Here is a 72,089-nt window from a genome sequence, read left to right on the forward strand (position 1 = left end):
TATGATTAGATGCAGTACCTGTGTCTTTTACCTGTGTTATATCATTGTTGAGGTAGTGATACATGTAAGTGTTTGTGCACCATGATTGGTTAGTTGGGGTGGGAGTAGCCTTTCTCGGGTATTTGTAGTGCCATAGGGTTAGCTCAAATTGTCTGTGATCCCAGTGGCTGTATGACCTGGTCTTGAAAAAGGTCCATGCTAGGATCGAAACGTCGACCTCTGCATCTGACTATGTAAACCATCATTAAAAGCATTTTTTCTACAAGCAAGTCTGGTGAGTGCTTCCCAACATAATATTGAATATATATATATATATATATATATATATATAAAATTGTACACAGGTATCCCTCACAGAGGAGTGAAGTGATACAGAGCAGAATGTGTAATCTGTCTTTGGGCAGAGGGGTGAATTGATATAGCCTCAGTGTGAGGAGTTTAGCGAAGAGAACTCTCTGATGTAATGGAGGAGAGAGCGGCTGGGGCTGAGAGGTTTTAGTGGCGGAAACCTGTGAAACATAAAGTATTAAGAGAGGTATTGACTCCTGCCAGGTTATAGCATTTATAGTTTAAAAGCAGCAATTTTATATAAAGTGATGATTAAAAGTTTGTGAAACCTTCAGAATTTTCTACATTTCTGCTGAAATTTGACCTAAAACTACCTCAGATTTTCACACAAATCCTAAAAGTAGATAAAGAGAACCAAATCCACCAAATGAGACATAAAAAATAGATGTGCTCATTTTTTTTATTGAGGAAGATGATCCAATATCACGTCTGTGAGTGGCAAAAGCAGGGCCGTCTTATCAGCAGTGTAGGTCCCTAGGCAAAGCAATGCACTGGGGCCCCTACTCATCCTCCAGCGGTAGGGGTGGGGGTGCTATTAGCAGCAGTTTTGATGTCCCAAAGGTGGTACAGTGTGGACCTGGAGCAGTAATTTCTTCTAATTACTCCTTTACTGCACAGATGGTGGGAGATGGGGCTGGAGGGAGAACACTAAACTGTAAAAGGACAATTGGGCTAAATGATGAGGCCCCCAGTACATGAATTCCAGGGTGGTAAGGGGTGTTTAATATGTAGGGGAGGGGTGGATAGTGGAGTAGGCTTAATATTAGAGATGAGCGCCGGAAATTTTTCGGGTTTTGTGTTTTGGTTTTGGGTTCGGTTCCGCGGCCGTGTTTTGGGTTCGACCGCGTTTTGGCAAAACCTCACCGAATTTTTTTTGTCGGATTCGGGTGTGTTTTGGATTCGGGTGTTTTTTTCAAAAAACACTAAAAAACAGCTTAAATCATAGAATTTGGGGGTCATTTTGATCCCAAAGTATTATTAACCTCAAAAACCATAATTTACACTCATTTTCAGTCTATTCTGAATACCTCACACCTCACAATATTATTTTTAGTCCTAAAATTTGCACCTAGGTCGCTGGATGACTAAGCTAAGCGGCCCTAGTGGCCGACACAAACACCGGGCCCATCTAGGAGTGTCACTGCAGTGTCACGCAGGATGTCCCTTCCAAAAAAAGCTCCCCAAACAGCACATGACGCAAAGAAAAAAAGAGGCGCAATGAGGTAGCTGTGTGAGTAAGATAAGCGACCCTAGTGGCCGACACAAACACCGGGCCCATCTAGGAGTGTCACTGCAGTGTCACGCAGGATGTCGCTTCCAAAAAACCCTCCCCAAACAGCACATGACGCAAAGAAAAAAAGAGGCGCAATGAGGTAGCTGTGTGAGTAAGATAAGCGACCCTAGTGGCCGACACAAACACCGGGCCCATCTAGGAGTGTCACTGCAGTGTCACGCAGGATGTCCCTTCCAAAAAACCCTCCCCAAACAGCACATGACGCAAAGAAAAAAAGAGGCGCAATGAGGTAGCTGTGTGAGTAAGATAAGCGACCCTAGTTGCCGACACAAACACCGGGCCCATCTAGGAGTGTCACTGCAGTGTCACGCAGGATGTCCCTTCCAAAAAACCCTCCCCAAACAGCACATGACGCAAAGAAAAAAAGAGGCGCAATGAGGTAGCTGTGTGAGTAAGATAAGCGACCCTAGTGGCCGACACAAACACCGGGCCCATCTAGGAGTGTCACTGCAGTGTCACGCAGGATGTCCCTTCCAAAAAACCCTCCCCAAACAGCACATGACGCAAAGAAAAAAAGAGGCGCAATGAGGTAGCTGTGTGAGTAAGATAAGCGACCCTAGTGGCCGACACAAACACCGGGCCCATCTAGGAGTGGCACTGCAGTGTCACGCAGGATGTCCCTTCCAAAAAACCCTCCCCAAACAGCACATGATGCAAAGAAAAAAAGAGGCGCAATGAGGTAGCTGTGTGAGTAAGATAAGCGACCCTAGTGGCCGACACAAACACCGGGCCCATCTAGGAGTGGCACTGCAGTGTCACGCAGGATGTCCCTTCCAAAAAACACTCCCCAAACAGCACATGACGCAAAGAAAAAAAGAGGCGCAATGAGGTAGCTGTGTGAGTAAGATAAGCGACCCTAGTGGCCGACACAAACACCGGGCCCATCTAGGAGTGGCACTGCAGTGTCACGCAGGATGTCCCTTCCAAAAAACCCTCCCCAAACAGCACATGACGCAAAGAAAAATTAAAGAAAAAAGAGGTGCAAGATGGAATTGTCCTTGGGCCCTCCCACCCACCCTTATGTTGTATAAACAGGACATGCACACTTTAACCAACCCATCATTTCAGTGACAGGGTCTGCCACACGACTGTGACTGAAATGACGGGTTGGTTTGGACCCCCACCAAAAAAGAAGCAATTAATCTCTCCTTGCACAAACTGGCTCTACAGAGGCAAGATGTCCACCTCATCATCATCCTCCGATATATCACCGTGTACATCCCCCTCCTCACAGATTATCAATTCGTCCCCACTGGAATCCACCATCTCAGCTCCCTGTGTACTTTGTGGAGGCAATTGCTGCTGGTCAATGTCTCCACGGAGGAATTGATTATAATTCATTTTAATGAACATCATCTTCTCCACATTTTCTGGATGTAACCTCGTACGCCGATTGCTGACAAGGTGAGCGGCGGCACTAAACACTCTTTCGGAGTACACACTTGTGGGAGGGCAATTTAGGTAGAATAAAGCCAGTTTGTGCAAGGGCCTCCAAATTGCCTCTTTTTCCTGCCAGTATAAGTACGGACTGTGTGACGTGCCTACTTGGATGCGGTCACTCATATAATCCTCCACCATTCTTTCAATGGTGAGAGAATCATATGCAGTGACAGTAGACGACATGTCCGTAATCGTTGTCAGGTCCTTCAGTCCGGACCAGATGTCAGCATCAGCAGTCGCTCCAGACTGCCCTGCATCACCGCCAGCGGGTGGGCTCGGAATTCTGAGCCTTTTCCTCGCACCCCCAGTTGCGGGAGAATGTGAAGGAGGAGATGTTGACAGGTCGCGTTCCGCTTGACTTGACAATTTTCTCACCAGCAGGTCTTTCAACCCCAGCAGACTTGTGTCTGCCGGAAAGAGAGATCCAAGGTAGGCTTTAAATCTAGGATCGAGCACGGTGGCCAAAATGTAGTGCTCTGATTTCAACAGATTGACCACCCGTGAATCCTTGTTAAGCGAATTAAGGGCTCCATCCACAAGTCCCACATGCCTAGCGGAATCGCTCCGTCTTAGCTCCTCCTTCAATGTCTCCAGCTACTTCTGCAAAAGCCTGATGAGGGGAATGACCTGACTCAGGCTGGCAGTGTCTGAACTGACTTCACGTGTGGCAAGTTCAAAGGGCATCAGAACCTTGCACAACGTTGAAATCATTCTCCACTGCGCTTGAGACAGGTGCATTCCACCTCCTATATCGTGCTCAATTGTATAGGCTTGAATGGCCTTTTGCTGCTCCTCCAACCTCTGAAGCATATAGAGGGTTGAATTCCACCTCGTTACCACTTCTTGCTTCAGATGATGGCAGGGCAGGTTCAGTAGTTTTTGGTGGTGCTCCAGTCTTCTGTACGTGGTGCCTGTACGCCGAAAGTGTCCCGCAATTCTTCTGGCCACCGACAGCATCTCTTGCACGCCCCTGTCGTTTTTTTAAAAATTCTGCACCACCAAATTCAAGGTATGTGCAAAACATGGGACGTGCTGGAATTTGCCCATATTTAATGCACACACAATATTGCTGGCATTGTCCGATGCCACAAATCCACAGGAGAGTCCAATTGGGGTAAGCCATTCCGCGATGATCTTCCTCAGTTGCCGTAAGAGGTTTTCAGCTGTGTGCGTATTCTGGAAAGCGGTGATACAAAGCGTAGCCTGCCTAGGAAAGAGTTGGCGTTTGCGAGATGCTGCTACTGGTGCCGCCGCTGCTGTTCTTGCGGCGGGAGTCCATACATCTACCCAGTGGGCTGTCACAGTCATATAGTCCTGACTCTGCCCTGCTCCACTTGTCCACATGTCCGTGGTTAAGTGGACATTGGGTACAGCTGCATTTTTTAGGACACTGGTGAGTCTTTTTCTGAGGTCTGTGTACATTTTCGGTATCGCCTGCCTAGAGAAGTGGAACCTAGATGGTATTTGGTAACGGGGGCACACTACCTCAAGAAATTGTGTAGTTCCCTGTGAACTAACGGCGGATACCGGACGCACGTCTAACACCAACATAGTTGTCAAGGCCTCAGTTATCCGCTTTGCAGCAGGATGACTGCTGTGATATTTCATCTTCCTCGCAAAGGACTGTTGGACAGTCAATTGCTTACTGGAAGTAGTACAAGTGGTCTTCCGACTTCCCCTCTGGGATGACCATCGACTCCCAGCAGCAACAACAGCAGCGCCAGCAGCAGTAGGCGTTACACGCAAGGATGCATCGGAGGAATCCCAGGCAGGAGAGGAATCGTCAGAATTGCCAGTGACATGGCCTGCAGGACTATTGGCATTCCTGGGGAAGGAAATTGACACTGAGGGAGTTGGTGGGGTGGTTTGCGTGAGCTTGGTTACAAGAGGAAGGGATTTACTGGTCAGTGGACTGCTTCCGCTGTCACCCAAAGTTTTTGAACTTGTCACTGACTTATTATGAATGCGCTGCAGGTGACGTATAAGGGAGGATGTTCCGAGGTGGTTAACGTCCTTACCCCTACTTATTACAGCTTGACAAAGGCAACACACGGCTTGACACCTGTTGTCCGCTTTTCTGTTGAAATACCTCCACACTGAAGAGCTGATTTTTTTGGTATTTTCACCAGGCATGTCAACGGCCATATTCCTCCCACGGACAACAGGTGTCTCCCCAGGTGCCTGACTTAAACAAACCACCTCACCATCAGAATCCTCCTGGTCAATTTCCTCCCCAGCGCCAGCAACACCCATATCCTCCTCATCCTGGTGTACTTCAACACTGACATCTTCAATCTGACTATCAGGAACTGGACTGCGGGTGCTCCTTCCAGCACTTGCAGGGGGCGTGCAAATGGTGGAAGGCGCATGATCTTCACGTCCAGTGTTGGGAAGGTCAGGCATCGCAACCGACACAATTGGACTCTCCTTGTGGATTTGGGATTTCGAAGAACGCACAGTTCTTTGCGGTGCTTTTGCCAGCTTGAGTCTTTTCAGTTTTCTAGCGAGAGGCTGAGTGCTTCCATCCTCATGTGAAGCTGAACCACTAGCCATGAACATAGGCCAGGGCCTCAGCCGTTCCTTGCCACTCCGTGTGGTAAATGGCATATTGGCAAGTTTACGCTTCTCCTCCGACAATTTTATTTTAGGTTTTGGAGTCCTTTTTTTACTGATATTTGGTGTTTTGGATTTGACATGCTCTGTACTATGACATTGGGCATCGGCCTTGGCAGACGACGTTGCTGGCATTTCATCGTCTCGGCCATGACTAGTGGCAGCAGCTTCAGCACGAGGTGGAAGTGGATCTTGATCTTTCCCTAATTTTGGAACCTCAACATTTTTGTTCTCCATATTTTAATAGGCACAACTAAAAGGCACCTCAGGTAAACAATGGAGATGGATGGATACTAGTATACTTATGGATAGACTGCCGAGTGCCGACACAGAGGTAGCTACAGCCGTGGACTACCGTACTGTGTCTGCTGCTAATATAGACTGGATGATAATGAGATGAAATCAATATATATATATGTATGTATATATAATATCACTAGTACTGCAGCCGGACAGGTAGATAATATATTTATTAGGTAATGATGACTGATGACGGATCTGCTGGACACTGTCAGCTCAGCAGCACCGCAGACTGCTACAGTAAGCTACTATACTATAGTAGTATGTACAAAGAAGAAAGAAAGAAAAAAAACCACGGGTAGGTGGTATACAATTATGGATGGACTGCCGAGTGCCGACACAGAGGTAGCTACAGCCGTGGACTAACGTACTGTGTCTGCTGCTAATATAGACTGGATGATTGATAATGAGATGAAATCAATATATATATGTATGTATATATAATATCACTAGTACTGCAGCCGGACAGGTAGATAATATATTTATTAGGTAATGATGACTGATGACGGACCTGCTGGACACTGTCAGCTCAGCAGCACCGCAGACTGCTACAGTAAGCTACTATACTATAGTAGTATGTACAAAGAAGAAAGAAAGAAAAAAAAACACGGGTAGGTGGTATACAATTATGGTTGACTGCTGAGTGCCGACACAGAGGTAGCTACAGCCGTGGACTAACGTACTGTGTCTGCTGCTAATATAGACTGGATGATTGATAATGAGATGAAATCAATATATATATGTATGTATATATAATATCACTAGTACTGCAGCCGGACAGGTAGATAATATATTTATTAGGTAATGATGACTGATGACGGACCTGCTGGACACTGTCAGCTCAGCAGCACCGCAGACTGCTACAGTAAGCTACTATACTCTATAGTAGTATGTACAAAGAAGAAAGAAAAAAAAAAACCACGGGTAGGTGGTATACAATTATGGATGGACTGCCGAGTGCCGACACAGAGGTAGCTACAGCCGTGGACTAACGTACTGTGTCTGCTGCTAATATAGACTGGATGATTGATAATGAGATGAAATCAATATATATATGTATGTATATATAATATCACTAGTACTGCAGCCGGACAGGTAGATAATATATTTATTAGGTAATGATGACTGATGACGGACCTGCTGGACACTGTCAGCTCAGCAGCACCGCAGACTGCTACAGTAAGCTACTATACTATAGTAGTATGTACAAAGAAGAAAGAAAAGAAAAAAAACCACGGGTAGGTGGTATACAATTATGGATGGACTGCCGAGTGCCGACACAGAGGTAGCTACAGCCGTGGACTAACATACTGTGTCTGCTGCTAATATAGACTGGATGATTGATAATGAGATGAAATCAATATATATATGTATGTATATATAATATCACTAGTACTGCAGCCGGACAGGTAGATAATATATTTATTAGGTAATGATGACTGATGACAGACCTGCTGGACACTGTCAGCTCAGCAGCACCGCAGACTGCTACAGTAAGCTACTATACTATAGTAGTATGTACAAAGAAGAAAGAGAAAAAAAAAAACCACGGGTAGGTGGTATACAATTATGGATGGACTGCCGAGTGCCGACACAGAGGTAGCTACAGCCGTGGACTAACGTACTGTGTCTGCTGCTAATATAGACTGGATGATTGATAATGAGATGAAATCAATATATATATGTATGTATATATAATATCACTAGTACTGCAGCCGGACAGGTAGATAATATATTTATTAGGTAATGATGACTGATGACGGACCTGCTGGACACTGTCAGCTAAGCAGCACCGCAGACTGCTACAGTAAGCTACTATACTATAGTAGTATGTACAAAGAAGAAAGAAAAAAAAACCACGGGTAGGTGGTATACAATTATGGATGGACTGCCGAGTGCCGACACAGAGGTAGCTACAGCCGTGGACTAACGTACTGTGTCTGCTGCTAATATAGACTGGATGATTGATAATGAGATGAAATCAATATATATATGTATGTATATATAATATCACTAGTACTGCAGCCGGACAGGTAGATAATATATTTATTAGGTAATGATGACTGATGACGGACCTGCTGGACACTGTCAGCTCAGCAGCACCGCAGACTGCTACAGTAAGCTACTATACTCTATAGTAGTATGTACAAAGAAGAAAGAAAAAAAAAAAAACCACGGGTAGGTGGTATACAATTATGGATGGACTGCCGAGTGCCGACACAGAGGTAGCTACAGCCGTGGACTAACGTACTGTGTCTGCTGCTAATATAGAGTCTAGACTGGATGATAAATTATTGATAATGAGATGAAATCAATATAATATCACTAGTACTGCAGCCGGACAGGTAAAATATATATTTATTATGTAATGACTGATGACTGACCTGCTGGACACTGTCAGGTCAGCACAGCACCGCAGACTGCTACAGTAAGCTACTATAGTAGTATGTATAAAGAAGAATGAAAAAAAAAAAAACCACGGGTAGGTGGTATACAATATTATATATATATATATATATATATATATATTATATGTGTGCGCTATATAAATAACTGGTAATAATAATAATAATAATAATATACAATTATATATATATATATATATATATATATATATATTAAACTGGTGGTGATTGATTATTAAACTGGTGGTCACTTCAGGTCACGTTGCAACTTGCAACTAGTACTACGAGGCCTAAGCAGACAATCACAAAATATATTATTATACTGGTGGTCAGTGTGGTCACAACAATGGCAGTGTGGCACTGACTCTGGCAGCAAAAGTGTGCACTGTACGTTATATGTACTCCTGAGTCCTGCTCTCAGACTCTAACTGCTCCCCACTGTCAGTGTCTCCCCCACAAGTCAGATAATACACTTACAGTCACACTATCTAATCTATAAATATCACTTCAGCAAGTAGTATAGTAGTATACAGTATAGTAGTACTCCTCCTAATAATGCTCCCCAAAATACTGTGTCTCTCTCTTCTCTAAACGGAGAGGACGCCATCCACGTCCTCTCCCTATGACTCTCAATGCACGTGTGAAAATGGCGGCGACGCGCGGCTCCTTATATAGAATCCGAGTCTCGCGATAGAATCCGAGCCTCGCGAGAATCCGACAGCGTGATGATGACGTTCGGGCGCGCTCGGGTTAGCCGAGCAAGGCGGGAAGATCCGAGCCTGCTCGGACCCGTGTAAAAAACCTGAAGTTCGGGCGGGTTCGGATTCAGAGGAACCGAACCCGCTCATCTCTACTTAATATTCATCATTTTCTGGTGGGAGGGCAGCTTGCTTGACTGCAGATTTCTCCAGTTCCTGGAAAGATTTCTTAGCTTTTATTTGGATAAAAACCTTTCAGGAGGTACTGGGGACTAGTGGATCAGAGTTCAGGAGCCAGAGCAATAAACCAACAAAAATATAAAACTGCATACCAGACATGTGGAACTGGAGCAGGGACTAGCTGCTGGTAGGCTGATATCTTTGGTTCTGGTCATAGCAGAGATAAGCTGCAAGTGCCCACCAAAAAATGAGAGTCCCTCCTTTTGGAGTAAACCCACAGGAAAACTCTATATCAGACAGAACTCAATATATCTGGCATTTAACAGGCTCGGATAGGGACCACTACTTTGAATTCAGATATCTCTGGTTCCCCAGGACTGATTTTCAAAAATCTGGTACCCCTGGAAAAGGGGAACATCAGCTATCAGCCTGCAACCCTTTTACTTCTGGGGCCCTTGGACAAATGCCCATTGTGCCCATATGAAAAAACAGGCCTAGGCAAAAGTATGTGAAACTTTGGGCTTAGCAGATATTTTGAAAGTATATTTAGTTTCAGGTATTTTCAACCTATGGGATTTCAATCAGGTGTGAGTAGACAACCTGTCTTTTTAAAAGAACAGGCATCTATCAAAGTCTGATGTTCACAACACATATTTGTGGAAGTACATCATGCCACAAACATATGAGATTACTAAGGACCTCAGAAAGGAGATGTTGAGGATCATCACACTGGAAAAAAATAACAAAATCATATATAAAGCGTTTGGACTCCACCAATCAAGAGTCATACAGATTATATACAAATTGAGGAAATTACAAAACGTTATTGCCCTCCCCAGTAGTGCTCAACCAACAAAGATCACGCCAAGAGCAAGGTGTCAAATAGTTTGCAAGATCACAAAGGTATACAAGGTAACCTCTAAGCAACTAAAGGCCTTTCTCACATTAGCTAATGTTCATGAGCCTACCATCAGAAGGATACTAAACAACAATGGTTTGCATGGCAGGATTCTCCAAAAAGAACAGTGCCGCCCATCTGACAGTTTGCTAAAGATCACCTGAACAAGCCAGAAAGCTATTGAAACAATGTTTTGTTAACATAGGAGTCCAAATAGAGCTTTTTGGATTAAATGAGGTTAGGCTGCAGAGGTAGGGTGCTATCCTAAACATGCAAAGTGCTCACATTTTAGGGTGTGTGGGGGGGAACCAGGCATGCTGTATGGCACAGGTTCCCAAACTCGATCCTCAGGACCCCACACAGTGCATGTTTTGCAGGTAACCCAGCAGGTGCACAGGTGTTTTAATTACTCACTGACACATTTTTAAAGGTCCATAGGTAGAGCTAATTATTTCACTTGTGATTCTATGAGGAGACCTGCAAAACATGCACTGTGTGGGGTCCTGAGGACCGAGTTTGAGAACCTATGCTGTATGGCATAATCCATTGTGCTGTGCTGGATGACCCCCTGCATGATAGTGGATGGAGTTGTAGTTTTGTAAATTTTTGCAAAATTACAACTCGTGCTGAATTAGTTACTACTTAGTAAACTTAATAGTTTCGATAACAACATTTCCTTAATTATTTATCCTCAGTTGGCAATATTTTGGTATTTTTTCCAGTTTATTTTTACTGTCACAGAGACAGCAGCTTCTGTTCATTTTTAAATTCAAAAGTGTTTTCCTGACATTCTTAGAAAAGTAGTCTTAAAAAAATCATGATTATATGTATTTTCTATTTTAAACAGTGTGCGTGGAGTGTGTGGAAGACTAGCAAGCTATTTATCAAAGATGCAAAGCAGATAGCAGCATCCTCAGTACCAGTGATTCACACGGATGGCTGACAATAGAACTTGCTTTCTAAATGTGATAGCACTGAGCTATTTTCACAGTCTCTGAAGCATGTGCATAGCTAGTGGGCTTTATTAGTGTGCAGAATTAAATTCTCCTGAAGCATCAGCAGATGTCTAGTTCAGTAATGTGTGAACAGTATTTGACCTTCCACCCTAACTGCTGAATCTGATTAAGGAACTATATATTAGCAGAATGACTGTTTGTAAACATTACATACAGTATGACAATCCAGTATATTCCTCCAAGTGTGTTGAGTCAGAATCATTAGAGATTGATTTCAGATGGCCACACAAATTAGTCATTTAAGTGGATCTGCTTTGTTTAACATTGTAATATGTTTTGAGTTTGTTTTTGTATTTTTCTCAGTACAGCATTTTTTTTAACAGGGAAATAGCAAATTAACATTTTTAATCAAAAGCAAAATTGGTCACAGATTTTCTTACAAAACACATTTTTCACTGAACCCTCTGCAATAACCCAACAAATTAGTGTCTTAGCAAAATCTAAAAACCTAATTGTTTGCTGTTCCGCTTCTATCATCAGATTCAATGGACCGTACCTTACAGAAATTAACCTTTTAATCTGGAACATTACTATTTACCAGATCAGAATCACAGTAAACTGAAACCCTTAACAAATAGTCTGCATTGTTCATTTTTTTACATATTGTAGTAGAGTATATTATATAAATTGAATTTGTTAAACACGTATATAGTGTGTTTAAAATATACATCATAAGGGTGGGTGGGAGGGCCAAGGACAATTCCATCTTGCATCTAATTTATTTGCATTTGTAGCATTTTTTGCATAGTTTGTAAAACTGATAGCCTGTTTGCCAGAGCAGTGCCACTCCTATATGTGTCATGTATTTGTGCTGCCCACTTCTATCGCTTAGCTTAGTCATCCAGCTATCTTGGTGCAACCTTTTGGCCTAAACTTGGTGACTTATTGTGAGTTGTGAGGTGTTCAAAACCGACTGGAAATGATTGGAAATTAATGTTTTTTCAGGTTAATAATACTGTAGGAACAAAAACACCCCCAAATTCAGTGATTAAAGGTGTTTTTGTTATTTTTTCCCAAAAAATAAATAAATCCAAAATCAAAACCATAACCCACAAGGACGGTTTTGGCAAAACCAATACAAATCCAAAACACGAAGTAGATACAGATCCAAAACCAAAACACAAAACACAAAAAACGGTTCAGCGCTCTCCCCTAGTTACTGGCCATGCTGTTCTCCTAAAGCTATCCTGAAGCCTATTCCATACATAGGTGTGTGTGTCCCATCCCCCTTGCACTGGAAATTGGAACTAGTGAAAATAGGAGTTTAAAGGGTTTTTGTTTTTTGCAATGTAGATTATTTTGTTTATATTAATTATAATAGAGATATAATGTTACTGTATGATATTTGCTTCATATAAAACAATATATAAATTATACTTTGTGTGTGCAACTCTGTACAAAATGTATTATTATCATATACAATAATCCCTAAAAAATAATTATATGCAATAACTAATGTGCATAAACTAGGCCCTTCAAATTCAAGTTACCCTGTTATCATATATATATATATATATATATATATATATATTCCCTTTAAAAATGAAGTGGGCCACCATCGTATTGTAAATTAGACTGAACTAGAGAGTAGAGATAGCAACTGGTTAACTCCTGTTGCATCTAATAAACTATAATAAACTGCCTCAGAAATGAATGCCCTGCACAGGGACATTTTATTATATGAGGGGACCTGTGTGCAAATGTTAAGCCATTAGCCCATGAAAATATGATGCACAAGCTGAAAACATGTGGTGCATGCACAGAAGGTGACAAAAACGCTTGCAGAATGCCAGGGTCTTAGCCACTGTATCTTCTGCTGTGCACCATATTTCTGAAGAAATCACCAGAAAGAAACATGGTGCTGTGGCCCCTGAGAAAGATGCAGCAGGTGTAGGGTGGGTGACATGCTCCCATTCTAGATACACCGGGAAGCAGTTAGTTTTCTGGCTGTCGGGATCTCAGTGGTCAGAATATCGATGCCGGAATACCGACCGGGGCCTGGAATCTCCACTATCCACTTAGTGTGGCAAGCAAAGCTCACCAGCAGGCCCAAAGCATGGCGAGCGTAGCGAGCCCACGAGAGTACACGCTGCACTCACCATCCCTGCCTGTTGGGATTCCGGCGTCTGTCTTATGACTGCCGGGATCACGACCGTCAGGATCCCATACTGAATCCGATACACCATTGGCCCTGCAGTACTACTAATTGGTAGATGCATGTGAGTTCTAATGGTTTATATGTTGTTAATGTACTGTTGAAATCTAAAGTCACTATCATAGTAATAGGTTGACATTGTTTCTGTATCATAAAAATATATACATATCACTTTATCCAATTATTATATAGATCAATGTATTTATTTTAATTAACTCTGTCTTGAGCATAACTAATGTTTAGCATAATTACTGCATCAGTTTCTTTACCGATCCATTATAAATCATCAGACCTTAACAAAACATGAAGTACATATTACATATAATTGTACAGGGAAAAAAAACTACACAGTTCATTCTCAAATGTATACATCCCTTGGCATCTTACAGCTTCTAGCAACTCTGGGGAATATTTGACAAATTCATGAACTTCACAGAATGGCATATTATAGTTGGAAAGCACCTGTAACCCCGCTGTACAACACTTCTACTTAATTTGTTTCTTTCTTTCCTCTAAAGCTGAGTCATCACACTGAATCTACTTTCTGAGAAGGCACCTGGGAATGGTACTGAAAAATGTGATGGCACAAGTTTAAACATGTGGCTGTTTTCCAGTTTCTGATGTTTGATAGAATATCTCTAAGCATGCACAATCAAATTTGGATTTTTTCTTTTATATAACATTGCTGGTAAATAGGGAAGCTCTGGAGTTTTAAAGTAGTTTTAAAGTAGTTAACCTCCAATTAATACAACTAGAACCTCACTAGACATCTTTAATACCATGATGTTAGTAATGGAAGAAGTTTTCTGTACTCATGGGTCTATTTATGAAAGACAGAAAGCCCTAAGACTGCAAAAACAGGAGGAGTGTGGGGAAACCAGTATATCATGGACAGCATTCAGGATGGCATATGCTGAATGTGCTCAAAGGAAAAATGCTTTATTAAAAGAAAGCATTGTTTTCCTTTATTTAAAAATATAGATATTTTTTTTCTATTTGTAACTTTTTTTCTCTTAAAGTGCACACACGCTGCGCAATAATATCACTAATTTTCCTCCTATTGAGCGATATTGACTAAAATATTGTACGGTGTGTACAGATGGAGCCACGCTTATCTTGGCTTCTCTGCTGCGACTAGGCACACCATGGTTTATTAGCATAAACCCTTCATCTATTGTTCTCAGCTGCAATACAATACAGAGAGAACAATACATCAGGGGATTAAGTCATTACAGCAGGGGATTAAGTTTGACTGACCTGGCTCAATTAATCTAATTAAAGGCCAAAATAAAGATGGCTCCATCTGTATGTCGCAAACGATGGCTGATGCAGGCTCCCCACCCGGGCTCGTTAACGATCCCCTCTGTCGGCTATACATGCAGCTCAATGTGACAATATTGTCAGAAGCTGCATGTACGGGCCAGCCACAATATGACATCACTAAGCAATATCATTTGCGGTATCACTCAGAGTGTACAAACTAATTTCAAGCGGCCCGGGATGTAAGGGAACACACTGTGCGATATGTACATTTTATCTACTTCCAGTTCCAGTGCACATGTGGTAGCTGATATATTGGGCAGGATGTAGGGAAGTCCAAGTTTGGCCTGCATCACACACAGCCAACGAACTTGGACTTCATTACAACCCGCTTATTAGCTTATGCATGCGTTGCTTGACATCTAACTGGCCTGGCAAGCACTTGATTACTGCCACCAGCTAGTGACACTGAGTGCCCTTTTTTTATAAAGTGACCAAAAAAAAATCTATTGCTGTGATGAACAGTGGCGGAAAATCTACATTTTGGTGGGGGCTTAATAAATAGACCCCTCAGATTAAATAAAATCTATTATGTGATAGTTATGGGTTAAATAGGTGATGTGTTCTACTTGTACTTTTATTTCTATTTTTTTATTTATTTAATTAATCGGAAAAAAAACAGAACAGCACATTAGCAAGAACAGGCAAAAAAGGACCGACCATTTTGCAGATGGATTATTCAAGACAAAGGCTTTATAAACAAATGTTGTTTAATATGAATTATTTTAAGGAAGGAGTAAAATAAGGGGAAAAAAGTGCAGGGTGCAATTTGTAATGGGGCATATGAAACTGCAGTCATGGCCTCCACTGTGAAACAGGCCCATTGTCCTTTACCCACCTGGCATGACACTTTTTTGTATCAAATATTTCTTTTACTTATTCATTGAGCAGGAGTTGGAGAAGGGTCGAGAGGGACCTATTGTGTAGCTGCTCACTTAATATATTTTTTTATTACTGTGAAACAAATGCTGTGTACTACTATGGCCATGTGGCCTATTGCTACAGAGCACAGCCTCTACAATTTCCTAATGTGTATAGTGGTGACTTAGATGTTCCCTGTATTGTATGGTGGTCATAAGATTGTTCAATGTATTGTATGTCATTAACAATATTGCTTTCTGTATTGTATGGTGGGCATAATATTAATTTCAATATTGTATGAAGGTCATGAAAATGCTTCCTATATTTTATGTCAGTCACTAAGATGCTCTCAGTATTGAATGATGGTCACAACTTACTGTACTGTATGTATGTTCTCTGAGTTGTATGACAGTCATTAGAATGTTTTCATATAGTATGCTCCACTCTAGGGTCCTCTCTGTATTGGACAAAGGTCACTAGGATATAAGCAATTATATGGGGATCAATAAACACTCTATTTTGTAGCTACTGTATCACTTATACAGGCCAAATTAAATATTTAATAATTTCCTAAGGTCTGTTCCATTTCCAGCATGCCTGGACGCATGACATCCTTTCAATGGCTCCATCACCGAGGCAGACCTAGTGCAGCAGAAGAGAAGCGGGATGTGGTAATAATGGAAATGGGGGTGGGTTGGGGTAGAGGGGGTCTGGGTGGTTGTAGAGTGAAGTGTGTGTGGGGGGAATATGGGATGGAACGGGGTAGAGGCTATGATGGAGGGACAGGATGGGCAGCAGGATGGGCAGCAGTTAGAGCCAGGATTGGGGAAGACTGAGGTGACCCAACATATGCCAGAATCATTAACTAGTAATTAACCTTATCTTGTGATTTATGTATATGGTGCAAAAATGTGCATGGTATAGATCAGCCAACCTGTGGCTCTCCAGCTGTTGTGAAACTACAAGTCCCAGCATGCCCTGCCACAGTTTTAGCATTCACTAATAAAAAAAAACTGTGGCAGGGCATGCTGGGACTTGTAGTTCAACAAAACCTGGAGAGCCACAGGTTGACCAGACCTGGTATAGATGAGTGCTTTTATGTACAGGGTTGAGATATTGCTAAAATGTGTGGACAGTGTAGTTGATTTCAGCAATGTGAAGAGTAGAGGTATTGTTGTAGTGTTTGTGCAGTATAGCCAATTGTGCACAGTAATATGGATCAAGTGGTGCTTCAATTCAATGCTCAGCTGCATATATATATATATACAGCGACTCCTAGCATGCAGCGGCACTCAGGGAAAAAAACTCATGGGTATTCCAAACAAGTGGTATTTATTCCATGGTGATAAAAAACAGATCCAACGTTTCGGGGTGCTAACACCCCTTTGTCAAGGTGAACAAAACAGAAGTGAGCGATAAAACAGTGTGCTTACCTTTAGAGCTGAAAGGGGTGAGGAAATCCCGCGAACGGGAAGTGCAGCAGCATTATCAGGGACAGTTCTGAACTTCCTGCCCTGCTCGTGAGTGCGGTGACGTAGTGTGTAGACTCCGGTCACATGTTCCGGCGTCGCGTCATCAGACGTCCTGGTTCCCATAGCAACCTTCCGTGTGTATGCCGCTCGGCCCAACGGCTGTCACGGGGGCACAGGAACTTACAGGCACGTCAAGCCTGTATATCCAATCTGATGAATGACAAAAATCCATATCCTTCCTAGAGAGGTGGCACTCAGAGCATAAGGAACATAAAAAAGGCTGTATTAAAACATCAACAGTTTCAGAGCATCCGCTCCTTCATCAGGACCATGCAAGCATTGTGATGATAGATAGCTTTATACTGTAGATAGATAGATAGATAGATAGATAGATAGATAGATAGATAGATAGATAGATAGATAGATACATAGATAGATCCAGTAGATAGATAGACAGATATTGTAGATAAAACAAGCGATATTTCCAAAACGTGATTGGGTTAAATGACTGATGGTGAATAAATAAATAGATAAAATCACTTCACTTCAAAATTTATTTATTTATTAACAGTTTCTTATATAGTGCAGCAAATTCCGTTGCACTTTACAATTAGAAATAGCAATAACAAAATGGGTGATAACAAACAGTCATAGAGGTAGGAAGGCCCTGCTCGCAAGCTTACAATCTATAGGGAAATAGGCATGTGTACACAAGGAAAGGTGCTATCTATTGCATAGAATGAGAAGACATGTGAGGATATGTGTGGACTGTACAGAGTGGATGCAATTTGATAGGAAGGTTTATGAAAGTTATGTGGGCGGTTCTGGAATTTGATATGCTTGCCTAAAGAGCTGAGTTTTCAGGGAACGCTTGAAGGTTTGGAGACTAGAGGAGAGTCTTATTGTGCGTGGTAGGGCATTCCACAGAGTGGGTTTAGCCTGATGAAAGTCCTGCAATCATGAGTGGGAGCGAGTAATGAGTGTCATTACTCTCATCATACAGGCCATTCCTGTATAATGGGGTCATTCCGTGTTAAATCAATATACTGATTTTACCTCACCAGCTCATATTTTGACAACATTTGGTATATGGAGAGTATATACAGTATGTAGTCTAAGAAAACACAAAATATGATATCAATATCTCATGCCGTTTCCAAAATATGGATATGTAAAGTTTTCAAAAATCTGTTAAAAAGGTACAACCAGCATATTTTCAAATTACCATAACAGCTCTCCTTATTAAGCTAAAGAGGAGGGTGTGGTATATTTTACTGTGTTTTTATGCCTTTTCATATGATATACAACATAATAGGCTTTGTGAGGAAAAACTTTTTCCAAATTCAAACATAAATTTCTGACCATGATTATCTTACAAAGTGTGTCGACAAAAAGTTAAAAAAAATTCAGGAATTAGTCTATACTAATGTTAAATGTTAATCAAAATTTAAAAGTGGGTGGATAATGGGTTCATAGTTAAAAAATAATTTTAAAGCAAAGTAGTTTATTAAAAAAAAGCTGAGTTTGATGGATTCATTAGTTTCATTATATAAATCAAGTTTAATAGAAATACTTGACATTGTATTAGTCAGTCAACAATGTTAGCTGAAGATAGCTAGACGATGCCTAAGTGGTTTTTAAAGTGTCATCAGGAGATATGACATAAATTCTTCCAGTTCAAGTTATAGGGTTGACTTTGCATGACATCTATTAAAGGTATCCATAGTACTTCAGGCTTCCTTGGACAGAAGAATGATGGAGAAGGTCCAGCTGGATGAAGGAAACTCACTTTTAATTTGTCTTTATCTTCATTCTTGTCCATCACATAAGCAAGCCACCATTTCTTGTTATACACAAGCTATACACCCCTGTCCATATCGGCGCTGCTATCTATAAGGCCGATATGTGAGGGCAATGTAAGAATGGTCAGCAGCGTTCTGATGCCTGCAGCTATCAATATCGACAGCTGCATGGTGTCGATGTCATATCTCCACAGAAGGGCCAGCTTGAATGAGAAGTGAGATCCCACGCATGTGCAGTGAAGCCGGCCAGGCAGGGAGACACAGAGCATCAGCACTGAACTGTGGGTGGCATCGCCAAAGGGGGCATTTACACCCCCCGATTCGGTAGACAAGATGTTTGTAGATTTTGTCGATGTCCCTTCCTGCTTCGCCTTAGTAATGAGGAGAGGCAGGAAGTGTTATAGCGGCACGGTCTGTGCCGTTATAATATATTTATCCAACTATTTTCAATAAAATGTTGACATTTGTGGAAGATTTTTGCCCTATGCACCAGTAACACTGAGGATCTTTGTTTTAACATAACGAGACCATAAGTGATGTTCTTTTCCATAATGAAATAAACTTTTGGTTAATTTAGATGCTGACAATTTGTTGATGAAATTGTTTACTTTATAATTATGCTTTTGAGATCATTATGGATTCAGAGTACTACTTTACTGTTCGTAAAAGTATAATTGATTTTATTTGGGCATTTTGCTTAATACTGTAAACATGAGACAATCCTTTAATACAGGAAAGTCAAATTGCAGCTAGAAACTTAAAACTGAATCCAGCCATTTCTGCAACGTGTGCCATTTTTAAAAACTATTAAAACAGTAAGCAATAAAAATGAATTTACTTAAACTATATGTGTTGCCAGCATCATTAATATGTCCCAAAGTTTCATAAATCTTAGTAAAATGTGCAACTGTGATCCAATGACTTAATTCCCACCTTGAATAAAACAGAGAATCAGCGCAGAATGTTACATGTTTATTTTAATGGAAAAATATAGAGTCCTTTCTCAAATATAAGCGTAATAATGCATATTGAAGGGTTATTAGGTGTTGAATTTTTTTTATACATATTCTTATGACCATATTTAACTATACTTTTGCAAACTGTTTTTTTTATCTAATTAGGTAATTAGAGGAAACATATAAAAACCTCACCATAAGGAATAGAAAACAGGAAAATAATTAAATGTGTGCTTCCTTCATCAATTAGTAAATACATAATTTCCTTTAAAAAGTGTATTTCTACAAACACAACCAAGTACATTAAATGATTGCATTATTACAATATTTATTTTGACATTTTTAGCATTGCAGTGCTTAAAACAGTAATTAATTACTTAATTTGCATATTTATTCATTACTTACTGTTTTAGTGCTTTTAGTTAGAGGTGATTTATATATTTGAGTTGATTATACACTACAATTATATAAGGTAAAAAAACTACAATTCCTGGAACATATACAGTAACCTCGATCAGAAGGAAAGGTGATCCTTATAATGTGAATCCAATTGGATACATAAGCTCAAGAACATTGCATAGTGTATGTGGTTTTAGGCTCAAGATTGATGTTGCTGCCTTCTTATAATAATGCATGTCCGTTAATATATATGTGCGAGTTCTGAGGGGAAAAAAACCTATGGTATTGAGTTAAAGACTCCATTAATAAGTCACCTATTACCTAACTAGGTAAGTGAAAACAATTTTCTATAAATTAAACCATTTCATTGTGTATCTCTTTCATACATTATCCATGTTCTCATGGGTGGGATTTACATTTACTAATTATCTTGTATAATATTCTCATAAATCTGTGTCACGCCTTGAAAATACTAATACAATGGCATTAATTATTCTGCACAATATTTCCTCCTGTATTTATTCTCTATGTCTATCCTATTTAATTTTTTTTATTTGCGTTTGCATGTGTGTAGTTAAATCACTCTTAAACTCACTAAACAGAAAAATTATTAATTCTGTTATGAGTAAATATCATTGATTTTCATACTGTCTTCTTCAATGCTTAATAATAAGAGTCTATATATAGTATATAGTCTTTATCAAGACTATAAACTATGTTTAAAAGTAAAAATGTGTCCTCATACTGTACACCTACCCTACAATATGCCATGTGGTACAAGATGCCTGACATGAGTAAGTCATGCTTGGCATCTTTTTTGTCAAATGTGCATATTAATCTCAATGCAATGTAACAAAACTGCTTCATGAAGCGCCACTAATTTCTGTACAACACTTGTATATCTGTGTGTGAATCTGTATACGAAACATAATGGAACTTGGTGTAAAAACATAACTCACTGCATAGTTGCACTTCCTACAGTATACAGATTCAGACTCAGTCACACACAAATATACGAGTGTCAACTCAAATGAATCATTACAGATACTTGGCACACAATGGGACCTGCTGCACCAAGAAGGCATGATGGCAACAATGTGGCATGAAGATAAATATGTACCTATCCTTTCTATGCTTCATTTAATCAGTTTGGGCCTGATAAAAAATTGTATTTCCGTGCATTTGCATGACATAGCAATGAGTCATTGTGCTGAATTAAATCTCAACTTTAGTTCATATTTATAATTACACATACCTCGCACATACTTGGTATAGGGCTTTTAACTTGCACATGCAGTATAGTAAGGACATGCAAACACAAGTTACAGTACTGTAGATATAGATCTTTATGTTGCTTATTCGGTTATTAAAATATGTAGGCTATAAGGATGCAAAGTTTGCAGCAATGCAGACCGTGTGTAAGTTTAGGAAATGATGATGGTAATTGAGATGATGCATTTAGATTGAAATTTAAGGTTTGCATTTAAATGCAATTTCAACATTATAATTATCATCTAGAAAATCTTATGGCTTTTGATGCATTTCTGAGGTTTGTGATAAAATAAAATGAGTCTGGGTTTAAAACAACTCTAAACAAAACTATCAAATTTAAATGTCACATTTCCATTTATAAGCAGATGGGCATATGCATTAGGTAATTCTAAATAAAATTAATCTGCTCACTTATCTTGGCAATGTTTGTGTTTCATCATGGCGATGTTTGCACAGACTTTAATTGAACTGGTGCTTTCCTTGCAAATCACTCCCTAAAATAATGAGATGTCACAGTGGGAAATAAGAGCTAGCACACTTTACCAGACATTATTCACATTAATCAGCTTATATGATAATGGCAGAGGAGACATTACCATCTCATGTGTGCTATGCATATGAGCCTTTAATTCAAGTGCTTAAATAGTTATATTTATATTGTTTAGTCCATTATATATTTTTGGGTGGTCAGTTTGCTATTTAGCAATCAGGTACCAAAAAGCTCACTCATTGTCACTTTAATCTACAGACTCTTAGTGTTGAAGTGTAAAACAGGACCATGGCATGGTATATACAAGTTTAAAGTCACAAGTGAAATATTGCAGATCACATCACAGATGTTCATAAAATAGGCACCAGACCATTTCTCGATCAACTCGCTCTTCATTTAACATCTCCAACTTACACTGATTTGTTGTAAAAATATCTAACAGATTCAAAGTTATGTGTTAAATCTGTGACTTATAGTTCTAGCAAGGTTCTTAGTAACCATGACATAGTGTATGTTGCATGCTTCTTTACTGTACAGCTGCAGGAAAGACATTACTCAGACGATAGATTCATACACCAACTATAGGTATCTGGTGTATCCTTCCACCTACTACACACACACAACAACAGCAGTAACTACAAACACCACATTCTACACCTGTCTCCAGCTTGAGGGGTGCCTTAAAGGGCATGCCATTGCTCCTGTTGCTCCTCTTTTGTGACATCATGAAAAGCTAACTCCAAATGGTCTTATGTTTGCATTACACACCCTATTTTGAATAGAAAAATTGTGCACTTTTTGAACGTTAAAAATTGTCATGTTTAGTCTTATATAAGGGGGGAATTCAATTAGCCTCGGCTATTTTACCAAGGGCTAATTTATCCCCCAAGGCTATTTAATTATTCCCAAAGGCAGCCCAAGACTATAATTAACTGAGTTTTTTTTTAGAGCCTGAGAAGGCTATAAAATAATTCCCTGAAATATGGACAGTTTTCATGTGCCGTGGCTGTGTTAACACATACATTAAGTCCAGGAACTTATCCTGGAGTCTATGTGTTCACACCTATTAACTGATAATTTACCAGATGAGAAAATGGGGAATAAATTCAATAGCCCTGGGCATTAAAGTCCAAGGCTACCACTCTTTTTCACACACGGTAAATTATCTGGTTTAATTGAATTCCTCTCAAATCAGAATACTGATAACATATGGTCCGAATGAACTAGAAATTACTGATTAGAATTTACTTTGATTCCCCAAATGTGTAATCCAAACATAAGTAAAAATGCAAATTAAAAAAACAAATCACTGATAAAATAGTATACGGAGAAATAAGACAAAAATGTCAAAAATAAAAAATAAAAAAATAAAAACAAAATCAATGGTTAAAGACAAGTCTATTGATAGTGTACCCACAGTATTGGTCATCATATTAATCCAGAATAATTCAGAAGTGTATGCACTTGTACAGCCTGTGAGACCACATTGTGTCTAATTTATGTATCCACATTGCCATTCTCCATAACAGCTTCTTCACATGATTATCACCACTCTGAGGTGGAGGTATTCAGTCAATAATCATTTATAAGAGGCAAGAGGATGGTGTGCTGTATAAAAATGTTTCACCACTTGCTTGTCTAACTCTCCACTGGAAATTGCCGCCCTGATGGATGATATGTGGTATGTGATTCATTTGACCTCCACCTCCAGTACGTCTATCTATTTGGACTTTATGGATGGTCATTCCACTCTTCAAGGAAACGTTTTCTTATGGACTTTAAGAATTTCTAATGTACATCTCATATTCCTGATTCCAGATAAGCATATTATCCTTGCATATTCTTTATATGTGTAGTGTTTAATAAATGTGTTATTTTTAACCTAAATATACTTAACTATGGACATATGTCTTCTTTTCCTTATATTACCTACTGAGAAATATGACTGGATGTAATCACCTGATAAACAGTGCAATATCGAACAGATAAGCTGTCAGTACTTTACCGGGACAGCCAGGGATGCATTAACCCATGGCTGGGCCCCTAGGCTTTCAAAAGTTCCATGCCTGGAAAGGTTTCAACAGGGTCATAACTATGAGGTGGGAGAGCTGTGCGGCCGCCCATGGCACATGGCCTAGGTGGTAGCACCATCATTGCCCCAGGCACATGTATTTGGCTTGCAGGGTGCCTTAAACAGATTGTAGAGAAGCCACAGAGCATCCACAGAGCAACCACAGAGTACTACAGAGTTACTACTATGCGCCACTTTAGACATTTTGTTTCATGCACTAGTTCATTCTCAGATCCTCATATGTTTGTGGTAGTACCCACCTATTGCAGATTTAATAATTAAACATTAACACTTATGGGGATCTTTATTCCTTTACAAAAGAATATTTTATCCTATGCAACTAGGTTAAACGTATCTCAACCACAGAGTATTAAGGTTCTTCCTGCCTCCTTACCAGGGATATGCAGTGAGGTAAATGGCTGAGGAGGCACTGGCTAGTACCAGAGCCAGATTTAATCACACTACATGAGCCAATGTGTTCATGTGGGCATTATACATAGGTGCAGCAGTATATACTGCTGGAAATTTGGTGAGTTTTGATCAGAGATGTGTGGAAAAGGTAGGCAAGGGATGCAGTTCCTCACCTGTCATAGACTTTTTACTACAGAGTTTTAGAAACATAGAAACATAGAATTTGATGGCAGATAAGAACCACTTAGCCCATCTATTCTGCTCCTTTTTACCATATTTTTAACTCAAACCTTATTTTATCCTTGTTTCTTTGTAAGGATATCCTTATGTCTATCCCATGCATGTTTAAATTGCTCTAATGTCCTAGCCTCTACCACCTCTGATGGGATGCTATTCCACTTGTCCACTACCCTTTCTCTGACGTTTTTCCTTAAATTTCCCCTAAACCTACCTCCCTCCAGTTTCAGTGCATGTCCTCGTGTTCCAATACTTCTCTTCATTTGAAGAATGTTTCCCTCCTTGACTTTGTTAAAACCCTTCTTTTCTCCAAACTGTACATATTGAGATTTTTTTAGTATTTCTGGGTATGTTTTGTGATGTAGGCCATGCACTATTTTAGTTGCCCTTCTTTGTACAGCCTCTAATGTATTAATATCCTTCTAAATATATGGCCTCCAGAATTAAACACAGTATTCTAAATGAGGCTGTACCAATGACCTATACAGTGGCATTATTACTTCTTTCTGCTGCAGATTCCTCTCTCTATGCAACCAAGCACCTGACTAGCCTTCCTCATTCCTTTGTTATTTCTTTTTCATCCACTAGGGGTCACTGGAGTACTCTTGGGATATGGACGGCTTCCGTAGGAACAGCACTGAATATTTAAATTTAGAACACTCCACCCCTCCATATCCCCGAGTACCTCAGTGTTTTTTCTGTGCTCGATAGCAACAGTTCGTTTGTGGCTGGGTCCACAATTACTTTGAATATTTTTATTTTTATTTTTATATTTTAATTTTTTATACACATCCCTTTCCCCCTTCCAAAAGGCAGGGTCAGGGATAGTGCAAGCTGCTGATAGCAGCAGGGGCGTGTCGGGCCTCTCTGAAAGAGCTCCCTCACAGCCACACACAAATCCTCCTGCTCAGGCTGGCCGGCGCTTGTACAGAAGCCCCGTCGGAGCCTCCTCACAAGCTGCAGGATTGAAGGTATGTGAGCGGGGCGGTCAGCTTCCGCTGCCGCCCCGGGGTGTGGGGACATTGTTCCTGGGGACTCTGCAGACTGCCTCCGGCCGCCGCCGCTACTCGCCCCACTCACACGGCTCCGGCCGCCGCTGCTCTCCCGCTCACTGCGCCGGCCGCTCACTGCGCCGGCCGCCGCTGCTGCTCTGGCCGCTCGCACTGCTCCGGCCCCCACCGCTGTTTTTCCGCTGCTCACCCGGCTCTCGCGGCTCACAGCACAGCGATCCGCTCTCTGTCTTGGCGCACGATACCCGCTGGCGGCCCCACACGCTGCGCTGCCCGCTGCTCTGCATCTGAAAGAGCATGCAGGCATTACCTCACGGAGGGGGGGCAATAAACGGAGGAATAAGGGGGCAATACAGCGGCATAAGAAAATACTGCAGCAACAGCAGATGCTAGGCTGCAGGGGTATTTACAGAATTTCATACAGGGTTATAATCAGTTCAAAGTTTGTAACCAGCACTGTGATTATATGTGTAAGCATGGCATGGGGGCCATTTTAACCATGCTTCCTGTGTCTTCCTGCTGTGATTCCAGAACGTTCCAGTACTACATCTCTACTCCACCGGAGGCGCAGGGGTGTTAGTGGGAATTTGGGATCACATTTCATAGTACTGGCCACGTGTACTGCACTTGGCCAGATATATATATTGAGACACCTTACTACTATTTTACTGAGTCGTGCAAGTGTCTGGTTTTTTGTGTATTGTATTGTCTGTCGCTATAATGAGTAAGGCACCAGCAAAAACTAAAAAGCATAATTGCAAAGTCTGTAGCAGTGTGTTACCGGATGGATCTACCACATGTACAGTATGTTTTGTGGATTCGGTTCAGAATACGATTTCTGCTCCAGTTTTACAACCAATTTCCTCACCGGACCCTCCGTGGGGAATGTTAGTAAATGTACTGGATAGGTTACAATCAGAATTGACCGCCGCTCGACAGGAGCGGGAAACGGCAAGATCTGAGTCTAGGGTGAGACCGCCAGAACTACCGGAGGCGTCTCAGCCTTGCGTAAGGTCCAAATCCATTTTGGGTAAACGGGATAAATTTCATATGTCTTATGATTTTCCAGTTTCTGCTATGTTGCATTCTGACGATTCCATGCCAGACCTCACGGAACAAGATGAGGGTGAGGAGGGCGAAGTGGAGTCAGATGGTGAGGATTTTAACAGTTCCGGCATTGATGATCTCATCAGAGCGGTACGTCAGTCTCTGAAGTTTACTGAAACTGAGGAGCCTCTCACAAATGATCAGGTCGTATTTACTAAACGACAAAAAACTCCAATAAGTTTTCCTGTGTCGGAATCTCTTAATCAGATGTTAGTAGAAACACAACAGAATCCAGATAAACGGTTTTCTATACCTCGCAGATTTAAGTCTAGTTACCCGTTTCCAGACTCGGTAACGTGTACATGGGAGAATCCACCAATAGTTGATTCTTCAGTGTCGAAGCTTACCAAGAAATTAACCATACCAGTGCCAGCAGCTACTACGCTTAAAGACCCTTCAGATCGCAAGATAGAAACTATGCTAAAGTCCATGTATGTAGCAGCAGGTGTGATGCTGAGACTTGGATTGGTTGGCATTTGGGTCACTAAGGCGCTCATAATATGGCTTACAGAACTCAAATCTGGTTTACATGACGAAAACCTGATACTTCTTGTAAATCAAATGAGTGAGGCTGTAGAGTATCTCTGTACAGCGTCTACTGACGTCTGTCAGCTCACTTCTCGTATTTCATCGTCGCTAGTTACGGCACGAAGAGCACTCTGGCTGCGTGCTTATCATGCGGAGGCAGAGGTCAAACGAGGTATAGAGGCGTTGCCTTACGATGGCAAGAAGTTGTTTGGTCCTGAATTGGACACATGGATTGCTGAGGCTACGGGAGGTAAGTCTGTTTTCTTACCATTGCCTCCACCGGTATCAAGAAGGAGGTACGCTGGACCTTCGTTCAAATCCTTTAGACCTCAGTCCTTTCGAGGACGTGGCAGAGGAACAGCCACGCCTGCTAGACGTGGTCGTGGACGTGGTTTCCAACAAACCAACACAAGCCGCCAGGACGCTAAGGTTACCGACAAACCAGTGGCATGACGGGCTACCAGCCCATCTCGGTTCTCCGATTGTGGGAGCACGCCTTCAGACGTTCCATTTGGCGTGGTTCCACACATCCGCGGATGGGTGGATCCGCAAATTTAGTGTTAAAAGGTTACAAAATAGAGTTCGACTGTCTTCCGCCTCTGCAGTTTTTCAAGACAGGATTGCCTCTGTCGGACGACAAGAGGACGGTTCTGCAAATTGCCATTCAGTCCCTACTGGATTCGGCAGTTTTGATTCCGGTCCCTGTACATCAACAGGGTCAGGGTTATTATTCAAGTCTGTTTGTGGTACCGAAGCAGGATGGCTCGGTCAGACCAATATTGAACTTAAAGGGTCTCAATCAGTACGTAACTTACTACAGATTCAAAATGGAGTCTCTGCGTTCGGTGATTGCGGGTTTAGAGCCAAAGGAATTTATGATTGCGCTAGATCTCAAGGATGCGTACTTACACATTCCAATTTGGCAGCCTCATCAGAAATTCTTACGGTTTGCAATACGCCAGAACCATTACCAGTTTCAGGCTCTACCGTTTGGCCTGTCATCAGCGCCTCGGGTATTCACCAAAGTGATGTCTGTGATGATAGCTCATCTCAGATCCCTGGGAGTGACAATAGTTCCGTATTTAGACGATCTGCTCATCAAAGCTCCGTCTCAACAGATGCTTCTCCAACATGCGCTGCTAACGTACGATGTACTGGTTCACCACGGTTGGATTGTCAACTTCAAGAAATCACATCTAATTCCGTCTCAACGCCTTCAATTCCTAGGTATGATTCTCGATACGGTCAATCAAAGAATTTACCTACCACAGCAGAAAGTACAAATTCTACGCCATCTAGTACAATTAGTGCTCAAGCCACGCACAGTGTCTGTACACTTGTGCATTCGCCTCTTAGGCACAATGGTGGCAGCTTTCGAAGCGCTTCAGTTCGGAAAATTTCACTCGCGTCCATTTCAACTGAATGTGCTCGCCCAGTGGTCGGGCTCGCATCTGCAGATTCACCACAGGGTGAGGTTGTCGCCAAGGGCAAGAGTATCTCTGCTCTGGTGGCTCAAAGAACACAAAGCAGGAAGACGGTCGGAGGCTGGAATTGGATAATTCTAACTATGGACGCCAGTCTCAGAGGTTGGGGAGCGGTAATTCAAAATTGTCAGCTCCAGGGTCTCAGGGCGGATCACGAAAAATTGCTGTCTATAAATGTCCTGGAACTCCGCGCAATTTACAATGCGCTACGACAAGCAGTGCACATGCTTCGCTCTCAGCCTGTCCAAGTGCAGTCAGACAATGCGACGGCGGTCGCATACATCAATAAACAAGGAGGAACGAGAAGCCGCATGGCAATGCGGGAAGTAGCTCGAATCCTCAATTGGACGGAATGCCACCAGGTGATATTGTCGGCCGTGTTCATTCCGGGAGTGGACAACTGGGAAGCGGATTATCTCAGTCGTCGGGATTTTCATCCAGGCGAATGGGCATTAAATCCAGAAGTATTTCACATGTTGGTTCAGCGATGGGGTTATCCTCAGGTGGACCTGATGGCGTCTCGACACAATCACCAAACGTTCTAGTATGTGTCCAGAACAAGAGATCCAAAGGCAGTGGCGGTGGATGCTCTCACTGTCGCGTGGCCGTACAGTCTTGTGTATCTGTTTCCACCGTTTCCGTTGCTCCCTCTGGTGCTAAAACGGATCAAAAGAGAGTCTGTCACAGTCATACTAGTGGCGCCTCATTGGCCTCGGAGAGCTTGGTTCTCGGATCTCCAAGGACTACTCGCAGACGATCCTTGGCCGCTCCCACTACGTCCAGACCTGTTACAACAGGGTCCGTTCCTTTACCCCGATTTAGCGCGGCTGCGTTTGACGGGGTGGCTGTTGAGACCGCCCTCTTAAGAAGAGAGGGCATTCCAGATTTGGTTATACCAACCATGTTACGAGCTAGGAAGCCGGTTACGGCAGCTCATTATTACAGAATATGGCATGCCTATATAGGTTGGTGTGAAGCTCGGAAGTTTCCGACACATCTTTCAAGTTATCCCGCCTTTTGTTATTTCTACAAACAGGGTTAGATGGAGGACTGCATTTATCTACACTAAAGGTGCAGGTATCTGCTTTGTCAATTTACTTTCAAAGACGATTGGCTCTATTGCCGTCTATACGCACTTTTCTCCAAGGTGTCCTCAGAGTACAGCCTCCATTCATTCCACCTACAGCGCCATGGGACTTGAATCTGGTTTTAGAGTTCTTACAGTCTTCATACCTGTATTTTGAACCCTTAAAGCAAGTGGATATAAAGTTTCTCACTTGGAAAACAATTTTTTTTCTAGCCTTAGCTTCGGCAAGGCGTGTTTCGGATTTGGGTGCCTTGTCATGCAAGTCACTGTATTTGGTGTTTCATGATGACAGAGCGGAACTTCGGACGAATCCCCCTTTCTTACCAAAGGTAGTGTCATCTTTTCACATCAATCAACCAATAGTAGTTCCTGTGTTAACAGCACATTCTGGAACTCTGGATGTGGTACGCGCATTACGCGTTTATGTATCCCGAACGTCTTCAGTTCGTAAGACGGATACGTTGTTTGTTCTCTATGATGCTGCCAAGATGGGTTGGCCAGCGTCTAAACAAACCTTATCCAGATGGATAAAACTGACCATACGTCAGGCTTACCTTCATGCTAGGTTACAACCGCCTACATCAGTAACCGCTCATGCCACACGTTCTGTGGGAACTTCATGGGCAGCTGGTCGGGGAGCTTCTACAACGCAGCTTTGCCGTGCGGCTACATGGTCTTCAGTGCACACGTTTGTGCGCTTTTACAAGTTTGATACGTTTGCGGCATCAGCATCTAGCTTTGGCCGTCTAGTGTTACAGGTGCCAAACAGCTCTCCCGCCCACGGGGGAAGCTTTGGTACGTCCCAAGAGTACTCCAGTGACCCCTAGTGGATGAAAAAGAAAATAGGATTTTGGTACTTACCAGGTAAATCCTTTTCTTTGAATCCATAGGGGGCACTGGACGCCCACCCAGAGCAGTTTTACCTAGTTGTGGTGAGTTCTGAGGATCTTATGGTAACACACTCTCACCGACTGGTTCAAATTATCAAGTGCTGGTTAGGGTGTCAACTGTTTAGTTGTCAGTAACGTTATGTGTCAACTTCGTTATTGTCCGTTATGTTATATGTAATACTCCATTGTCAATCTCTCTATAGTTCCTGTTCGGCTCAGTAAAAAACACTGAGGTACTCGGGGATATGGAGGGGTGGAGTGTTCTAAATTTAAATATTCAGTGCTGTTCCTACGGAAGCCGTCCATATCCCAAGAGTACTCCAGTGCCCCCTATGGATTCAACGAAAAGGATTTACCTGGTAAGTACCAAAATCCTATTATTGCTTACCTGCCTTTAAGTCACCTGAAATAGTGACTCCTAGATCCCTTTCCTCCTCACTAGTTTCCAGTATAATGCCGTTAATACGATATTTAGCCTTTGGATTTTTGAGACCCAAGTGTATGATTTTGCATTTTTTTGGAATTAAACTGTAATTGCCACACTCTTGACCATTCCTCTAATCTATCTAGATCCTCAATCATTTGTTTTACCCCTTCTGGTGTGTCTACCTAATTGCATACCTTTGTATCATCTGCAAAAAGGCATACTTTCCCTTTAATTCCATTTGCAATGTCACCAATAAAGATATCATAAAGCACTGGTCCAAGTACAGATCAATGGGGTATTCCACTGGTAACATATCCCTACTGTGAATGCCCTCCATTTACTACAACTCTCTGCCTCTATCTTATCCATTCAAGAAATTTTGTATCCAATCCCAAGATGTCGAGTTTATTTAGCAGTTTGCGATGAGGGACAGTGTTAAAAACCTTACTAAAGTCTAGATAAGCTAAATTATGGCTCCACCTTTATTACTTTAGTTACACAGTCAAAAAAGTCAATAAGGTTTGTTTGACATGATCTCACCCAGTGAATCCATGCTATCTGGGATCCTGTAAATTGCTGGATTTGAGATAATCTACAACTCTTTCTTATAAGAGTGTTTCCATCAATTTCCCTACTACTGATGTAAGGCTCACTGGTCTGTAGTTGCTTGCCTCTTCCTTGCTTCCATTTTTAAGCAGTGGGACTACATTCACTCTTTTCCAATCCTCTGAAATTACTCCTGTAGCTAGTGACTGTTTGAACATTTCTGTTAATGGTGCTACCAGCACCCCTTTAAGCTCTTTTAGTATCCTTGGATCTATCCCATTTGGCCACATTGATTTATCCACTTCCAGATTTGATAGTTATGTTAAGACCTTCTCCTCTGTAAATGTACTGTACTTGTTTCATTTATCTGAATATCCCTGCAACTTAACTGTGGCCCCTTCCCTTTCTTTCAGTAGTGAATACCGAGCAAAAATAATTATTAAGACGATCTGATATTACATTGTCTCCCTCAACAAGACTCCCAGTCTCTGTCTTTAGTCTTATTATTCCACTTTTTGCTTTTCTCCTTTCACTTACAGTATATACCTAAAAAAAAGTTTTGCCCCCTTTATCCACTGACTGGGTCATTTTCTCCTTGGCTAGTGACTTTGCACATCTGATTACCCTCTCAGTCTCCTATTGTCTATCAAGATATATTTCTTTGTCTTCATTATTTTGTGTCTGCTTATATTTCCTAAAAGCTATCTTTTTTCCTTTCACAATACTTGCTTCTTTTTTTGCTAACCACACCAGCTTCCTTTTCCTTGTGTTTTTCCTAATTTTTTGATACAAAGGTCTGTTGCCTTTAATATTGCTTGTATTAATGTTTCCCACCTTTCCTACACTCCTTCCAAGTTCCTTCACTCTACAAAATAATTGCTTACACATTTTCCCATTCCTACAAAATCAGCCTTCCTAATATCTAACACCTCTGTTTTTGTATGGGATGAGTCAGTCTCTGTCTTTGGGCCTAATTCATACCTGATTGCATCTCTGTGACTATGCAGTGGTTTGCAATTGGATAGTCGCCGCCCAGCCAGAGTGAAAATCCGCCCTGTGGAAGTCTACATATGAGGTGCAAAAGGCCTTGCAAATGCCGGTCAGCTGCAAATATGTTAGCAACTCACTCACCATCTAATAATTTTTCCAGTCTGTGCAGTCTGTGCGTAGCCCAGGACTAACTCCTACAGTGTGAAAAAAAAACAGGCTGATCTGGCCGGAGCTAATGTCACACACTGTACCCTTTGTGAAAATGCTTGGGAACACCTGTGTTTTTGCTGACACACAGAAAATGGGCAGTTATGACCCCCAAACGTTTGCTTACTGTCAATCAATCTACATACACCTAGGGATAAAAAAGAACACAGGATTTTTTTTGCAGTTTGGCCTTGTGACTGCGCATTATCATCCATACACATGCACAGTTGTTCGATAATTGACCGCTTTGCGATTTCGCAAAACAGTGATCAGGTCTGAATTAGGCCTCTTATGCTGTACCATATTGCTTGATGATTACTGGATCCCTGGTTTTCACCCACTTGTGCATCAGATATTATGTCTCGATTTGTAAGTTTTAAGTCTAATATTGCATCTTTACGAGTGGGCTCACTCACCAATTGGTGGAGGGATGCTCCTTGCAAGGAATTCAAAATGTCCCTACTTCTAGTGGAATTAGCAACAGACATCTCCCAGTTTACATCAGGAAGATTAAAGTCTCCCATGAGTATTACCTCTCCTTTTAATGCCATTTTAATGATGTCCTGCAATAGGTTCTTGTCCAGTTCCTCTTCCTGACCCGGTGGCCTGTATATCACCCCAATATGAAGAATCGACTTCTCCCCTGTTTCTATGGTCACCCAAAGGTCATCAGTGTTTTCTTAAATACTGTGTATTAAGGTAGTATTTATGCTTTTTTTTTTTTTTACACACATTGCTACCCCTCCTCCGATTCTTCCTATTCTGTCCTTCCTAAGTAAGGTATATCCCAGTATGGGTGGTCTTCAGGTTGCCGACTATCGGGATCCCAGTGCACAGTATACTGGTGCCGGAATCCTGACAGCCGGCATACCGACACTTTTTCTCCCTCGTGGGGTTCCACGACCCACCTGGAGGGAGAATAAATAGCATGGCGTGCGTAGCGCGCCACTGTGCCTGCAGCTTGGCGAGTGCAGCGAGCCCGCAAGGGGCTCATTTGCACTTGCCACACTGTCGGTATGCCGGCGGTTGGGCTTCTGGCGCCGGTATGCTGGTCGCCGGGAGCCCGGCCGCTGGCATTCCATACTACACCCTCCCGGTATAGCTATGTCCCAGTCATGATTTTCATTGCACCATGACTCTGTAATAGCCATAATATCTAGATCATTCCTTGTCATTATTGCAATTAGTTCTGTGATTTTTATTAGCATTTGCACACATAGCTTTTAGAGTTTTGTTTTTGTGCTTTTCCTGTTCCTAGCTATGTTCATCTCTCTGCCTACTGTATGTTTATTTGGTTTTCAATCGAACTATCTTTGGTTGCTGTGGATATGCTTCCTATTCCCTTTGCCTGCAAAAACAATACCTCTGGGTGGATGGAGAAGATTACTTTATTCCTATTTGGATACTCCCTCCCCCTGCTAGTTTTGGCTATAAAAAGGATTAGAATAATGTGAAGAAGATATTTCTAATCTATTCTTTGTATTTTTCATGTACTTTATATTTCCAAAACTCTGGCATATATGTTAGTATGATAGGATAGGCTCTGCCTCACCTGTCTCACCCCACCACACATCACTGCTCCTTACCAAGATGTCATGATGTCACATGTTCAGGGGTGGAGCCAGTCAGGGAGGAATTTTGCCCTGCAGCAGCTTTGTGTTATAGGAATAAAAATTCCTTTTTTAATCTGCATCTTCTGTCTTATTGACTGCTACATGAGTAAAATAAATTACAATTAAAGGTGTTTGCTCTGTAATAAAACACAGCCTGTACTCTGTTGTTCTAGTATTTGTGAAACCCTAAGTTTGCAAGCTGAATAATGTTTGTGTCAAATTTACCTTTTGGTCTTATGTTTCTATCACACAACACTATTGAAATGCTTGCAAGTGAACAGATGTGTTTTCACTGTACATCTGCAGTATAATTACTCTCAATTTATCTGCTTCCAGAAATTATAAAGTGCTTGTTTTCTTGACCAAAATTATTGCTTGGTTTTTCATTGCAATATAGACCCCTAATGCAAACAAGCATCCTAGTCTCTAAAATTAATCTTTATTATAGCTAAGACTTCGCAAACAGAAAATAGTGACAATATTTTATATTTCCCTGGAAGATAAGAATGTGAACATCAAACTCTATTATGTAACAATTTTTATTGAATTGTTTTTTCATTGCCTTCATCCCAATTTGATTTGTAAGATAAATTGCATAATTCCCTTTGTTATTTATAAACCTTTTTCAGGGAGCAGATTTGTTTCAGCATTATAACCAGAAATCAAGCAGAAACATTGCAATCGTGTCTGATATTATCATTTTATTCAAGCTTTCTGCAGAATCCAAGTTTTGCGAAATCCACCATTCAAAAATAGAGCAGACCTTCTTGGACTATCTGCTTTTATTAAAACAATTCAGAACACAAGGACAATCAAGGCCAGGGATTGTGTTTTACATAATGGTGCCATAATTATATCTGTCAGAGATATATCTCTCCTGAGGGATATTTCAGATGGCTCCTATTTACACTGAAAATTTTTATTTTTATTTATGCCATCTGTAATTTCTTTCCACAGATATGTAATGCAATGATAACATTCTATATACAGACACTATCTCTTTGAGTTCTGTGAAAATCTTATCTAGAGTACTGTGCTGTGTGCAGTAAATTTGAATTTAGCATAAATATGCTGTACATACACCCCACCTATATACAAAAACCACACACACACACACACACACACACACACACACGCACACACGCACACACGCACGCACACACGCACATCTACTGTATCTATGTCTGTCTATCTATCTATCTATCTATCCATCTATCTATCTACATATATAAGAGAGAGCACTCACCAGTCTTCTTTGGAAAATTCACAAATGAGTTTTAATTTGCATACATTACATCACAAAGGTATATGTCATATCAACGTTTCAGGCCAAGCAAGGCCCTTCCTCAAGACCCAGTAAGCAGAGTGAAGAAGCCTAACTCACCACAAACAAAGACTAGTCTATATATACCCAGAAGCCTACAAAAGTCTCCACCCCCATACACCTAGGTGCAAGAAGTAGGCCATGAATAGTGTAGACACATTATCATATAAAAAGCACTGTATTCTAACATGGTCTCCACATTACCAGCATTACCCAGGCTGATGCCCAAAAGGCCATATTCATAAATCAGTAGAATACCTTAAAAAACAGTTAATTACCTTAGTTCTATACTGTCATCCTGTAGGGTATTGGACCAGAAGTGCCCAGTGCACCAGCCGGTTCAGAGACCCCTCATCTGCTAAACAGGCCCCCATGGGAACCACACACCACTCTCAGCAGTTCCCCCTGTGTGGCCGCAACTGCGCCGTCCATCTCCAATATGGGTGATGTCACGGGGTCATACACTTCCGCATTGAGGCCATAAGCTAGAGGCCACACAAACACTCTAGTACCCACTTGTGCGTTCCACCCATATATTGTTGGAACGCATAGTCCGGACCTTATCAGCACTATCCATTAGGACGGCCAACAATGCTCATAGGCTCAGGGCATATATAGACAGACAGTGCCCAACACCACAACATAAACAATACAAACAATTTACAACAATATAAAGATTAAAAAGGTTTGTGGAATCCTGGACAAAAAACACAGAGGGCATATACAAATATACATATATCATATGCCCACGTGTATCATAAAACCGATATCGGGGATGCTGATCCTCATAGCCCAATTCCTCTGTTTCCTAATCTACTGAGGATAATCACAAATCAAGCCTCAGGGACAAAGATCATAAAAAAGTAGACCTTATAAGAAAATGTTCAAGGGATTAATCTCATTTAACCCCTTAGGGGCAACAGTGTCCAATTCATGGATCCATCTCGCTTCTTTTTTCAAAAGCAAGAGGCCCCTGTCCCTACCTCTAGTGATGGGGTGGCCAACCAGTCAGAGGCAAAGAGCCAGAAAAGATCTGTAATAAAGGGCAAGAGCCACTATCATGGGGGCATGGCCTAGTTTTCACAAAACCACACCCCATTTTTATGCACGCACCTTTCGGTATGACATTTGTAGGAGTATGACCTTGTGTCATAACCCCATTTTTAGTCATGTTGTAAAGTGCCACATACATATAATGCCCCAGTACATTGCCACATACATATAAAAATGCCAATAAATGGGTGCCTCCACAGTGCCAGATACATATACCCCCCTCCACAGTGCCAGATACACATATGTCCACACAGTGCCAGATAAATATATGCCCCCAGTGCCAGATACACATGCCCCCACAGAATTAGATACACATGCCCCCACAGTGACAGCTATGCCCCCAGTGCCAGATACACATGTCCCCACAGTGCCAGCTATGCACCAGTGCCAGATACACATGCCCCCACAGTGCCAGATATGCCCCCAGTGCCAGATACACATGTCCCCACAGTGCCAGCTATGCCCCCAGTGCCAGATACACATGCCCCCACAGTGCCAGATATGCCTCCAGTGCTATACACATGTCCTAACAGTGCCAGATATGCCCCCAGTGCCAGATACACATGTCCACACAGTGCCAGCTATGTCACCAGTGCCAGATACACATGTCCTAACAGTGCCAGATATGCCCTCAGTGCCAGATATGCCCCCCAGTGCCAGCTACACATGTCCTTACAGTGCCAGATAGGCCCCCAGTGCCAGGTACACATGTCCCCACAGTGCCAGCTAAGCCCCCAGTGCAGATACACATGCCCCCACAGTGCCAGCTATGCCCCCAGTGCAGAGACTCATGCCCCCACAGAGCCAGCTATGCCCCCAGCACAGATACACATGCCCCCACAGTGCCAGCTATGCCCCCAGCACAGATACAGATGCTCCCACAGTGCCAGATATGCCCACAGCGCAGACACACATGCCCCCACAGTGCCAGCTATTCCCCCAGTGCAGAGACACATGCCCCCACAGTGCCAGCTATGCCCCCAGCGCAGATACACTTGCCCCCACAGTGCAGATACACGTCCCCACAGTGGCTCGCCCCCCCCCCCAAGTGCTGCTCACCATGCTGCTGCTGCTGTGAGGGGAGGAGAGCGCATGCCTCTCCTGTTCCTCTGAGTCCAGTGGCAGTGTATATCTTCAATTCAGTGCCCATGAGCCAATCAGAGCTCGCGATCCGGCAGCCAATCAGAAGCCTTAACTGCCGGACCGTGAGCTTTGATTGGCTCATGGTCCAGCAACGAATTGAAGCTAGACATCACCGCAGGAGTCAGAGAGGCAGGAGAGGCACGTGCTGCTCTCTCCTCCCCTCTCCTCACACGCTGCTGAGAGTCCTTTGAAGTAGCGCAGCGGTGGCTGGGAGCGGATCGAGCCGCATGCAAACGATGAAAGAGCCGCATGTGGCTCGAGAGCCGTGGGTTGGCCGCCCCTGCTCTAGTGAGTGGCGGGACAGAATCTATAAACATATAGCATAGTGTGGCCAGCTGATGATGTTCCTTTAAAAAGTGGGTCGCTACAGGTTTATGTTCTGGTTTCGTATGCTAAATGGATAGTATACCGATGTTGTGACATTCATTCCTTAAAAGTCCTTATGGTCTTCCCCATGTACATCAGCCCGCATGGGCACATGAGGAAATTGAGAACATGGCCGAGCTGACACGTAAATCTTTATTTAAGGTATATCTTCTGACCACTCTGTGGATGACAAAAAAATCTTCCAGTGATCATCGCTCTACAGATGGTACAACTGAGACACTTGTAACAACAATTGGACTGTGACAGACAATTCTTGGTCCCCTGTGACCCTGTTTCTGGGTGCATATCAGGTCTTAGTAAAAGATCATTCAGGTTGTGACCCCTGGTCACACTTAGCAGCGGGAGTTTAATTTCTTAAATGCTGGGTCTGTTGTGATGAGAGGCCAGTGTTGCTTAATGGCCTTTTTAGTGAAGTTCAATGCTGTATCACAGCGAAGATTCAGTATAACTTGATTGTTCAACTTTTTCTGTGAATTCTTCTGTGAACCATCCACTATATTTCTAGCACTGGTGAGGCATCTCTTAATCTCTCTCAGTTTGAATCCCCTCACAACAAATCTCTCTTTGCACTCAGCCACTTGGATCTCTGCACGTATGGGGTTAGAGTTGTTCCTCAGGATACGGACAAATTGTTATACAGGTAAGTTCGACTTCAGGGAATCTGAGTGATGGCTCATCACCCACAATAATGTATTCCTGTCATTTTCTTTCCTATACAGAGTATAGTCCAGCCAGGGTCTATTCTTTATTATAATTACGTCCAAAAAATTGATGGAAAAATCATCCACTGCTGCCGTAAAGTGAGTCGGGCTATCCAATTGGTTTAGAAAATTAACCATACCTAAAAAGGATCCAGCATCCTCTTTCCAAATAACAAAAATATCATCTATAAACCTCCTAAAGAATAATAATTTGTCTGAAAAGTTACCAAAAATATATCTCTGCTTGTATTGGTTCATGTACAGGTTACCATACAAAGTGCCACATTCAAACCCATGGCTGTCCCTGCTAGTTGAATATACCATTCGCCCCTGATACATAAAGCGGTTCTTTTCCAACACTACACGTAACATGGACAGCAGGAACTCAATGGGGGGACCAAAATAAAGGCCCAACTTTAACACTTCACCCACTGCCTGAATCCCTCCTTCATGAGGGATCGCGGTGTAGAGGGAACATACATCCATAGTGCAGAGTACACAACTTGGGGGAAGCAATCCCACTGACTTTACCTCATTCAAGAATTGACCCATATCTTTAAGGTAGGCATATTTGGTTTTGACAATCGGTTGTAAATAATAACACATTTTTCAAGGGGCTGTAGAAAGAGCCCCTAGCTAAGATAATGGGCCACCTGGGGGGGTCAGTGAGGGATTTATGCACCTTGGGTAGCATGCAAATAATCGGACAGACCGGAAACTCTACTGTCAAAAATGATACAACATCCTCACTGATCCAACCCTGGGCTAAGCCCATACTCAACAGATTGTCCGCTTGCTTTTTAAACCTTGCCACAGGCTGAACTCTACCCTTTGGTATGTAGCACATCTGAAAATTGTTTTCTTACTTCTCTGTCATATTGGACAAAGTCCTGGAGGACCACTGCTCCTCCCTTGTCAGCATTTCTAATAACCACTGAAGAGTCTTTACGTAAGGCCTGCAGCGCCACCCTCTCAGCATGAACTAAATTGTCAAAAGGTCTACCTCTGACCATTGCTTCCTGGCTTTCTTTATCAATCATCTGGAGAAAAGTTTTTAAGCTAGGATTACTTGATATGGGGTCAAAGCTGCTTGGTTTCTTTTATATAGGGTTATTAACCTGTGACCTGGTGCTCACCCAATTATCAAAGAATTCTGTAAGCTGAAGCTTTCTACCAATCTTAAATTGGTCAACCGACCAATGAAAAGAATCAAAGGGGTTTATGAGAATAAGTTAAACCTTTAGACAACAGTGACACCTCAACTGTATTGAGCACATGGGATGATAGGTTAAAGATCAATTCCTCTGGCCCCTCCTATCTATCTAGTATCTATACTATATATATATATATATATATATATATATATATATATATATATATATAGCGCGAGAGAGATAGAGAGAGGGGGAGTCATAAAGTGCAGCACTCCCAGCTCCAACAGCAACCATTTCATGGTCTCAGTTCAAATCAAAATTTCAATCATTAGAATCATTGGCTTCTAGAACAAGTTGGCTAATGGCAGTGATGGTTCAAGCTTTTATGGACTTTTTACAACGTGTGGTCTATAAAATGAGGTCCACCAAAGGAGGATTTGAGGAATATATCCTATAAGCTAACTATTGACAAGGAGAAGTCATCTATTATTACCCTGAATTGAGGGAATTGATGTTATTTCACCACACAATTTACAAACATATAGTGACTATTTTTCTATTTTATTGGGTGAACGGACAGGTGGAATATCCTGCACACTATTTTTGGTGATTTAAAACATGTATAAATTATGGATGTGCGCAGGCCCAAATCTAGGGATTTGTGTTCTTGTTTTGGATATGTATCTACTTCGTATTTTGGATCTGTATTTTTTTTTAAATCATAAAAACAGCTATAATCACAGAATGTGGGCCTATTTTTGTTCATATAGTATTATTAACCTGAATAACATTAATTTCCACTAATTTCCAGTCAATTTTAACCACCTCACAGCTCACAATATTGTTTTAATCCAGTTTAGGTCAAAAAGTTGCACCAAGGTAGCTGGATGACTAAACTAAGTGACCGCGGTGGGCGGCGCAAACATTTGGCACTTAATCTTCCAACATGGCACTTCTAGGAAGCAGAAAGGCACTGCAGTGGCAGACAGTGTGGAAATTTAATAAACTATACAAATGTGTGTCGTCACAGTCAGGAATGCTCCAAACAGCACATAATGCAAACAAAAGAGGTGCACGATGGAATTGTCCTTGGGCCCCCCCCACCCACTAGGGATAGTAAGTAAACACTGTAGTTTAAGTTCACCAACAGTGTCACACAATATGTTTATGAGTAGGAGATAAAATATAATACTATATTATCACCTTTACCCACAGTGTCACACAATATGTATGTGCATCAGAAAAAGTAATCGAACACTGCAGTTTATTATTATTTATTTATTTATTTATTAACAGTTTCTTATATAGTGCAGCAAATTCCGTTGCACTTTACAATTGGAAATAACAATAACAAACTGGGTGATAACAAACAGTCATAGAGGTAGGAAGGCCCTGCTCGCAAGCTTGCAATCTACAGTTGACCTTCACCAACATTGTCACACAATATGTGTATGAGTACAAAATAATAATGTACTGCGGTCTGACCGGCAGTGTCACAGTACTTCTGAAAATAAAACAAAAATTGTATAGTACACTGGGGTACAAAACAAACAAAAAATTTTTTTTAGAATTTTATTTTTGTTTTTAGCTTTTATTATTTTCATTTGACACTGAGGCGGAGCCCCTGGATGGACACCCAGATCACCCCTTCCAGATAAGCAGACAGAGCACGCCACCAGCACTGATACAATAAATAGAGCACCCCTTTCAGATACAGCAGACAGAGCACCCCTTTCAGATACAGCAGACAGAGCACACCTTTCACATACAGCAGACAGAGAGCCCCTTTCACATACAGCAGACAGAGCGCCCCTTTCAGATACAGCAGACAGAGCACCCCGCCTTGACTGATACAGCAGAGCACCCCTTTCAGATACAGCAGACAGAGCACACCTTTCAGATACAGCAGACTGATCATCCCTTTCAGATACAGCAGACAGAGTACCCCTTTCACATACAGCAGATAGAGCACCCCTTTCAAATAAAGCAGGCAGAGCACCTGCCACGCGCCAGACAATACAGTACTGAGACAGATGTTTATCCAGTACACTCTCCGCAGCCGGTGTAAAGATTGCGCAAATCACATGCTTTCAAAACCTGAAATAATCTGACAGTAGGATGATGAAGTTTTGCCCCATTTTGGGATTTTTGTAAGGTAAGAAATCACTAGCCAGACTCAGATCTGGACTCAGATTACAAAGTTTGTGTAAATCCAGTTCTCGGAGAACCGGACCTGCTCATCTCTAGTATTCATGAGAGGGTGATTTTATTGGTGTAATAGATCGTCGCTGAATCATGTTAAGTATGTATATACTGTATACGTACACTGATTTTAGCTGCACTCCTAGTTTATTGCACACCTGTCTATGGCTCATTATCTTTTACTAAAATACACTCAATATCTTTTCACCTATATAACACATTTTCCCAACACCCTCCAACCAACCCTATATACAGTATTACCATAATCCAAAAACACGAGGTAACTGACTTCCGTTATCTCATGACTTCCACCTGAGCAGAGGTACTGCAGCTAGTAATATTATCAACTATATCTGAAGTGATGTGCAATGAGGATTTGTTCCTGGTTGCTATTCTGGAGACAAAATAACCCTTAGAGATGAAATCTCAAGGATACTGTACACATGTCATTCCAAACCTAAAGATCATACGAAATATATGGCTGCAGCACCTATGAGTGCAAAGGAACACACACAAATTACATGAAACAAGAAAATGAAAAACTTTCATTGAGGCCAAACAGGGCAACAGTGTTCATCCTATGGATCCAAAAGGTCTCCAACTGAAGCAAATTTGTCACAATCTCCTCCTCACTTATAGGCACATGGTCTATTATTTATAGGAAAATGTTGGCAGTGAAGGCCTGTGTACTGCACTTTGAAGTTCTGAGCGACTGGCTGATCATATTCTCGGCCTTTTAAGGCCAATCTGATGGCCAACCAATGTTGGGCCATTCTCTCCCGGAAGCTGCAAGTAGTCCTCCAAATATTTGCAAGGACATTTCATGCTGTATATTACATATTTCAAGGTATATGTAAGGATTTGTTTGATTTTTTTGTAAATATTTTTTTACCCAAATGTTGACAAGACACAAAACTTTCTGTTTCAAGGTACCTATAACAGACAGGTTTTTTTTTTTTTTTTATAACAAATGGGGATCAGTGCTGGGGATTGAATATGCAGTGTCATTATGGACCAACCAGTCTCTCAGGCTCCTACCCTTTCTGTAGCATATTATTATTATGGAGTCCTTGAGAGGTTTGATTGACTTTTCAGTATTAATAATGGGGCATAGGTTTTTGCAAGTTGAGCTAATGTGATTGCTCTCAGTGTTAAACTTATTAATGAAGAGCATGGTGTTGTCACATTTTGTAGGTCTAGACTGGCTGGATTTAATCAGATCTGATCTGGGCATCTGTAATACTTTAAATTTAGCAGCTTCCAAGTCTTTGCAGTAATAACCCCTTTGTGGGAATTTGTTTATCATCATATTAATGTCAATTACAGAAGCCTGCTCATCTGTAGTGATGAGATGATTTCAGGTAACCCCAATTTCAGTGGAGTAGGGTGATGACTATTTAATGTTTGTAATATACCTATTGATTTATTTTAGGTGATGGATTTTTAGACAATTGATCTGCTTAATTCAGTACGTACAGTATATGCCTGATGAGAATACTTATTTATTACACTTTGTATATTTATACTCTGTATATAATGATTGTCTTAATACTGTGTAAAGCTTTTATGTATTCATTGTAATCATCAAAGATCATATAACCACTTAGTTCCATTTCATTCTTATTCTTGTTTACATGTTGTTGCTAGGTGATTGGAATTTCAGTTGATTGTGGCATCGCGGGTGCCCAATGCGCCTAGAGTGATGACATCTCTTTTCAGCAGCGTCATGTGTGCATTTCCAGTGCCAGATAGGGCCATCCACATGGTGTACAGATATTTAAGGTAAGGTGTCTGGGTTGCTTGTTAACCCTGACAAAAATGAAGTACAGTATTATTGAAATGGAATACACTGCTGTGTTTAGCATTATTATTATAGACTGTGAGTGCTTCACCTCTTGCTGTGTGCAATTATCCTTTTGGATTGTGAGAGCAATGTGGTCAGAACTGTTTGTAATTGTAGTGCTGATCCTGAATGTTATATATATATATATATATATATATATATATATTACTGTAGTTACTTATGGCCATATTTATCACAATCCATATCTCGGATGCAGATGGGATGTGATCTCCAAAATCTGCAATGCAATATTTTAATACATTGCAAGGACGCATGCAGGTACAGAGCTTGCAAGAGAGTTCTGTCCTTGAGAATCCACTTGCCACACTTCTTTGATTGACAAAAAAATACCCCGAGGATGTGACCACATATGCACCACTGATGGATGCTCCTCTCCCACTCCAATTACCAGCAGCCAGGTCATCTGATCCTGTACTCCGCTGTGACCCTCAGTGCCTTAAAGAGTTCACTTTAATGTACTAGAGGTCACAGCAGGGGCACAGTTATCAGAAGACAAGCTGCCCTCTCTTGTCACCAATCACAATCTCTGGGTGCAGGTAAGTATTACTTTAATTTATTGTTCTTTTTATCACACTGTGATAAGCCTGTGGTCTATCAGAAACACATGGATGATGACAGGGGCTTGATCTGAGCTCAGCCTTCCCTGCCAGCAGGCATTGGAAGGTTGTGCAGCAGTAGGGGAACCAGACAGAAGCCCTATTAACGCTATCTGAAAATAGCATTATTATCAAAGGGCTCCTTCCGTAATTTTTTTACAACTTAATTTTAATAAATTCGGGCAGATTGCATTTCCTATTACAAGTATAGCAAATGCGATCTTGTTACTAAAACAATGTTAATTTTAGGGCTTGGAGAAGAATTTTGCAAATTATCTTCCATTTGCCCGTTATTACATTTACTGTAGGTGATACAAAAATAATGTGAAAAGGGTGTGAAAACATCCTTTTTCACATTATTTTAGTACAAATAGTTTTGATAAATATGCCCATTAATGAGAGAAGTTTTTTCAGTACATCCATAAATCTATTACAAAATCTTTATAAATAGTACAGTAGGGATAGACAACCTTTTGTGCTGCATCTGAGGGGGAGAAATTGCCAGTGCTTAAGTTAGACTGTACAGAATGTTTTAAGATGCCAGCTGCACAGCAATAAAAATCCAAAATTGTAAGTACAGAAAGAAGAAAATCATCTCCACCTGTGTAGAACGTATAAAACTGGTGATTATCCAGTCAGCAGGTTATTCATATATATTTTCTTTTAAATAATCCTCTATAATGTTATGCAGTACTGTGTTTAGCAATAAAGCAGAAAAACAGTTGGTGTTCTGCTTAATTTATGTTAGTTAACAGTGAACTCCTATCTCTGATAAATACATTTGTAATTTCTAATAAACCAAAATATGGATTTTATACAAGACTCAACAAAACAATCATTTTCTGTGTTAATGTTGTGCCTCTGAACTTTGGCAACAAAGATTACTGTAGTATCCTCTCTGACCAGATTACATCTGCCTCCTGATGTCACATATGGTAGTATGATGCATATGATACCTACATTTGGGTATTGGTAACGCCTTATAAATCAAAGGTTTGTAAAATATAATATATTCCAAATGTTTATTTTTAATAGTAATTATTATTAACTTATTTATTTATGAATTGAAAATACTAATATACATGGATAACATGTATAAATATAAAGGAATTATATTAATTACTGAACAATATAGGTAGGTACAATTATAAAAGGCTAGATAGATCTGCTTTAACAAATAAAGAAATATTGAGTGTCACAGGGCACCCTAATGTAGGTCCTGGAAATCATGACTAGACTGGCACAGAATAACTCTTTGGTAAAGAGCTCCTCTAGCAGCTTTAGGAGGAGATGTATCAAACCTTGGAGATAGGTAAAGTGGAGATAAATAAAGTACCAACCAATCCGCTTCTAATTGTCATTTTACATCCACTGAAAACTGACAGGAGCAAATTGGTTACAACTTTATATCTCTCCGTGTTCTCTCTCTATCCAAGGTTTAATATATCTCCCCCCTGAGGCAACTTAATCCTCCCAAGTTATTGGAATGTCAGACTACTGTACACTGAAAAAGTCTAACCTACTGTACAATGTTTATATATCAAACATTTATGGCAGTGGTTCCCAAACTGTGTGCTAGGCACCCTGGGGCGCCTCAGGACACTAGCAGGGGTGCCTTGGATTGGTGGTCCAGGACTAATTAAAACTATTTTTGGTCAGAGTAATAGACAAAACCAGTGCTTGTGGCTGCAAATTATAAAATATGAGGACAAACAGAAGCAAATATTGTCCCTCACCACACTAAAGAAACTAAGGGTGTGTACACACGGTGAGATAAATCTGTGAGATTTTGACTATATAGACAAAATCTTATGAAAAGTTAGTGCATATCTCATGGTGCTAGGCAGCTTGCGATACAGATTCGATCCCGATGCGCGCTCCCGTGGGGTCGGTATCGTAAGGCTAGATAGACTGTGCAGGCAAGTCAATCTTGACTATCTAGTGTACAATCTAGTACAAAGTATAGTCAAAATTGGCACTTAGTCAAAATCGTACATAGACAAAATCTCAAGCACAGATAGTCAAAATCTGTACAATCTGTGCTATCTGGGCTCTGGGGGAGTTCAAGGGAAATCGCATAGTCAAAATCGGTCATAGCAAGGATCTCACCATGTGTACACACCCTAAGGATGACACATAAACATAATTTACTTAATGTTTTCTAAAATTCTCTAAGAAACTTTTAGCCTAGGGGTGCCAAGAAAATATTCTGATACTCTAGGGCGCCATGATTAAAAAAAGTTTGGAAACCACTGATTTATGGTATTACAGGTGTTATGGTGTTAAAAACAGAGACCTGGTACCTGTTGGTGTTGAATGGTAATTACAGATGTCCTCATACATCATTGCTACAGTTATGTCAAACAGCCCAATGCGCCCCTCTCAGTCCTGTGAGACTCTGCTAGCATTGTTTGCTGAAAATGCATCTTAATCACAATGCAATGCAACTAGGACACATCAGGAGACTGTGCTGATTAATTTGATATACAAGACATTTATATATGTGTGCAACTGAGTCTCTTAATCTGTATACGAAGTGCTAAAATGCAGCATCTGCAGTTTTTTTCCAATACATGTTCCCTGGTGCTCCATATACAGTCGCAGTCACACACAATATACAGTGTCACATATCAAATTAATCAGCACAGTCTCTTGGTGCATTCCTAGTCCAATCATGTTGTGACTAAGATGAATTTTTTGGGGAAAAATATGCTCGTCGCCAGGGGCGGATTGGGATGGAAAACCAGCCCAGGAAATTGATGAAAACAGCTGTAATGGAGGCAGGGTCTGTTGATGGGGTGTGGTCTGTCAAGGGTGGCGGGATCCCTCCCTATAGAGCCTGAGGGGTTTATAGTGCATGTCACTGGGTTGGGGGGGTATAACCAGTGTCGGACTGGGGCATGAAGGGCGCACCAGGGAAATGTAATCACAGGGGCCCATTAAGGGACTCTGCCATATGCTGGAAGGGGTGTGGCCACATGAACAGAGGGGAGTGGCCAGCCATTAGAGGCGCAACCTAGCACAGTATATAAAGAAAAAGATCTCTACTTTGCTGCCCACTTCAAGCTGTTGTGTATGTGCCTGGGTTACACCGGGAGAGAGCATTAGTATATGCGCTTGGGTTACACCAGGAAAGAGCAGTAGTATATGCACCTGGGTTACACCAGGAGAGAACAGTAGTGTGCCTGGGTTACACCAGGAGAAAGCAGTAGTATATGTACGTGGGTTATACCAGGAGAGAGCAGTAGTACACGTGCCTGGTTACACCAGGAGAGAGCAGTAGTATACGTGCCTGGGTTACACCAAGAGAGAGCAGTAGTATATGTGCCTAGGTTACCCCAAGAGAGCGCAGTAGTATATGTGCCTGGGTTACACCAGGAGAGAGCAGCAGTATATGTGCCTGGGTTACACAGTGAGAGAGCAGTAGTATATGTGCCTGGGTTACACCAGGAGAGAACAGTAGTATATGTGCCTGGGTTACACCAGGAGAGAGCAGTAGTATATGTGCCTGGGTTACACTGGGAGAGAGCAGTAGTATATGTGCCTGGGTTACACCAGGAGAGAGCAGTATTATACATGCCTGGGTTACACCAGGAGAGAACAGTAGTATATACACCTGGGTTAATCTGGGAGAGAACAGTAGATACACATAAAGACCCCAGTATAGTGCCAGATACGAATAATGACCCCAGTAGAGTGCCAGATACACATAATGACTGGAGTATATTGCCAGATACACAAACGCCTCCAGTAGTGCCAGATACGCATACGTCCCCAGCAGTGCAAGATACATATATGCCCCCAGCAGTGCCAGATACACATACACCCCCAGTAGTGCAGTGCCAGATACATGTATGTTCCCACAGTGCCAGTTACACATATGCCCCCATGGTGCAGGATACACATAAGCCCCGCCAGTGCAAGTTGCACAAATGCCCTCACAGTGCAGGATACACATATGTACCCCCAGTGCCAGTTACACAAATGCCCTCACAGTGCAGGATATACATATGTACCCCCAGTGCCAGTTACACAAATGCCCCCACAGTGCAGGATATACACATGCCCCCACAGTGCCAGATACACAAATGCCCCCATAGTGCTGGATATACATATCCCCCCAGTGCCAGTTACAAAATTGCCCCTCACAGTGCACGATATACATATCCCCCCACAGTGCCAGTTACACAAATGACCCCCACAGTGCAGGATGTACATCTCCCCCCAGTGCCAGTCACACATGTGTAAATATAATGCAAGTTACACATTACTCACCGCCACCACCGCCCGGGCTCTGCTGCTGCTCCAGCTGCTTCTCCGTGTCTTTGGGCAAGGGAGGAGAGCACAGCGTGCGCCTCTCCTGGCCCTCAGTCCCACTTTGTGTGGGATCTAATTACCACCGCTGCCTGGGCTCTGCTGCTGCTCCTGTGTCGGGGCCAGGGCGGAGAGCGCAGCGTGTGCCTCTCCTTCCCCCCAGCTGACTCTGCTGTCCAGTGTGTGCTGCCTTCCTCTCTCCCAGGGCCACTGATGGCAGCATGTTACATGCACCGCGCTGCTGCTCCACATTATTACAATAGGCCCTGTCTTCACGTAAAAGAGGGTGTGTCCAAAAATCATTTGGGACTACTGGTGGTTTCACCAGCTCCCCGGCGGCCCAGTCCGACCCTGGGTGTAACTGTGTCTAGGGGGCTAACACACTGACACACAGATGCTGACACACTGATGCTGACACACAGACAGACACTGACACACGGATGCTGACACATAAAATGATGCTGACACATTGACACACAGGCAGATGTTAGGACAGTGATGCTGACACACAGATGCTGACACATTGACACACAGATGCTGACACACTGACACCCAGATGCACACTCACAGACGCAAACACACAGACGGTGACACACAAACAGATACTGACACACATACACAGAGTTTATGGAGCTCACAACAGGGCCCTCTGACACTCACCTCAGCACACAGTAGCTGTCAGCACATCCAGTACATAAAACCCACCCCTCATTCAACACACATAAGTTGCTGACACCCAGCCGTAAAAATCTCCCTACCTCTGCATTATACAGCAGCACTAGTAGCCCCCTCTCTATCCCCTGCAGCAGCCGGCAAGCCCCATTTCTGTCCCCCTGCAGTGGCCGGCAACCCCTTATCTGTCTCCACCCAGCAGCAGCCTCCTCTCTCTCCCCAGCAGCGGCTGGCTAGCCCCTTCTCTGTCCCCACTCAGTGGCCAGCAAACAACCCTCTCTGTCCCCCTCCCGCAGCGGCTCTCTCCCCCCGCAGCAGCCGGTATCACCCCTCTCTCTCCCTGCGCATCAGCTCTCTCCCCCGGAGGCCAACAAACCTGCTATCTCCCCCTGCCGATGCTGTTTTCACCTACAGCAGCCGGCAACCCCCATCTCTCCCTGTACATCAGCTCTGTACCCCGGCAGCCAGCAAACCCCTGCTATCTCCCCCTGCAAATGTTTTCTTCACCTGTAGTGGCTGGCAACCACATGCCGATGGGTCATAGAACCCGCTGGCTGCCATGGAGCAGAAGGTTGGACTGGGGAACATATGAATCAGCCCGGCATGGTGGAAGGGGGAGCACAGACTTTAAAGAGAGGACGGGGCCGGCCCACCAGCAGATCATCCCGGCATCCCACCATGCCAATCCACCCCTGCCTGACGCTACCAGAGTTGCACAGGACCTGGTGGCTCACTCTTGCCAGGTAACTTGCGCTGAGTGGCGTACTGAGGCTAGATGTATGAGGAAGGGACGTGCGGTGAGCTAAAAGGCTAAGGAGGCACTAGCTAGCACCAGAACCAGATTTACACACAAAATATGAGCCAAAGGGTACATCTGAGCATTATACACAGGTGCAGCAGTATAAACTCCTGGAAATTTGGTGAGTTTTGATCAGAGGAGTGCGGAAAAGATATTCAGGTGAGGCACTGCCTCACCTGCCATAGAGTTTTTACTCCAGAGTTTTGGCTATAAAAATTATTAGAATAATGCAAAGAAGATATTTCAAACATATTCTTTGTATTTTTCATATACTTTATACAATAAAAACTCTGGTACAAACGTAAGTATGACAGGAAAGGCTCTACCTCACCTGCCTCACCCCACCGCAAGTCACTGGTATGAGGACACATTTGTAAATATAAATTGTGCTCAGAAATATGACATGGAAAAGTATTGTATTGGGAATGATAGCATTCACAAGTCTATAAGAAAAAAACATATTTTATTCTCGAGTTTTCTCTTATTCCACTTTCATAAACCTAATGAATTTAGTCTACAGATGTGTCCTCTTACGTCTACCATCCATACGACACGTACACGCCCTGCTTCTTGCACCTTATATGCCCATCCCATGTCACAGCTTGGCGTATTAAGGCGCACAATGGTGTATAGAATAGCATCATAAATGCACAGATACACCAGAGTGTGTAATACTCATGACCACCACACTGCACTGTGCATACATCAAATATCCAATGTACTGTAGTATCTGTGGTACCGTCTGCTGATTGGCTGAGAGAACCATTTGGGAACTGTCATTCGGGATGCAATAGTACAGAGTGTCCATCATGGATCGGGAGATATGGTTTATTGTTTCTGAAGACCAGATCTATAGTATGTTCTTGGACAAGGGGGCCACACACCAGCAAGGACTAAGTGAGAATGTAGTGTGAGTATGAGTGAGTATGTAATAAGGTATTAAATGCTCATAGTATGCCACGGGTCCCCTCTCACTATGCATGGCTTACTCCCACTGCATGTGAATGCAAGCTGGTTGCTGCATTCGCTCCCGGGTGTGTGCATACGCATGCTCCTGCGAATGCCACACTGTACCGGAAAGCTGTAAAAGAACACATCTGTAGTACAGGTGCCAGCGGCCCATTTCTGTGCAATTATCCTGGCTCTTGCAGTACTCCAAGTGCCGACATGCCAGGGCAGTCTGACTGGGACCTGTAGTCCCACTGTAATGGAAAATACTGTATGATTTCTTATTTTACATTATTTGGTGTAAACGAATCCCAACCTGATGATTAGGTTACCCAAAGGAAAACTATAAACTGAAAACAGATGGAGCAATAATATTGGGGAGCTCAGCTGATCTCTACTGAATTAGAGATTCACAAAAAAAGATAAATGAAATAAAATAGATTAAATAAAAATAAGGATTGTATAGTGTCTTTGTACAAAATGATTTCAATTAGGATAAGTGTTTCCAATATTCTCTTGGCACCTTACATTTTTTAAACCTATTAACATAAAAGTAGGCCACTTTGTAAAATGACATCCATTTATTTCAAACAGCCACATTATGTATTGACGTATATTTCATAAGTAGATTTTGGCAGAGATGAGATACATTATGTGTCCTTGACTTCAAGAATTGGGCATGATAACCATGGCCAAAAAACTTCAAATTTTAAATACTGTAAGTAAAAGTTTGTTTTTCCATTAGTCATTGAATTGAGTCAGAAGCAATATTTTGCTTATATTCTGCATTGTCATGTTCTAAGCCGAGAAATAAGAGTCTAATCTTGTTGCTAATAAGCTGGCTAACAATTTCTTGGATCAATGGGGGTGATTCCGAGTTGTTCGCTCGCTAGCTGCTTTTAGCAGCATTGCACACGCTAAGCCGCCGCCCTCTGGGAGTGTATCTTAGCTTAGCAGAAGTGCGAACGAAAGATTAGCAGAATTGCGAATAGAAATTTCTTAGCAGTTTCTGAGTAGCTCCAGACTTACTCAGCCATTGCGACCAGCTCAGTCCTTTTCGTTCCTGGTTTGACGTCACAAACACACCCAGCGTTTGCCCAACCACTCCCCCGTTTCTCCAGCCACTCCTGCGTTTTGCAACTCGAACGCCAGCGTTTTTCCGCACACTCCCATAAAATGGCCAGTTTCCACCCAAAAACACCCACTTCCTGTCAATCACACTACGATCAGCACAGCGATGAAAAAGCTTCGTTATGCCGTGAGTAAAATACCTAACTTTTTGTGTAAAATAACTAAGCGCATGCGCTCTGCAAACCTTGCGCATGCGCAGTAAGCGACTGCTCGCAGTATAGCGAAAATCGTCAACGAGTGAACAACTCAGAATGACCCCCAATGTGCAGCAAACAACTGCAAACTAATTAGAGACTAGAAGATTTTGGGATCATAAAAATGAATGTCCCTCATGTGATCAGAGGTTTCCACTGACAAATTTCATGACATTTGGTTTGCAAAAATATACACTATTGCAATAATTTGGACATTTGAATTAAAATGCCACTTTTCTTTACAGAATAGGACAAGACTCAGCTGTCTTGAGCAGTCACATGTTAAAGGAAACAAACATGACAAAATAAAATTGTTTGTCTACATTCTAGTAAATGCTGACATGTTATGCATCAACTTGCCATGATAAATGTGACATGTAATACATATTTACACTTTTTTAAAGTATGAACAGATGTCAGCTATTATATAGTAGATCAACATGTATGTTTATTCTTGGTGAACTACTGTTATTTGATTACTGTAATCAGTGCCGTAACTAGACATTTTAGCACTGTGTGCAAGAAACAGCATTGGTGCCCACCTTATGTAAAATAGGGGCAGTGCATGCAAAAAATATAGCGGCATGGCTTCATGGGGAAGGGGTGTGGCCACAAAATAATACCAATTCATATTAGAGATGAGCGCCGGAAATTTTTCGGGTTTTGTGTTTTGGTTTTGGGTTCGGTTCCGCGGCCGTGTTTTGGGTTCGACCGCGTTTTGGCAAAACCTAACCGAATTTTTTTTGTCGGATTCGGGTGTGTTTTGGATTCGGGTGTTTTTTTCAAAAAACACTAAAAAACAGCTTAAATCATAGAATTTGGGGGTCATTTTGATCCCAAAGTATTATTAACCTCAAAAACCATAATTTACACTCATTTTCAGTCTATTCTGAATACCTCACACCTCACAATATTATTTTTAGTCCTAAAATTTGCACCTAGGTCGCTGGATGACTAAGCTAAGCGACCCTAGTGGCCGACACAAACACCGGGCCCATCTAGGAGTGTCACTGCAGTGTCACGCAGGATGTCCCTTCCAAAAAACCCTCCCCAAACAGCACATGACGCAAAGAAAAAAAGAGGCGCAATGAGGTAGCTGTGTGAGTAAGATAAGCGACCCTAGTGGCCGACACAAACACCGGGCCCATCTAGGAGTGGCACTGCAGTGTCACGCAGGATGTCCCTTCCAAAAAACCCTCCCCAAACAGCACATGACGCAAAGAAAAAAAGAGGCGCAATGAGGTAGCTGTGTGAGTAAGATAAGCGACCCTAGTGGCCGACACAAACACCGGGCCCATCTAGGAGTGGCACTGCAGTGTCACGCAGGATGTCCCTTCCAAAAAACCCTCCCCAAACAGCACATGACGCAAAGAAAAATTAAAGAAAAAAGAGGTGCAAGATGGAATTGTCCTTGGGCCCTCCCACCCACCCTTATGTTGTATAAACAGGACATGCACACTTTAACCAACCCATCATTTCAGTGACAGGGTCTGCCACACGACTGTGACTGAAATGACGGGTTGGTTTGGACCCCCACCAAAAAAGAAGCAATTAATCTCTCCTTGCACAAACTGGCTCTACAGAGGCAAGATGTCCACCTCATCATCATCCTCCGATATATCACCGTGTACATCCCCCTCCTCACAGATTATCAATTCGTCCCCACTGGAATCCACCATCTCAGCTCCCTGTGTACTTTGTGGAGGCAATTGCTGCTGGTCAATGTCTCCACGGAGGAATTGATTATAATTCATTTTAATGAACATCATCTTCTCCACATTTTCTGGATGTAACCTCGTACGCCGATTGCTGACAAGGTGAGCGGCGGCACTAAACACTCTTTCGGAGTACACACTTGTGGGAGGGCAACTTAGGTAGAATAAAGCCAGTTTGTGCAAGGGCCTCCAAATTGCCTCTTTTTCCTGCCAGTATAAGTACGGACTGTGTGACGTGCCTACTTGGATGCGGTCACTCATATAATCCTCCACCATTCTTTCAATGGTGAGAGAATCATATGCAGTGACAGTAGATGACATGTCCGTAATCGTTGTCAGGTCCTTCAGTCCGGACCAGATGTCAGCATCAGCAGTCGCTCCAGACTGCCCTGCATCACCGCCAGTGGGTGGGCTCGGAATTCTGAGCCTTTTCCTCGCACCCCCAGTTGCGGGAGAATGTGAAGGAGGAGATGTTGACAGGTCGCGTTCCGCTTGACTTGACAATTTTCTCACCAGCAGGTCTTTCAACCCCAGCAGACTTGTGTCTGCCGGAAAGAGAGATCCAAGGTAGGCTTTAAATCTAGGATCGAGCACGGTGGCCAAAATGTAGTGCTCTGATTTCAACAGATTGACCACCCGTGAATCCTTGTTAAGCGAATTAAGGGCTCCATCCACAAGTCCCACATGCCTAGCGGAATTGCTCCGTGTTAGCTCCTCCTTCAATGTCTCCAGCTTCTTCTGCAAAAGCCTGATGAGGGGAATGACCTGACTCAGGCTGGCAGTGTCTGAACTGACTTCACGTGTGGCAAGTTCAAAGGGCATCAGAACCTTGCACAACGTTGAAATCATTCTCCACTGCACTTGAGACAGGTGCATTCCACCTCCTATATCGTGCTCAATTGTATAGGCTTGAATGGCCTTTTGCTGCTCCTCCAACCTCTGAAGCATATAGAGGGTTGAATTCCACCTCGTTACCACTTCTTGCTTCAGATGATGGCAGGGCAGGTTCAGTAGTTTTTGGTGGTGCTCCAGTCTTCTGTACGTGGTGCCTGTACGCCGAAAGTGTCCCGCAATTCTTCTGGCCACCGACAGCATCTCTTGCACGCCCCTGTCGTTTTTTTAAAAATTCTGCACCACCAAATTCAAGGTATGTGCAAAACATGGGACGTGCTGGAATTTGCCCATATTTAATGCACACACAATATTGCTGGCGTTGTCCGATGCCACAAATCCACAGGAGAGTCCAATTGGGGTAAGCCATTCCGCGATGATCTTCCTCAGTTGCCGTAAGAGGTTTTCAGCTGTGTGCGTATTCTGGAAAGCGGTGATACAAAGCGTAGCCTGCCTAGGAAAGAGTTGGCGTTTGCGAGATGCTGCTACTGGTGCCGCCGCTGCTGTTCTTGCAGCGGGAGTCCATACATCTACCCAGTGGGCTGTCACAGTCATATAGTCCTGACCCTGCCCTGCTCCACTTGTCCACATGTCCGTGGTTAAGTGGACATTGGGTACAACTGCATTTTTTAGGACACTGGTGAGTCTTTTTCTGACGTCTGTGTACATTCTCGGTATCGCCTGCCTAGAGAAGTGGAACCTAGATGGTATTTGGTAACGGGGGCACACTGCCTCAATAAATTGTCTAGTTCCCTGTGAACTAACGGCGGATACCGGACGCACGTCTAACACCAACATAGTTGTCAAGGCCTCAGTTATCCGCTTTGCAGCAGGATGACTGCTGTGATATTTCATCTTCCTCGCAAAGGACTGTTGGACAGTCAATTGCTTACTGGAAGTAGTACAAGTGGGCTTACGACTTCCCCTCTGGGATGACCATCGACTCCCAGCAGCAACAACAGCAGCGCCAGCAGCAGTAGGCGTTACACGCAAGGATGCATCGGAGGAATCCCATGCAGGAGAGGACTCGTCAGAATTGCCAGTGACATGGCCTGCAGGACTATTGGCATTCCTGGGGAAGGAGGAAATTGACACTGAGGGAGTTGGTGGGGTGGTTTGCGTGAGCTTGGTTACAAGAGGAAGGGATTTACTGGTCAGTGGACTGCTTCCGCTGTCGCCCAAAGTTTTTGAACTTGTCACTGACTTATTATGAATGCGCTGCAGGTGACGTATAAGGGAGGATGTTCCGAGGTGGTTAACGTCCTTACCCCTACTTATTACAGCTTGACAAAGGCAACACACGGCTTGACACCTGTTGTCCGCTTTTCTGTTGAAATACCTCCACACTGAAGAGCTGATTTTTTTGGTATTTTCACCAGGCATGTCAACGGCCATATTCCTCCCACGGACAACAGGTGTCTCCCCGGGTGCCTGACTTAAACAAACCACCTCACCATCAGAATCCTCCTGGTCAATTTCCTCCCCAGCGCCAGCAACACCCATATCCTCCTCATCCTGGTGTACTTCAACACTGACATCTTCAATCTGACTATCAGGAACTGGACTGCGGGTGCTCCTTCCAGCACTTGCAGGGGGCGTGCAAATGGTGGAAGGCGCATGCTCTTCACGTCCAGTGTTGGGAAGGTCAGGCATCGCAACCGACACAATTGGACTCTCCTTGTGGATTTGGGATTTCGAAGAACGCACAGTTCTTTGCGGTGCTTTTGCCAGCTTGAGTCTTTTCAGTTTTCTAGCGAGAGGCTGAGTGCTTCCATCCTCATGTGAAGCTGAACCACTAGCCATGAACATAGGCCAGGGCCTCAGCCGTTCCTAGCCACTCCGTGTGGTAAATGGCATATTGGCAAGTTTACGCTTCTCCTCCGACAATTTTATTTTAGGTTTTGGAGTCCTTTTTTTACTGATATTTGGTGTTTTGGATTTGACATGCTCTGTACTATGACATTGGGCATCGGCCTTGGCAGACGACATTGCTGGCATTTCATCGTCTCGGCCATGACTAGTGGCAGCAGCTTCAGCACGAGGTGGAAGTGGATCTTGATCTTTCCCTAATTTTGGAACCTCAACATTTTTGTTCTCCATATTTTAATAGGCACAACTAAAAGGCACCTCAGGTAAACAATGGAGATGGATGGATACTAGTATACAATTATGGATGGACTGCCGAGTGCCGACACAGAGGTAGCTACAGCCGTGAACTACCGTACTGTGTCTGCTGCTAATATAGACTGGTTGATAATGAGATGTAGTATGTATAAAGAAGAAAGAAAAAAAAAACCACGGGTAGGTGGTATACAATTATGGATGGACTGCCGAGTGCCGACACAGAGGTAGCTACAGCCGTGGACTAACGTACTGTGTCTGCTGCTAATATAGACTGGATGATAATGAGATGTAGTATGTGTAAAGAAGAAAGAAAAAAAAAAACCACGGGTAGGTGGTATACAATTATGGATGGACTGCCGAGTGCCGACACAGAGGTAGCTACAGCCGTGGACTACCGTACTGTACTGTGTCTGCTGCTAATATAGACTGGATGATAATGAGATGTAGTATGTATAAAGAAGAAAGAAAAAAAAAACCACGGGTAGGTGGTATACAATTATGGATGGACTGCCGAGTGCCGACACAGAGGTAGCTACAGCCGTGGACTACCGTACTGTACTGTGTCTGCTGCTAATATAGACTGGATGATAATGAGATGTAGTATGTATAAAGAAGAAAGAAAAAAAAAACCACGGGTAGGTGGTATACAATTATGGATGGACTGCCGAGTGCCGACACAGAGGTAGCTACAGCCGTGAACTACCGTACTGTGTCTGCTGCTAGTATAGACTGGATGATAAATAATTATATAAAATATATATATATATCACTACTGCAGCCGGACAGGTATATATTATATAATGAGGGACCTGCTGGACACTGTCTGTCAGCAGAATGAGTTTTTTAATTTTTATAGAATGAAAAAACACCACACAAGTCACACGACGAGTGTACTTTTTCAGGCAGACAATCACAATATACTATACTGGTGGTCAGTGTGGTCAGGTCACTGGTCACAGTGGTCAGTGGTCAGTCACACTGGCAGTGGCACTCTGGCAGCAAAAGTGTGCACTGTTTAATATGTACTCCTGGCTCCTGCTATAACCTATAACTGCTCCCCAGTCTCCCCCACAATTAAGCTGTGTGAGCACAGTCAGATATTATACATAGATGATGCAGCACACTGGGCTGAGCACAGATATGGTATGTGAGTGTGACTGAGTCACTGTGTATCGTTTTTTTCAGGCAGAGAACAAGAACAGAACGGATTATTAAATAATAATAAATTATAAAACTGCACTGGTGGGTCAGGTCACTGGTCATCAGTCACTAGTATAACTCCTCCTAAGCTCCAGTAAGTAAATGAAGTGTCTCACTCTCACTCTCCTATCTATTTTAATTTCTAAACGGAGAGGACGCCAGCCACGTCCTCTCCCTATCAATCTCAATGCACGTGTGAAAATGGCCGCGACGCGCGGCTCCTTATATAGAATCCGAGTCTCGCGATAGAATCCGAGCCTCGCGAGAATCCGACAGCGTGATGATGACGTTCGGGCGCGCTCGGGTTAACCGAGCAAGGCGGGAAGATCCGAGTCGCTCGGACCCGTGTAAAAAAACATGAAGTTCGGGCGGGTTCGGATTCAGAGAAACCGAACCCGCTCATCTCTAATTCATATTATGGTGCACAGTAGTCTCCATTATTCAAATTACACCACACAATAGCGCCACTACAACAGGTAGAGCCCCTTTAACACATTACGGCGGACAGATTCCCCTTTTTACACATTACGGCAGACAGCGTCCCCCTTTTTACACAGTACGGCAGACAGCATCCCCCTTTTTACACATTACGGCAGACAGCGTCCCCCTTTTAACACATTATGGCAGACAGCGTCCCCCTTTTAACACATTATGGCAGACAGCGTCCCCTTTTTACACATTACGGCAGACAGCGTCCCCTTTTTACACGTTACGGCAGACAGCATCCCCCTTTTTATACATTACGGTAGGATAGATAGACAGACAGAATAGTTGATACCATCTCTCCGCTGGCTCAGGCAGTCAGGCTCCTCTGTGCTGGCAGCTCTCGGGCAGGGGAGAAGGAGGAGTGAGGGGGAGCCGCAGCAGCTCAGTGTAATTGCTGACAGTGCCGCATGCAGCTGTCCCTTTCCTTCCGCATTGGCTGGCCGCCACCGCTGTGAATGCTGGGATGAGGGAAACGCATCCCACCATTCACAGCAGCACCAGCCAGCCAATACGGAAGGAGATGGACAGCTGCAGTGGCGCCGCTACCAATTACATAGTGCTGCTGCGGCTTCAGAGTCCCCCTCCCTCCTCCTCCTCCCCTGCCCCAGGAGCTGCTCCTCTCCTCCTCCGGCTCACACAGCACAGGTGGCTTGTAATAAGTCAATTTGACTCATTACAAGCCGCTGACAGGGAATGCTGGCAGTTGCACCCTCAGGGCGACTGCGCTGTGTACCAGGTACACCTGGCACACACGTAGTTATGGCTCTGACTGTAATTGTGAGATAATATATGTTTCTAGTTTCTACACGGATATTTCTTACACAGATATTATATTTACAATTTATTTAATAGTGAAAACATCATAATTATAAAAAAAAAATTAAATTACAATGAGCTGAAAATTTTACTTACAGTAACTCAATATTAAATTACTTTGTTTAATAGGTCGAAGAAAAACAAGCTTGTTATCTCTGTTATATACTGTGGTGAGACAGGGTTAGTTTCACCAGGGAATGCTGTATTTCCCTGGTCACAACTACCCTATAGAGGGTTAAATAAAAGTCATCCAGCCTCAGAGAAAGTGCTTTGCAGCCACTTAAAAGAACCTGGTTCAATGTAAAGCCCGGATAGGGGCTCTGAGGTGTGGTTGAGGGAGAGAAGGGTGGGCTCACAACCACATGGCTCTGATCCAGGTTTTTAGACCATCCCAGACACAGCTGGGAATTGGTCTTATTTTACTGGCAGGGATTTAAACCCTGCTAAGTCTACTGCTCAGGACACTGGTGCCTATAAGCGGCCAGCAAGCAGGGAACGTTTTCCCTAGTGCTAGGGACTTGGACCATCGGTGCCCGGAGGCACTGAGAGACCATGCGTACAGTCCGTGGATTGGAAATTATATTTCTTTTGTTTGGTGTGAAGTCTATTTGCTGCCTGTATGTCATTAAATACTCGCACAAACTCTGTATACTGCCTGCTGTGTCCTGACTTTGATGGCGACCTTGTTACAACACGTTGACCTGGTATCTAGCTTTCTCTTGCCTATGGACCTTATTCAGCTTCAGTTGCAGTTTTGCTATTTTAGCAAAACTGCATCTGACTGCGATCGCATGCAGGAGGCCACCCAGCACAGGGAAAGGCCGCCCAGCATGTAAATGGGTGACAGCGATACAATCGCAATGTATTTGCGATTGCACTGCATATTTGTGAAAGCCCCCTGCCTCCGCAGCCAGGCTGTGAAGGCAGGCACAGGGCAGCCATTTTGGGGGTTGCAGTTGCTGCATGTGACATCACACAGCTGCCCCAAACTCGCCCCCATTTTGCCGATATGCCTATCTAACACCAAGTCAGTGTCCCTGCAATGCCACGTCGTGGCCCCATTCTGCCCCGTGAACACCTCTGAAAGTCAATTAGGCAGAGGCATTCTCATAAGAGAGATGTGATCGCATCTCACTGTGTGTACATGCGCAGAGCGGGCCCTGCATGTGTGCACAGACTAGTCAGTATGCGATCACATCACTGATGAGATGCATTCTGAATTAGGCCCTCTAGACCAATGAGAATGTCAACACCAGAATATCAACATGACCTGAAAGCCAACATGTGCATCATATCAACATACTGTTTTCCAACTGTTAGAACCCTAAAACTAACCCTAACTGAATCCTAACCATAATCCTAGTTCTTATACTGTAATGTCAACATTGTGACTGTCGACATAATGACCATGTCAACATCATGTTCTTGTTGATCTTGCACATTTCGTCATGGGCACTGTTTTTTTTGTAAATATATTTTATTGGTTTTCCAATGGAGATAGAAATAATCATTTACAGTACCGAGAAGGAATAAACAAGTACAATTAAGCCAGTGGTTTGCATAGACAATGAAGTTCTCAACAAAAATAATCATACCACATTAGCTGGGAGATTAGGGGGAGACATGTAGACAATAAATTCCAGAGACCTATTGGCAGACATAGAATCGATTAATATGGGTGTCTTACGCTAATCTCCATGTTACGGTACAGTAGGACTAGAAAATCCAAATAAGAGGGGGGAAAGACAGACAAAACAACACAGAACACTACAAATAACAATCAAGGGAGGAAGGGAAGGGAGCGGAAGGGGGGGTGTGAAAAAAAAAAAACATCATCGGCAAACAGGGGTTCATAACCCAGTCATATATAATATTACAAAATAGTTATATAGCTGTGACACAATTAAGAATCGGCAGAGAGATTCCTGAGCAAGTTCCAGGTAGTATTTTCGAATAATTTGAGAATATGAGTTTGCGTCTGTATTTCCAAAGTATTAATAAAAAATTCCCATTTACGGTAAAATTTCTCCACGCCCACATCAATGTCAGGGATAGTAGCCCTTTGCTCATAGTACAGTATTTGCAACAATTTTTGTTTGACCTCTGATAACGAGGGAGAGGAGGAATGAATCCAATGAATGAGAATAATCTTTTTGGCAATCGTGGTGATTAAAGACAGTAATTGGAGTTTAAATTTCCTATCGGGACCTAAGTCCCAAGCTTTGAAGTTCCCACAGAGACATGCCAAAGGGTCAGGGCGTACATGAGTAGAAAACATAACATTTATAAACTGAATCACTTTATTCCAAAACCGTTTAATTTTGCCACACTCCCAAATACAGTGAATATATGTTGCATGTGACATTTTGCATTTATTGCATGCACCAGATTCGAGGGGCGTCATATACCGTCGCTGTGCAGGAGCTATGTATGCTCTGTGTACTATTCTAATGTGAACTTCCTGCAGATAGGAAGATTGTAGGAATCTAAGCGTGTTATCATATGAAGATAACAGGTCTGGTAAAAGTGTGATATTGGGCACATCTAGAGACCATTTCTTCAGGGTGGGTTCCCAGTGAGCCGAGGCTGACAAGGAGGCCAGTGAAGTATATAGTAGACTGATTTTATAAGGCACAGAGGCAATGAGCTTAAGCAAGGAAAGGAGCGTGTTTGATCTATTGTCAGAAGATGGTGGGACAGATAGGGATTGAATATAGTGACGTGTTTGAAGAAACATATAGAAGTGTTGTGCAGGAATGGAATATCGAGATTGGAGGTCAGCAAATGAATATAGGTGGCCACCAGGGTCAAATAACTTCGCTATCGAGGCTAAACCTTTATCTTTCCATTGAAGAAAGCCTACATTAGATAGTGAGGGGGGAAAAGCCGGATTTCCCCATAGTGCCACATACGGGGAATAGCTGGAATTACCATGAAATTTTCTATTTATATTAATCCAAGTCCGATAAGTATCTATGAATAAAGGATTGTCTTTAATAAATGGAGGAATATCCGCTAATCTGGAATGTAACAGTGCATTAGGGGAGTAGGGGGCAAATAGAGCAGAGTCCAATTGATTATCTGTGTAAGAGTCAGTCTCGAGCAACCAGTCACTGATATATCGAAAAAATATTGCATCTGAATATAGGGCCAGATCAGGAAAGCCGAGACCTCCCTCCTTACGGGGTAATCTTAATTTAGCGAACGCAATTCTTGGACGTTTCCCTTGCCATAGAAATCGTGAAAAGAGGGTATTCAGGTTTTTGATATCCCTAGCGAGGAGCCTAAATGGGAGCATTTGCATTACATAGAAGATTTTAGGGAACAGTATACTCTTTATAGCTGCTATTCTGCCTAAGAGGGAAATAGGCAGGGATAGCCAATTGTCTAGGTATGATTTTAGTCTGGCGATGACGGGGGTAAAGTTAAGGGCATAAATGTCCGATAATGAAGACGATATATGGATACCTAAGTATTTAATAGAAAACTGGGCAATGTGGAAAGCTTGAAGAACGGGTAGAGATTGAAAATACGGGGGTGAGCCACTAATGGGGAGGATCGCTGATTTGTCCAAATTGACTTTGTAACCAGAGACCGCACCAAAAGAGGAGATGAGGGTTAGGACAGCTGGAAGCGAGGATGCCGGGTTGGAAAGAAAAAGTACCATATCGTCAGCATATAGGGAAACTTTGAGTAATTTGGAACGAATGGCAATACCTTCAATTGTAGCAGAAAGCCGTATAGCTATCGCCAGGGGTTCTATGGCGATGGCAAAAAGAAGGGGGGATAGTGGGCAGCCTTGGCGTGTCCCACGTGAAATGTCGAAAGCAGACGATATGGAACCGTTACAGGAAATTTGTGAGGAGGAGGAATGGTATAGTGTTTGTAATATAGAAATAAAAGCTGAGGGGAAACCAAACCGGCGTAAAGCATTGAAAAGGTATTTCCAATTAACTAAGTCAAACGCTTTTTCGGCTTCAAAAGAAATTATCAGACTAGGAGGGGTGGAAGGGTTAACGTGTTGAATAGCTGCCAGAATTTTTCGAACATTAACTACAGAATGTCTACCTAAAATGAAACCAGTCTGATCTGGGTGAATCATTTGGGGTAAATATAATTTCAATCTGTCAGCCAGAATTTTTGTAAATATCTTATAATCAAAGTTTAATAAAGAAATAGGTCTATAGGATCCAGGTAGAGATAAATCCTTGCCCTGCTTGGGAAGCAACTTAATGATCGCTGAATTAAAGTAGAGAGGAACCGATTTAGAAGCAATGATACCATTATAAAAGGCAACCAAACTTTCCCCACATCTAGGCAACAGGATTTTGTAAAATTCCGCTGATAGACCATCTGGGCCTGGGGCTTTCAAGGGTTTTGATTGCTGAATGACCTTAGTGACTTCCTCTATGGTGACCGGAGCTCCCAGTAGATGAGAGTATTCCTCCGGAAATTGGGGAAGGGGTGGAAACTTCCAAGAAGCGAGGGGAACCTCGCCAGTGGAAGGGGGATCAATATCTTGAGGATCAGAGTATATGGATTCATAAAAATCTTTCATAGCATCAGTGATCTGGTCGCTCGAGCTTACAGCCGCTTGGTACAGCCGCCCCCTGGGTGTCGGTCGGTCTGTAAGTGGAGCCTGTCTGAGGCTGGGAGGAAACCCGGAGTGCGCTCTACAGAGCCGCACACTGTGTAGCCTCCTGCCTCCTACGGACACTCACCTGCCGTCCTTTCTCGTTCGTCACCGAGGCTCCACCAACGACTTCCTCCTTCTTCTTCTTCTCGTCCAGCGGTTGCTTGGTTGCACAGTCGCGTCCCGGACTTCCTGGTCACGTGACCCGGTTGTTTGTAATTGATTCAGCGTTCTGCGCTCCGTGCATAGAGGTTGCAGTAATTTGGAATTAGGATCAGTATATGTCTCCAACGCGTTTCAGCCTTTATTAGGCCTTCCTCAGAGGAAGTCGTTGGTGCATTTGAAGTCGTTGGTGGAGCCTCGGTGACGAACGAGAAAGGACGGCAGGTGAGTGTCCGTAGGAGGCAGGAGGCTACACAGTGTGCGGCTCTGTAGAGCGCACTCCGGGTTTCCTCCAAGCCTCAGACAGGCTCCACTTACAGACCGACCGACACCCAGGGGGCGGCTGTACCAAGACGCACCACGGGCGGCGGGGTTTGGGAAGCAGGAGCTAGTCCGGATCCCCCTCCATCTCCATTTTTCTGTATTGTTAACCTGAGGCTCTGCTAAACGTGAAGACCGGGTGTTTAATTTTTTACAGCTGGAATCTCTTTTGCATTTGAAGGATTGATAGACTTGCCATCTAACAGATTTGCGGGACGCCGCAATCCGACATTTGAGATTAGGCTTTGAAAATGATCAAGAATGTGGCAACTACAGTTTAATGCTAAAAAATGCAAAATCATGCACTTGGGTCTTAAAAACCCAAAGGCTAACTATAGTATCATGGGTACTATAATGGAAACTACTGAGGAGGAAAGGGATTTAGGAGTCACTATTTCAAGTGACTTAAAGGCAAGAAAGCATTGCAATAAAGCAATGAGAAAGGCAAGTCAGATGCTTGGTTGCATAGGGAGAAGAATCAGTAGCAGGAAAAAATAAGTAATAATGCCACTGTATAAGTCATTGGTACGGCCCCATCTGGAATACTGTGTCCAGTTCTGGAGACCATATCTCCAGAAGGATATAAATACATTAGAGAGTGTACAAAGAAGGGCAACTAAAATGGTGCATGGCCTACATCACAAAACTTACCCGGAAAGGCTAAAAGATCTTAACATGTATACAGTAGTTTGGAGGAGAGAAGGGAAAGGGGGGGGGGGCATGATAGAAACTTTCAAATATACCAAGGGTCAAGGACATACACTGTAAACTGGATAGAGGCATTTCAGGGGAAATTTAAGGGAAAATTACTTCACTGAAAGGGTAGTGGATAAGTGGATCAGCCTCCTATCAGAGGTGGTAGAGGCTAAAACGGTAGAGAAATTTAAACATGTTTGGGATAGGCATATGAATATGCTTACAAAGAATTAAGGTTCAAAAAGGGTTGAGATTACCTAATGGATAAAAAAAGGGACAGACTTGATGAGCCAAGTGGTACTTCTCTGCCAGCAAATTGTTTCTATGTAAGTGTTGTTTGATTAATATGGAAGGTGCTGGGGAAGGGGGGGCACTGTAGGGTGCTGAGAGGGGCAGTGTTGTGTGGGAATACTGTAGAATGGCCATTGAAGGTGCTAGTAGGAAAGTTGTGGAGTGTACAGTGTACCAGTCAATGATAAGTTATAGAGGTTAGTGATAGTGAAGAGATCATTGGGAGTGCTGTGAGATAGACATTGAAGGTGCCAGGGGAGTAATGTGAGATTGACATTGAAGGTCTGCAGTGTGGTGAAGGTGCTGGGAGGGGAGGGAAGACTGTGGGGTGAATATTTAAGGTGGGGTGGCAGGAGTGTTGTGGTGGATGCATGATTGCTATGAGTAGGACATTTATGGGGCTGGGGTAGTGCTGTGAGCTGGTTATTGAAGGGGTGTGCAATGAAGTTGAAGATTGCTTTGATGTTGACAGTGAAAGGGCCAGGGTGGTGCTTTGAGGTGGACAGTGAAGTTTTGGGAAGACTGTGAGATGGAAAATGAAGGGGCTGAGGGGTGCCATGAGGTGGACAGTGAAGAGAAGGGGAGTGTTGTAAGGTTGACTTTGAATGGAGAGTGCTGTGATGGGGGTCACTGATTTCTCAGAGGTCAACAGTGAGTGCTGTTAGGTAGGTATACCATTGTGTGTTATGGGGAGCAGAATGTTAGCTGTGACTGGGTCAGAGAAGTAAGTGGTCAGAGAACGTGGCAGTGAGTGCTGTGATGAGATCATTGTGTTCACTGAGGTCTACATGGAGTGGTGTTAGGGGGCAGTGAAGGAGCTGTGGGGGGGTCAGTGAGTGATATGTGAAGGTAACTGTGAGTGCTGTGATGGGGTCATTGTTTTATTGAAAGAAATGGCAGTGAGAGAGAGCTATGGAGGGGATAATGAGAGAAAGCCATGAAAGGCCAATCAGGGATCAGGGATATATGCAAGATGGTCTAGATAAGACAGCAGGGAGATATCAAGGAGGGCTGGTAGAAAAGATGGGGCTTCTTGCTTGCACTTGCTCTCCAGACTAAACGTTGCCTGCCAGCGCCTGATAATTGGTGTAAATAAAATAGATGGAAAGAGCAGCCCTAACTAGACAGTACAGTAGACCATGCATATTTCAATAATATCAGCATAATAGCTACAGAGAATATCACTTTTGTGACTGAATTGCAGGTCTTGCTTGGAGTTGGATCTCAAACACAATAAAACATCATGGATTTTTGACCATGATTTTCGATTCATGTGAAAATCTTACAAAAAATGTTTATCAATATCAGCACTGATGTCAACAAGATCATCACCAAATATAGCAACTTATTTGCAACTCAGACGCCTGTGCGCTTAACATTGCTTGAAGGAATATTTTATTCTTGAGCCTCTGGGTTAAATGTTACAGGGTCTGAGTTTTTTGTGCCAGTCAAACTATAGCAAATTGCAAGAAAGTGTGAGTTTGACCCACAACTCATAAATATAATAGCATCCTAGTTTTAAAGATCGAGGCTGTGTGCAAGTTTTTTTAGTATGAAAACTTGCACCTTGTATTGTGAGTTTCATTACAAGCTGTGAGTTATACAGAAACATGCATGACAACATGCAACAGTGAGATCCGTGCATGCTTCTGTCTGTTCTGTCTGTTCAATTTTAAAAATAGTAAAAAATTAAAAAAAACAACAATGTGGAGTGCTCCTTCCCCCAAGCATAACTAGCACTAGGCTCTTGGAACAGTCCTGGTTCTAAAAATCTGGGGGGGGAAAGATGTAGGGGTCCCCCATATTTGTAGAACCAGTACCGGGCTCCACTAGCAGGGAGGTAATGCCTCAGCCAGGTTAAACACTTGATGATGAGGTCCTGTGGCCAAAGTATTAACCCACCTATCTAGTCAGCCCAGGTAAGGGTTCCCTGGGGAAGTGGAGACCCCCCATTAAAAGGGTCCCCTTTCCAGGCACCCAAGGCCAGGGCTGAAACCAGGGGCTACCGCCACCACCCCGGATCTGTGGGTGCCGAGGTGATAGCATTTAAGCTTTAGTTTTTGGAAAATAATATTGTTTTTTACAGGAGGACTACAAGTCCCAGCAAGCTGTCCTCACATGCTAACCCTTGGAGAACCACAACCAACAGAATGGAGGGCATTGAAGACTTCCTCTAGTCTTCCTGTAAAAAAATAAAAATAAAATAAAGACACTAGGTGCACACTGTGACAGTAAAGGTTTAATAAACACCCTTGTACAGTTACACATACTTACCTAAACTTCCTGCAGCCATTCACATCCTCTTCTCCAGCAGCATCCATGATACCTGTAAAAAATTCCATACTTACCTATCCTTGGTGTAGATCAGGTCCGCTATATTGTATCCTATGATGGAAATCATAAGATTACTAGAGTTCAACTTTGTTGTTCCCAGAATAGGATGCAATGTAGTAGTCCTCATCATTGGAGTCTATATAGCGGAGCTGCTCCATAGACCACAGTGTAAAAAATGGTGATTGACAGCCTGGCCGCACACAGCCAATCAGCACTCTGTTCCTAGGGTAGTGGCTGCTGATTAGCTGCTAGATCTCATAGTAACAGCAGTCACGTGTATGCCAGCATTCGTGAGAGACGTCCTATGTGCTAACACTAGAGATGTGCACCGGAAATTTTTCGGGTTTTGTGTTTTGGTTTTGGGTTCGGTTCCGCGGCCGTGTTTTGGGTTCGAACGCGTTTTGGCAAAACCTCACCGAATTTTTTTTGTCGGATTCGGGTGTGTTTTGGATTCGGGTGTTTTTTTCAAAAAACCCTAAAAAACAGCTTAAATCATAGAATTTGGGGGTCATTTTGATCCCAAAGTATTATTAACTTCAATAACCATAATTTCCACTAATTTTCAGTCTATTCTGAACACCTCACACCTCACAATATTATTTTTAGTCCTAAAATTTGCACCGAGGTCGCTGGATGACTAAGCTCAGCGACCCAAGTGGCCGACACAAACACCTGGCCCATCTAGGAGTGGCACTGCAGTGTCACACAGGATGGCCCTTCCAAAAAACACTCCCCAAATAGCACATGACGCAAATAAAAAAAGAGGCGCAATGAGGTAGCTGTGTGACTAAGCTCAGCGACCCAAGTGGCCGACACAAACACCTGGCCCATCTAGGAGTGGCACTGCAGTGTCAGGCAGGATGGCCCTTCCAAAAAATACTCCCCAAACAGCACATGACGCAAAGAAGAAAAAAAAGAGGCGCAATGAGGTAGCTGTGTGACTAAGCTCAGCGACCCTAGTGGCTGACACAAACACCTGGCCCATCTAGGAGTGGCACTGCAGTGTCAGGCAGGATGGCCCTTCCAAAAAACACTCCCCAAACAGCACATGACGCAAAGAAACAAAGAGGCGCAATGAGGTAGCTGTGTGAGTAAGCTCAGCGACCCTAGTGGCCGACACAAACACCTGGCCCATCTAGGAGTGGCACTGCAGTGTCACGCAGGCTGGCCCTTCCAAAAAACACTCCCCAAACAGCACATGACGCAAAGAAAAATGAAAGAAAAAAGAGGTGCAAGATGGAATTGTCCTTGGGCCCTCCCACCCACCCTTATGTTGTATAAACAGGACATGCACACTTTAACCAACCCATCATTTCAGTGACAGGGTCTGCCACACGACTGTGACTGAAATGACGGGTTGGTTTGGACCCCCACCAAAAAAGAAGCAATTAATCTCTCCTTGCACAAACTGGCTCTACAGAGGCAAGATGTCCACCTCATCATCATCCTCCGATTCATCACCGTGTACATCCCCCTCCTCACAGATTATCAATTCGTCCCCACTGGAATCCACCATCACAGCTCCCTGTGTACTTTGTGGAGGCAATTGCTGCTGGTGAATGTCTCCATGGAGGAATTGATTATAATTCATTTTAATGAACATCATCTTCTCCACATTTTCTGGAAGTAACCTCGTACGCCGATTGCTGACAAGGTGAGCGGCGGCACTAAACACTCTTTCGGAGTACACACTTGTGGGAGGGCAACTTAGGTAGAATAAAGCCAGTTTGTGCAAGGGCCTCCAAATTGCCTCTTTTTCCTGCCAGTATACGTACGGACTGTCTGACGTGCCTACTTGGATGCGGTCACTCATATAATCCTCCACCATTCTTTCAATGGGGAGAGAATCATATGCAGTGACAGTAGACGACATGTCCGTAATCGTTGGCAGGTCCTTCAGTCCGGACCAGATGTCAGCATCAGCAGTCGCTCCAGACTGCCCTGCATCACCGCCAGCGGGTGGGCTCGGAATTCTGAGCCTTTTCCTCGCAACCCCAGTTGCGGGAGAATGTGAAGGAGGAGATGTTGACAGGTCGCGTTCCGCTTGACTTGACAATTTTCTCACCAGCAGTTATTTGAACCCCTGCAGACTTGTGTCTGCCGGAAAGAGAGATCCAAGGTAGGTTTTAAATCTAGGATCGAGCACGGTGGCCAAAATGTAGTGCTCTGATTTCAACAGATTGACCTCCCGTGAATCCTTGTTAAGTGAATTAAGGGCTCCATCCACAAGTCCCACATGCCTAGCGGAATCGCTCTGTGTTAGCTGCTCCTTCAATGTCTCCAGCTTCTTCTGCAAAAGCCTGATGAGGGGAATGACCTGACTCAGGCTGGCAGTGTCTGAACTGACTTCACGTGTGGCAAGTTCAAAAGGTTGCAGAACCTTGCACAACGTTGAAATCATTCTCCACTGCGCTTGAGACAGGTGCATTCCACCTCCTATATCGTGCTCAGTTGTATAGGCTTGAATGGCCTTTTGCTGCTCCTCCAACCTCTGAAGCATATAGAGGGTTGAATTCCACCTCGTTACCACTTCTTGCTTCAGATGATGGCAGGGCAGGTTCAGGCGTTTTTGGTGTTGCTCCAGTCTTCTGTACGTGGTGCCTGTACGCCGAAAGTGTCCCGCAATTCTTCTGGCCACCGACAGCATCTCTTGCACGCCCCTCTCGTTTTTTAAATAATTCTGCACCACCAAATTCAAGGTATGTGCAAAACATGGGACGTGCTGGAATTTGCCCATATTTAATGCACACACAATATTGCTGGCGTTGTCCGATGCCACAAATCCACAGGAGAGTCCAATTGGGGTAAGCCATTCTGCAATGATCTTCCTCAGTTGCCGTAAGAGGTTTTTAGCTGTGTGCGTATTCTGGAAAGCGGTGATACAAAGCATAGCCTGCCTAGTAAAGAGTTGGCGTTTGCGAGATGCTGCTACTGGTGCCGCCGCTGCTGTTCTTGCGGCGGGAGTCCATACATCTAGCCAGTGGGCTGTCACAGTCATATAGTCCTCAGTCTGCCCTGCTCCACTTGTCCACATGTCCGTGGTTAAGTGGACATTGGGTACAACTGCATTTTTTAGGACACTGGTGAGTCTTTTTCTGAGGTCTGTGTACATTTTCGGTACCGCCTGCCTAGAGAAATGGAACCTAGATGGTATTTGGTACCGGGGACACAGTACCTCAAACAAGTCTATAGTTGGCTCTGCAGTAATGATGGATACCGGAACCACGGTTCTCACCGCCCAGGATGCCAAGGCCTCAGTTATCCGCTTTGCAGCAGGATGACTGCTGTGATATTTCATCTTCCTCGCAAAGGACTGTTGGACAGTCAATTGCTTGGTGGAAGTAGTAAAAGTGGTCTTACGACTTCCCCTCTGGGATGACCATCGACTCCCAGCAGCAACAACAGCAGCGC

This window comes from Pseudophryne corroboree, chromosome 6, assembly GCF_028390025.1.
Source record: "Pseudophryne corroboree isolate aPseCor3 chromosome 6, aPseCor3.hap2, whole genome shotgun sequence".
Taxonomy (NCBI): domain Eukaryota; kingdom Metazoa; phylum Chordata; class Amphibia; order Anura; family Myobatrachidae; genus Pseudophryne; species Pseudophryne corroboree.